Source organism: Martes martes (genome assembly GCF_963455335.1).
Source record: "Martes martes genome assembly, chromosome: 17".
In the NCBI taxonomy this organism is placed as follows: Eukaryota; Metazoa; Chordata; class Mammalia; order Carnivora; family Mustelidae; genus Martes; species Martes martes.
Window position 1 is genome coordinate 47,650,772 of NC_137905.1, and position 68,758 is coordinate 47,719,529.

At 53.9% G+C, this 68,758-nt stretch overlaps 4 protein-coding genes across 5 annotated transcripts; 2 read left to right on the top strand and 2 right to left on the bottom strand.

The window, feature by feature from the left end:
* Positions 1-6,072: 6,072 nt before the first annotated feature.
* On the top strand, positions 6,073-7,467 carry LOC308358288 (interferon-inducible GTPase 5; the record flags this gene model as incomplete). The annotated part of the gene is made up of 1 exon (XM_080828451.1): positions 6,073-7,467. The coding sequence occupies one exon, from the start codon at positions 6,073-6,075 to the stop codon at positions 7,465-7,467; it is 1,395 nt and encodes a 464-aa protein (XP_080684577.1).
* A 3,304-nt stretch (positions 7,468-10,771) lies between these two features.
* LOC308358369 (interferon-inducible GTPase 5-like) lies at positions 10,772-12,628 on the top strand (the record flags this gene model as incomplete). Its single annotated transcript, XM_080828553.1, is given in 3 exon segments — positions 10,772-11,161; positions 11,163-11,376; positions 11,985-12,628. Coding segments are annotated over 3 exon segments (1,248 nt in total).
* Positions 12,629-14,036: 1,408 nt separating this feature from the next.
* Positions 14,037-33,810, bottom strand: SMG9 (SMG9 nonsense mediated mRNA decay factor). Of its 2 annotated transcripts, none has more exons than XM_080828410.1 (14): positions 33,532-33,810; positions 30,816-30,971; positions 28,153-28,227; positions 27,799-28,063; positions 27,609-27,706; positions 25,736-25,848; positions 22,289-22,400; positions 20,388-20,483; positions 19,874-19,959; positions 17,278-17,384; positions 16,442-16,549; positions 16,141-16,269; positions 15,686-15,830; positions 14,037-14,570 (listed from the first exon to the last, which is right to left on the bottom strand). In XM_080828410.1, exons 2-14 carry the CDS (start codon positions 30,963-30,965, stop codon positions 14,492-14,494), a joined length of 1,563 nt encoding a protein of 520 aa, XP_080684536.1. In that variant the 5' UTR covers positions 30,966-30,971; positions 33,532-33,810; the 3' UTR covers positions 14,037-14,491. The 2 variants fall into 2 exon arrangements, with proteins under 2 accessions (XP_080684536.1, XP_080684537.1); XM_080828411.1 differs by lacking the exon at positions 33,532-33,810 and adding an exon at positions 32,679-32,800.
* A 9,885-nt stretch (positions 33,811-43,695) lies between these two features.
* Positions 43,696-56,768, bottom strand: KCNN4 (potassium calcium-activated channel subfamily N member 4). Its single transcript, XM_080828772.1, has 9 exons — positions 56,499-56,768; positions 53,341-53,436; positions 51,680-52,113; positions 48,867-49,002; positions 46,658-46,768; positions 46,420-46,538; positions 46,000-46,069; positions 44,719-44,886; positions 43,696-44,283 (listed from the first exon to the last, which is right to left on the bottom strand). Exons 1-8 carry the CDS (start codon positions 56,655-56,657, stop codon positions 44,722-44,724), a joined length of 1,290 nt encoding a protein of 429 aa, XP_080684898.1. The 5' UTR covers positions 56,658-56,768; the 3' UTR covers positions 43,696-44,283; positions 44,719-44,721.
* Between the last annotated feature and the right edge of the window lie 11,990 nt (positions 56,769-68,758).

Below are 68,758 nucleotides of genomic sequence, written 5' to 3' on the forward strand. Positions count from 1 at the left end.
AAAATATCATGGATTTTTGCATTAATTTTTGTTTTTTTAAAAAATATTACATTATAATATCATTTATCTCGATAACAGTTTTTTGGCACCCCCCCCAATATTTTGCACCCAAGGCCAGTGTCTCACTTGTTTGGCCATAGTCCTGGCCCTAGTTCTAACCAAACTGTGTCACTGAGGGCAGAATGATCCCTGCCTCATCCCTGTGCCCCTCTCATGACACTCTTCAAAAGGCCTTCAATGCTTTCAATGAAAGCAACAGGTAGCAGGTATATATATACATCCTCAGTGTGGTCTGTCATGAGATCTGGGCCCTGATTGCCTCTCAGACCTCATCTTCTAGCACTCTCTCCTTGGGTCACTCTGCCCCAACCACACAGCCACTGGGATTCTCCCCCAGACACACAAGACTCAGTTATGCCTCAGGACCTTTGCATATCCATGCACTCTGTCTGGAATGCTCTTCCTCCTGACGTCCACATGGCTTGTTTCCTTACCTCATTCAGACCTCAGCTCAAACAGAATGTCACTGTCTCAGGCCTTCCTGCACCACTCTTTCAAAAATAGAACACTTCCTCCCCCAAGTCACTTGGCTATTTAGTGGCCTAAAACAGTGCTTGATTTCCCACAAGTCTGTCCCACAAGTGGGAAATTCTAAGCTCAGCTGGTTCTTCTGTTCCTATGTGGTAGCAGCTGGGATGGTTCTTGCGGCTGCATTCATTTGGAAGTCAGTGGGGGCCCGAATGTGCTGGGTGGCTTCTGTCTTTCCATGGGATCTCTCCAGCTGGGTAGGAGGACCTCTCCTTGGTAGGTCACGTTCTGAGAAAGAGAAAGCAGAAGGCGCCACCTCTTAAGCCTAAGCTTGCAAGTCCCAGCAAGTCCCTTCAGCTACATGCCGTGGATCAGAGCAAGTTACAAGACCAGTCTAGATTCAAGGGGAGAGGCCAGAGACTCCCACTCTTAGTGGCAAGAGTGGCATGCACCACCCAACGTTTGCGGCCGTAGTTACAGGCCACCGACCTGATCCTTGCTTTCTTGTTCTTTTTTCTTCTCACTATTGATACTACCTTATTTTGGTTTGTTATCTTTATCTTTCAAAAAATATAAGCTCCACGAGGGTAGGGGCCGTCTGTATGTCAGTGCCTACCGCTGTGTCTAGCCAGTACATACTGGAAGGAAGGAAGGAAGGAAGGAAGGAAGGAAGGAAGGAAGTCCTTGGGGACCAACTTCCGGTTTCCTCAGGACTATGGTGACTGGAGACAAGGTGAAGACCACATGTGTCGACGTTCCTAGGGAACTGCTTTAGGCTTTTGAAGAGACACAGAAGGAGGACAGGGAGGGAAGGAGGATTGGGAGCAGGCAGGAGAAATGGGAGGAAGAAGAGGAGGCAGAGGACTGCGAGTTTCGTGAGGGAGGCAGGGCCTGGCACAAAGCAGGTGTTCAGCAAGTGTGTGTTCTGTGAATGAACTTCCTCCAAGTAGCCCTCCCTGACTCCACCCTATCCAGCGCTGGGTCAGGCATCCCCTTGGTTCTCACACTCATCCGGGGACTCCAACCCTACTTTACCCCTGTGGGTTGTCACTGTCAGGGGAGGGTTCTGTCTCCCTCACTGGACTCCTGCGAGTCCTATGCTGGCTTCCGAACATCAACCAACAGGTCCTCGGTGGACAACAAGCATATGCCGCGGAACCCGCCCCCCTGTAGGAAAGGGCTGTCGCTGTCATTGCTGTTCCCAGCCTGGCAGACACAGAGTGGACACTCAGGAATCACCTTCATTGATTCTAAGACGCACTCCTCCTGCCCCACCCCCACGTTTTGGCAATTCTGAAATCAGAAGAGTCACCGGGGATGGCACCTAACAGTCACCGTGGGCCAGGCAGCCATTGTGACTGTAGCCGTCACTGCCTGAGGTGATAATGAGCTGCTTTTAATAGCATCGTCCCTGCTCCTGATGGCACGGGAGGGCGTGGCGTGTGGGAAAGCAGGGGTGTCCGCTGCTCAGAGGCAGAAGTGATCCCAACAGCCTCAGACTCTGTGGCTAGCAACAGCTTAGCCAATTTTTATTTCCCTTGTATTCTCCCAGTAGGATACACCCACAAAGTGATGCACGATAAAAAAATCTCGGTACTTTCTACATTAGTCTACAAAGAGTAAGTGTAAAATAAAAATTTTAAGTGACAAGGAAACGTCGTGTCAGACTTGTATTGGCAGCAATTTGTCCCCTTGTTAGGGGGATGGAAAATGATGCGGCTGACACCCAGTGACACCTTCGATCTGATTATACAGGGAAACCGTGGAAAGAAGGAATGAATAAATGCGTTCATCTCATTTGTCTCTGTCTTCCTCTCGATCCCAGTCTCAGCTCCTGGGTTTTATGTCTGTCTGGGGATGACAGGTGGGAGAACAGAATTCTAGTCCCAGTTAAACGAGCTACCTTGTCTGACGGGCTTCCCACGGCGCCTGGCACTTTGGAAACACCCAGTCCGTGGGCGCTCTGCCTCGTGTGTGGCTGTGTCAGCCGCCCACAGCACCCTGTGGGGCCTGTAAGGGCAGGGATGAGTTCGAGTCTCACCTCTGGACCAGTACAGGGACTTGGCTATTAGGTCTCAGCAGGTGTTTGTGGAATGACCAAATAACCATGTGAATTACAGGGTAAATGGAAGCTCTCTGTCGACTCAGGGTCTCTGCACTGGCTGGTCCCTTGGCCTGGGAGGCAACTCCCTATCAGGCCGTCAGGCTCACAGATCTCAGCTCAGCTGCCCTCTCTTCCAGGAAGCCCTCCCTGACTCCCAGGTGGGGTTAGGTATCCCCTTGGCGTTCCCACAGCCCTCTGGAGTCCTCCATCGCAGTGCTGGGTCGTCACTGTCTGCGGATGGATGAGACTCCCACATGGGAGAGAGCCCAGGGCGATCTTGGTCACTGCTGCCCAGGCTAGTGTGATGAATGAGCAGGGAAGACAAGGCTTGGCAGACAGGCTGCAGCCTCTCCCTGGCGGGCACTCTCAGGAGCGGGTAGCGGCGCCCCTGGCAGCGTGCCAGCCTGTGTCAGAGGCATTTCGGCAGGTGTCTGGCTCTGTCTTGGCCCTCGGTCACCCCAAGCTGTGACAATCTCCCTTCCCTCTGACCCGGAGCCCCTGAGGGCAGAGCCTGGGTCTGAGGCACTTCTGGGGCGCTGACTCGTGGCTGGCTGGGGCCTGGGGATCCGGAGCAGAGGCCGAATGAATGAGGCCCATGAAGGGGGAGGTGGGCTCCCAGGGCCACGGCCCATGTGTGTCGTCCGCGTGTAATGGAGTCTCTCGTGGCTGCAGGGTTTTGTGTGCCTGAACGTGCGTGGCTGCACGTGGGCCCGACTGCCGCTTTCCTGTAATACCCGTATTGGAGGGTCTGGGTCTCTGCTCTCCCTCTTGGGCTGGTGCGCGTGTCTGTGCATTTAGGAAAGAATCCAGGTCTGTGTGCTTGGTGTCTGGGAACGTCCGCAAATATTTTTTAAACTCTTGACCTCCAGCTCCTTCCCTGCGCCTCCGTCCCATCCCGTGGCTCTGTACTTTCTCATCCCCTCCGTAACCGATGCCTCTACCGGTCCTCCCCCGGCTCTCTCTGAGGCGGAGACTGGTCCATTCTGTCTTCCTGCTGGACTCTCCCTCTGCTTTTTTCTAGGGGAGTCTCTTTCCCCAACCCCAACTCTGCCTTGTCCCCGGGGGCCGTTGCCTCAGCCTCACTTCTCATTCACATCCCTACTTCCACCTCGCCATTTGTCACAGTGCTGCCACCTTCAGTGGTCGAGAGGAAGCAGAGGAGGCAGAGGGACCCAGGGGACCGGGGTGTCACACTAGAGTGGGCACAGAGCTGGGATTTGGATGGGCTGGGCTGGGCAGGAGAGGACGTTAACGGGCGGGGCAAGGAGAGGCCTGGACACCGGATGGTGAACTGGGCCGTGGCACTGAGGCAGTCCTGGCCAGGACCCGGCAGAGCCGTGCTGGCAGTGACCTTGTGGGTGTTGCAGACCCGGCCTGTCCCCGCAGCCAGCACTGGCGAACCTAAGCCAGCAGCCTCAGAGCACGCACACAGTAGGTGGGACAGTAGGTGAGTAGATGGTGTGGAGAAGAGAACGTGAATGGCTTTTGGGGGAACAGTCCCCTGGAAGGAGGAGAAATAGAGGGTGGGCGGTGAGCAGGGTCAGGCCCTTGGATGTCAGGCGGCGAAGCTGGGACTGTGACCCATGGGTGATGGAGAGCACAGACGGGTGGTGAACAACTTGGTGTTATAAAGATCTCTCTCGGTCCCTTGTCGGGGGGGGGGTGGACTGAGGGCCCAATGTGACCAAGAGGGGGGCCGCCAGAGCAGCTGGGGGAGGGGGTCCCTGCCCCACAGTGGGACCCCGCCCCCTGACATCACTGTCACATTATTGTGCCGGGGCTGGCTAACCAATAAGCTGCTGCTTGCTCTTATAATGGGTCCTAGCAACGGGTCTGACCTTGGGCTAACAGGAGAGGAGACCACACCAGCGGGGAAAGTGTGAGGGGAGAGGGAGAGCCTGCAGGGCGGGTGAGTCTGGCTGGGCCCTGTGGATGAAGGGAGGCGGGGGCTGCCAGGACCAACCCGAGCTCCCTGGCTGCCTGGCCCTGGCTGCTGGGACCTGCCCCGGCACCTGCTTTCCTCTCCCTGGGCCGTATCCTTCCATGGCTCAGGGCGACAGGGTGCAGGGAGAGTGGGCATAGCACGGAAGAAATGTCCCCATCCAGGATGGGGGAGCAGAGCTGGTGGGAACAATGTAATAAGGACAAATTTCTGTTGGGGGTAGACAGGGACAGCCAGGAGGCAAAGAGGGAGGCAAAGACATGTAGCCGAACGGAGAGCTTCAGAGGGATGAGGGAGCCCAGGGAAATAAGTTTGAATCCTGGCTGGGACCTCACTTGTGTGGTCCGAGCGCCTCGGTCCCTCTGTCTGATGGGGACAGTGATCCCTAGTGTGAGCTTACCTTGGCCACTGGGGCAGGGCTGGGTGTTTAAGGTGAAGGACTCCCAGTGTCTGGGCATCTCCTCATGCCAGGCTCCGTCCACCAGCTGAACCCCAGAACGCTGGCCTAGGGCCAGATGGGCGGGCTCACGACCGTTGCAGGCCTCCCAAGCCCCGTGAGATAGCAAGGGTGTCTTCCGCGGTACACGCAGAAGTCACACAGCTTGAAGTCACCCAGCTAGGAATGCTAACCAGGTTGATAACGCCTCCTGCCTGCTGTGAGCCGGGCAATATTTCAAATGCTTCCTATGTATCAACTCACTCAATTCTCGAAGACCCAAGGAGGGGTTTGCTGTTACCACAGTGACTGGCCTCATCTTACAGACAAGGGGAAGGAGACGGAGTGTTTCAAGTCACTCACCCCAGTCACTCAGCCCGTACATAAGGGAGCCAGGATTTGAGCCTGGGTCTGGCTCCAGGGTCGGGGTCCCCTTCAGCACCCCTTCCCGCTGCCCCCAACGGCAGCAGGGGCAGGAGATGAGTGTGCTTTGCCTGGGCCCGGGTGCTGGGCTTCGGCCCTTTCCTTGGGAGGCCTGGTTACCACATTTGTACAGCGTGGTGCCCAATGAAAACACAGGCCCCTGGCTCAAGTATCCATAAGAATTTCAGTCACTGTCAGCAGAGCATTAAGCTGAGAGCTGAGCCTTCCAAGCCTGGGGCCCTGTGTGACCGCCTGAGCCACAAGCGGCCATCAGGCCACTTCCCTGAAGACTCCCGCACACCGCAGGAGGCACTCGCTATGCCCTTCACGCAGAGGAACAGGCTCAGAGAGGTGCCTCGCTCTGCCCCAGGTCACACAGCAAGTCAGGGGCAGGGATGGGATATGAGCCTGGGCTTGTGAGACCCCAAAGCCCCCCACCTCGTGCCAGATCTGTACTCAGGTTTTTTGAGAAGGGGTGGGCCGGAGGGACTGCCCTTATGTCCTTGGTGTCTCTCTCTCCCTACCCTGCACCAAGGCCCAGGAGAAGTGAACGGCTCCCTTCTACCCCCCGCAGACGCTGAGGACCACGTGTCCCGTGACTCTCCCCCAGCTCCCGTGCCCTCCGAACCACTGGTCACCATGGCTACTTCGAAGTTGCCAGCAGTGCCCGGGGAGGAGGAGACCACCATCCTCATGGCCAAGGAAGAGCTGGAGGCCCTGCGCACGGCCTTCGAGTCGGGCGACCTCCCGCAGGCAGCCTCTCGCCTCCGGGAGCTGCTGGCCTCCTCCGAGAGCGTCCGCCTGGAGGTGGGAGTCACAGGCGAGTCGGGCGCTGGCAAGTCCTCCCTCATCAACGCCCTCCGCGGTCTGGGTGCCGAGGACCCCGGTGCGGCCCTCACGGGTGTTGTGGAGACCACAATGCAGCCGTCGCCCTACCCACACCCCCAGTTTCCCGACGTGACCCTGTGGGACCTGCCGGGGGCCGGCTCTCCGGGCTGCCCAGCTGACAAGTACCTGAAGCAGGTGGACTTCGGCCGCTACGACTTCTTCCTGCTGGTGTCCCCCCGCCGCTGCGGGGCCGTGGAGACCCGCCTGGCCTCCGAGATCCTGCGCCAGGGCAAGAAGTTCTACTTCGTGCGAACCAAGGTGGACGAGGACCTGGCGGCCACACGCACCCAGAGGCCATCGGGCTTTAGCGAGGCGACCACCCTGCAGGAGATCCGGGACCACTGCGCCGATCGGCTGCGGGCGGCCGGCGTGAGCGACCCCCGCATCTTCCTCGTGTCCAACCTGTCGCCGGCCCGCTACGACTTCCCGCTGCTCATGTCCACCTGGGAGCACGACCTGCCGGCCCACCGGCGCCACGCCGGCCTGCTCTCGCTGCCCGACATCTCGCTGGAGGCCCTGCAGAAGAAGAAGGACATGCTCCAGGAGCAAGTGCTCAAGACGGCCCTGGTGTCGGGCGTCATCCAGGCCCTGCCCGTGCCCGGGCTGGCGGCCGCCTACGACGACGCCCTGCTCATCCGCTCGCTGCGCGGCTACCACCGCAGCTTCGGCCTGGACGAAGACTCGCTGGCCAAGCTGGCCGAGCAGGTGGGCAAGCAGGCGGGGGACCTGCGCTCCGTCATCCGCTCCCCGCTGGCCAACGAGGTGTCGCCGGAAACGGTCCTGCGGCTCTACTCGCAGTCGTCCGACGGCGCCATGCGGGTGGCCCGCGCCTTCGAGAGGGGCATCCCCGTGTTTGGCACCCTGGTGGCCGGCGGCATCAGCTTCGGCACCGTCTACACCATGCTCCAGGGCTGCCTCAACGAGATGGCCGAGGACGCCCAGCGGGTTCGCATCAAGGCCCTGGAGGAGGACGAGCCGCCGTCTGAGGTCAGCCTGGAGGCGGCCGGCGACAATGGCGTGGAGAAGCGGGGCTCCGGGGAGGGGGGCTGCGAGGAAGCCCCGCTCTCGACCCGCCGGAAGCTTGGCCTCCTCCTCAAGTACATTCTGGACAGCTGGAAGAAGCGGGACTTGTCGGAAGAGAAGTGAACGTGCGGCCCCACCCCCTGCCTCACCCACAGACCAAGCCTTAACAAAACCAGCTTAACAAAGCCGGTGTGGTGGAAATGTGTACCGCCGAGGGCCCGAGCTTGCCACCTTGGGGGGGTGGGGGTGGCGAGGCGCGGAGGGGCCCCAGGAGGCCTGTGGGACACGCTGAACCCGGATGGGACTTGCTCTGGGCAGGGAGAGCTTCAGGGTATGGATGGCAGGCCCTGGTCCCCTGGTAGCCAGGGGAGATTTGTGGGGCAACGGGACAGTCCGGCCTGGATCCAAGACAGGCGTCAACTTAGTGGAGATTGGGGCTGGCAATGGTACTTATTTTTGCTGCCATCTTCGGTCCCTTTCCGGGAAGCCCCGCATCCCACAGGCCTCCTCGGGAGGGGGGAGGGCAGCCAGTTGGTGCCCAGGATGGGCACAATGGTGCCTGGCAACCAGTTAAACAGGGTGGGGGACACGTGGGACATCCTGGGCCAGCCCTGCTGCCAGTGAGTGATGGCGGGTGTGGGGGGCCGGGGAGGGGGGAGGCCCGACGGCTTTGTGTTGGCCTCCGCGGGGAGCCTGGGCCGGCGGGAAGGCTGGTGGGCCCTTTCTCTGCCCATCGGAGGAGAGAGGGGGCTGAGGGTGAATCCTGCCACCTAGAACGTGTCGTTTTGGAGAGCGTGCAGGTGTGCGTGCGGGGACCTGTGTGGTGATAAGCTTTCTGGTGTGTGTGTGAGTGTGAGGGGCCTGGGTGAGCGTCCTGGATTCCGATGCTGTGGGTCTGAGGTGGTGGGCAGTCTGCTGACTGGAGGTGGACCTGCCGTGTCTGCCTGGCTGTGTGGGTGCACGAAGGCTGGGGTTGTGCTGAAGGCCAAGGGGCTGAGCCGGGGTGACAGCGGGGGGTGGGTGGGGAGACTCCTGAGAGAGGCACATGGCTGCAGGTGTCCCTGGGTGTGGGCAACACGGGGTGAGGGGATCCGTGTGTGCAAAACCAAACCGTGGGCAGGCTCTTGCTCTGCCCTTGGCTCTTCGGTGGAATGCAAAAGTGAACCTGACCCCTTCCTACATGCTCAAGCCCGACCTCACATGCCAAGTCAAGGGTCACACATATTTAGAAAATTAAAAACTACCCGATTAGGGGCTCTGGCCAGGACAGGGGCTGCCCTACGGCTTCTGTGGGCTTGGACAAGCGGTCGGGGAAGGGCCGGATTTAGGTGCAGAGAAAGCTGAGTTTCCAGGAATTCACAAGAAGGCTCTGGCAGCTGTGTACAAGGCTGGTGGCGGAGCAGGGACTGGAGGGCAGGGGAGGTGGCCTCACCCCTAGGTACTCACGAATACCGCCTATGGATATTCCCAGATCTGGGGAGGGTTCTTGCCTTATTTGGGGGCCTCAAATGACCTTGAACCTAGGAAACAGTTCCAGGCAAGGAGGGACCACTTTCCCCGGAGGATTAAAGGGGGTGCCAGTCCTCTCTGCCGCAGAGCTCTGGGCTTTGCAACAGGATTCTTCCTTTCCTGGAAGGCCTTCTCATTGGCTCTGCCAGGACTACGTTTGGGTTCACCTGGACCTTTCTGCACCCGTGAAGGTGTGGGGGATGATGGAAATTATAATAGTAGAAATGGAAATCCCAGACTCCCAGATATGAGGATGGGATGATCCACTCCAAATCTATTCTCAAAAACACAGCCCACATCCCTACACCTGTGCACCCTCAGACATCATCCTAAACACAGGACTCCTGGGCCCCAAGTGGCTGGGATGGGAATGTCAGGCGTGAGTAGTGATGCTCCCCACAATGGTCCTAAGGTTAAGACCCACGGGTCGCCCTGTCCTGTCCTTTCTGCCACCATCTCTCCCTTTCCCATCCCCACCGCCTCAACCCCTGTTCTAGCCCAGGCCTCACCCTCTCCACTGGCTCCTGCCCCTGCCTCATCCTGCAAAGGCCACTGCGGGTGCTTTCGATGTCCACCACGCACCTCTCCCTTCCCTGTTGAAAACCCATGGCTACCCACAGAGAAAGACCAAGTGCAGCCTGATTCTCCAAGCTTTTCCCAAGCTGGCCTCCGAACCTCGTCGACAGTAGACCCTGAGTCTTCCTAAAACAGAGCTGGAGGGCCCTGGGGAGTCTTCGATCCATTTCACAGGTGAGGAACCGAACGGATGGGGGAAATAAAGGCTGCAGAAGGGGACAGGACCCACCCAGTGTCACCCAAGTCCCTAGCATGGCTGGGACTAGTTGCTGTCCTGCGTTCCCAGTGTCAGCACTGGTGCCCCAGGCCATCACGCCAATGAGGACTCCGAAGCTCAGAGGCTGGGCGGGGTGCGTGGAGGCGCGCAATGCTGTTCCCAAGCAGATGGGGGTACTGGGAAGCCAGTGACGGTGGGGGCAGTGACTTCACACGTGCACCAGGCCCATCCTGTCGAGTCTCTCTTCTTGGTGTTGGAGCTGCAGTGCCCAAAGAGGACCTGCCTGGCCCACGGTGGGTGATCGGCTGCGCAAGGATGGGGTGGGGAGGTTGTATGGCAAAAGGATCGGAGGGGCCAGTCCATATTCTGGCTCCAGGGCTGGCTGGAAGACATTTGGTGAGGGGCTTTTACCTCCCTGAGCCTTGGTTTCCTACCCTGCACAGTGGGGACTTCATGAAATGATGCTTGTGGTTAGAACAGTGACTGGTCCCAGGTACACAGTGAGCAAACACCAGCCTCTATCAGCGATGATGACGGGTCTGGCCCTTCATCACTGCCCTATATTGCTGATCACGGTGTTTGGCGCCCAGTAAATGCCATACAGTGTTACTTAGGCATTTAAATTCTAGGGGCCCCTGGCTGGCTAAGGCAGAGGAGTGTGTGACTCTTGCTTGATCTCAGGGTTGTGAGTTCAAGCCCCATGTTGGGCGGAGAGATTATTTAAAACTAAAATCTTAAAAAAAAAAAAAAAGAAAAAGAATTTGAATTCTATCATCGTAAGACCCACTTCCCATTCCCAACACTCCATGCACAAGCTGGGGGCCTTGGGCATCTGATTCCTCCTCTCACTGCCAAATGCAGATAGTCAGGGAATCTCCTTTACCGGGTGTTGGGGTTTTCGGAGATACTCCAGGAGGAGAACCTGGCAGTGATGAATCAGAGTGAACTGAACTCAAGCATTTAGCACCGGGCCTGGCATATGGTTGCTCTCTCAGTACGACTGCAGGCTATGCCTCAAGTACTGGGGCATGCTGAGGGGTGAGAGAACAGAGGGCGAACGCTCCCTCACCTGTACTGTTGAAGGTCATCGATCCTGAAGACGGACACCTGGATGTCGGGGGGCCCATGGCAAGCAGAGTCTTCTCGTCGAGCCTCAGCCAGTCCAAGATACTGAAGCTATGGGGGGACAGCGGCACTCTGAAGGGAGCCTTCGAGGCAGGGGACATGTCAGCAGTAGCCACCAAGCTCCAGGACACCCTTTACTCGCTGGAGAATGCCAGGCTGGACGTTGGCATCACGGGGGTCACGGGCTCAGGCAAGTCGACCTTTGTCAATGCCATCAGGGGGCTGGGAGATGAGGACCCCAAATCGGCCTACACTGGTGTGGTGGAAATGACAGTGGGGCCCACGCTGTATGCACACCCGAAGTACCCCAACGTCATCATCTGGGACCTGCTGGGCATCAGCGCGCCCACCTTCCAGGCCAAAAAATACCTCCAGCGGGTGCTGCCGGCCCCGTTACGACTTCTTCATCATCATCAGCTTGGAGAGCTTTGCCGCCCACCATGCCCAGCTGGCCTGTGAGCTCCGGCAGTGCGGCAAGTGCTTCTACCTCATCCGCTCCAAGGTGGACGTGGACATTGCCGCCTCCCGCAGCCGGCGCCCCAGCACCTTCTCGGAGGAGAGGATGCTCAGCCAGATCCGGGATGACTGCTGCCGGCGGCTGGAGGGTGAGGGGCAGGCGCTGGGGGGCTGGGGAGTGTGGGTTCTGGAAGGGTCGCCTGCCTCTGCCAGCCAAGGCCCACAGCGGGGAGAGGGGTCGTCCAATGTCATGCCATGTGACCGAGCTGGGCCCCGCAGTGGGGTGAGGCTCACAGCTGCCATTCATTTCCTGAGAGTTGGCGCTCCTCAGGCACAGGTGACAGAGACCAATCACCTGCATTAAGGATACGGGAGGCGTGCTGGCTCGTGTATTTGCCAAGTTAGAGCCGTGCAAATGCTACGTGCCCACGGGGCGCCGGCACCTGTGGCTGAGGGCAGCTAGCGTTTAAGGGATTACCACAGACACTGCTTCCATGCACTCTTTTCACCTACCGGTTTCTCTAGGTGGTAGGTCGTTACCCCCTTGTGTGGTTTGGTAACTTGCCCGAGGCCATGCGGGGGCGGGGGCGGGGCAGCAGGGATCAAGGCTGGGATCCGGGGCGGGGCCAACACTCTCCAGCCCCGCGCTGCGCGCTCCTGGCAAGTCCTCGCGCTCGCGCCAAGGCAGCTGTAGGGACCTCAGGGCCTGCTCGGCGCCAAAACCGCCAAAACGGCATGGTGCTCTTGTCTTCTGCAGCAGGGGGCCTGCAGGACCCCGGGATCTTCCTGCTCTCCATGTTTGAGTTGGGCAAGTACGACTTCCACCTGCTGGAGGAGATGATAGTGAAGGAGCTCCAGAGCCACAAGCGGCATGCGTTTCTGCAGGCCCTGCCCAACGTCTCGAAGCCCATCCTGGAGAAGAAGGCAGCCTCGCTGGGGCAGCACATCTGGCTGGTGGCCGCGGTGGCCTCTGGCATCAACCCGAGCCCCATGCCAGGTGTACGGGATGTGGTGTGCGACCTACACATGCTCATCGATTCCCTGCAAGGCTACCGCTGCAGCTTCGGGCTGGACAAGGACTCCCTCGCCGTGCTGGCGGGGCAGACGGGTCAACCCCTGCACAAGATCCTGGAGGTGGCACAGGGCCCGGAGACCCAGGTCACCGAGGCGCTGGTGGTGGAACGACTGGGCCAGGCCTCCCGGGATGCCTCTGCTTTCACCCAGGAGCTCCTCAACGCGCCCATCCTTGGCACCCTGGCCAACTGTGGCATCTCCTTCGCCACCATCTACCAGATGCTCCGCACGTCTCTGGATGAGGCGGTCAAGGATGCCTGGAGACTGCTGCTTCAGGCCTTTCTCGACGACTCCGAACACGAGTTCCCAGACAGATCCAATCTGTGATCCCAGCCCTGAGCCTAGGCCAGCTGGAGGTGGCAGCGAGGGACTGGGAGGATACGGGTTCTGTCCCCAGGCAGGGTGGTGCTGGGGCAGGGAAAGAAACTCAAGCTCTAGCTCTCCTGGACTGAGCCTGTGTGCCGTGTTTGTGGTTTTGGGCTCTGGGTCTCACGCCCTCTCTGGCCACTGCCCCAACCTTCCCTGCTCTGAACCCCCGCGTCAACCAGCAGTCCCCCGGGATGGAGAGGGAGCAGGCAGGCTTTGACAAGGTAGGGAGGAACTCTGTTGTCTAGCTAGAGAGGGCACTTTGGAAGGTGTTGACGTAGGTCAGGGCAGTGGGGCAAAGGGTTCAGAAGCATTTCCCTAAGAGGACAGTGAATGTCACAGCTCGGAAACGGCCCGTGAGAATCATCGAGGTTCTTGCCTAAGGTCTTCTCGGTCAGCAAGTGGCAGGGCCGGAGCCTGCTGTGGGTCTTGTGCCCAAACCTCAGCCCCTCCCTTTTGGGCTACTCCTGGCCCCAGTGTTTTCTTCACCATACCCGGGATTCCCATGACCAGGACACCAGGACTGTGTGGGTATGCCCAAGGGCAGGAGAAGGCAGGGAGACCAAAGGGGTACGGGGCAGCAGGCAGACAGACTCAGCTGGTGACTGGAACCAACGGCATCCGTGAAGGGTGTGGAGCAGAAGGACTGGATGGTCACGACTAACTGGGGGTGGGTGGGACGGCCAGACCGATTTGGAGACAAACTTTGAGAAACACCAAGCTAAGACGTAACAGATTGAAACCGAGCAGATGAGGGCAGGGCCTATACTGAAGGGCATGGCGTATCTGACCGAGGGTCCGTTCTGGATTTAAAGGTAGGGACTACTTTTAAACAAGAGTAGGTGAGATCTATGGGGAAAGGAAGCCGCCACATTTAACCAACAGGAGGCATTGTGTGTAAGGGTAAGGTACTATTTGCATAAGGATAAAAGCTGTTTCAACTCAGGGTAAATACTATATTGAACTAGAACATGTCCTACTTTTTAACCACGTACTGAATTCAGTCCTGCATTTAACTGGGCATTTCACCAAAGGCAGGCACTGTCTTCAACTGAACGCAGAGGACACGAGGGCAGAACTGCATTTAGCCAAAGGAGGTCACGGGATTTTCCTATCAGTAATACGGAGATGGGAGGCTTGATGTCACCCCAGGAAACAGAACAGCCATTCCTAGGGGCTTCCTCCTCACCAAAGACTGGTTTCCATCTGCTCGTGACAACTCTATGACCTACAGTGGATGTGTCCCCGTGCGAAGGTCACTCAGGCTCTAATGGTGGCTATCGGTAATGTGCCCCCAAAGGCTGGGACCCCACTTTGCCCTGCTCCCAGGACAGCTCGCCGGGGAGAGGGGAAAAGAGAAGCACCAGAACAGGCTTGCGTGATTGTTTTTATTCAAACCACCAGGTCGGCCCCAACAAAGAGCTCCCCAAGACCCTGCTGCACCTCACAGGAAAGGGCTTAGGGTCAGGGAGGAGGGACCTGTTGTTCCTGTCCCTGTAGAGGGAGGTCAAGATGGAACCTGGGATGCTTGGGGACCATTCAGACTACTCCCACTGCCTGCTCCTGCAGGGGACCGAGGATGGGCCGCCCTGTCCCAGATCGGGGCTGGGATCTCAAAGTTGCCCCCTGAACAATACTCCATTCAGGGTGGGGGGCCTAGCCCTGGACACCTCATGTCTCTGGGCGAGAATGTCGCGGTCCCTCATCCATCAGGCCTGCTGCCACTCTCCACCCACTGGGGGGGGAGGGCAGGACACGTGCGGTCCCTCACCAACCATGGGGACCCAGAAGGGGGTTCTCCGCATGACGCTCCTTCCCTCGGCCTCAGGCCAGCAGGCGGCTGTACTCTGCCAGGGCAGAGGACTTTTTCACACCGTCCCAGATCCGGGCAGCGTAGTGGAACCTGTGGGAGGAGGTCAGCAGTCAGCTGCCCCGGCTGTGGCCTGCCAGCCTCGCACTGACCTGGCCAGGTGGGAAAGCAGGTCCTGCATACGACCTGTACGCCCTGAGACCAGAACCTCCCCGGCCGGGACGCGGGGAAGACGGCAATGCTGACGGGACTGGCCACGTTCTCAGACCTCACCCCGGGTGAGCCACACCGAGGGTGCCTGGTCTGGAACCTAGGCCTCAAGCCCCAACTCCGAGTCACCTCTGAGTCACCCCACCCCACTCAGTGTTGGCCTCTGTGGGTTGGGGTTCTAGAACTCCCTCCAGAGTCTTACAACGGTTAGTGTTAACAGCTGCGTGACCCTCGCCTCCCTGGGCTCTACCACCGACAGTGAGAGGAACAGAGCTCCCCACCCCCTCGCCCTGCACCCCCTGAATGGCTTTGCTGCTGTGTGTGCTTCCCAGAGCCCCTTCTGGCCCCAGCTGACCGCAGACCCAGGGGAGCCACGCTAGAGGCCGCACCAAGCCAAGCTAGTTCCCTCTCAAATGTGTGGCTCCTGGAAACGAGATGATGCCGACCTGATCTGCAGACCTGCTGTGGGCTCCGGACACAGTCTCATAGAGTTGGGGCTGGGAAGGCTCGGGGCTCTGTGAGAGCAGGTAGAGAAAGCCAGTTGGCAGAGAAGGAGCGAAGGTGGAGGCGGACAGTGGGACTGTGCCGTCCAGCGAGAGCTGGAGAGTGCAGCTGCTCTGGGGACATTCCAGTGTCTTCTGTGAGGCCACACTTTCTGCCCTCAGGGTCTCAGAACAAACAGTCCTCGAGCCTGACTGGGCTCACTGCTCCCACTCCTCACTGTCAAATGATACCTGGCCACAGCTGTTGTGACAGAGCTATGTGACATCTCCTGTCTCCAAGCCTAGATCTCCCCTAGTAAAATTGGTGACAAGACTTCAACCCTGCTGGCTACTCAGGAGAACCCAAGATCCCATGAAACAGCATGCCGCCAGGCATGGAAGCCATCAGCGATGTTTCCGAGAAGGAAACCGAGCTGCGGAGGGATCACTGAGACCTTTCTCTTGCCTGCACCAGGGTGCGGCCCTCACGCTGACCCCCCTGCCAAGAGCTCTTACCAGTTCTTCTCAGTGAGGATCGTGTGTGACAGCTGTGGCCGGGCCATGGACATCACCTGGCTCCGGAGCTTGCTCACCAAGGACTGGAAACTGGGGTGGCCCCGGTACCCAGGGAGCAGGGAGAAGAGTGGGCTGGCACCGGGTCCTGGAACATTGAGGTGGGGAGGATAAGGGGCCCATCCTGCCAAGAGAGGGCCTTTCCTTTCTCCTGGTCACCCAGCATCCTGGGCTGGGACACCAGGAGTACCGCCCCATTCAGACCAGTCCTTCCTGTACTTCCACAACTTGGACACACGCTCCTAAGAAAGGCTCCAAGCACCTTAGGGACAAGCCAAAGTCTCCCCTCAGACCGGTGTGGGTCCCTACCACCCCAGACCAGGGCATCCTGTGTCTCCCACCAGACCAAGGAAGAACTGGTAGCCCTTGGACCAGACTCCCTCGAGGAGGAACCGTACCTGCTCTTGGTGGGTTTTCACTCTCTGCTTCGCTGTCCATGAAGGGCACCAGGAACAAGTTGACCTCAGAGTCCAGGAAGTCAGGTGGGAGCCCGGGGAAGACATTGCACTGTAGCATGGACAGGGTACCTGCGGGAGAGAAGCCATCAGCCTGCAGGTATGATGCTCAGGGGCAGGGGAGGTACACGGATGATCTTCAAGCTAGGGGCAGGAGGCCTAGGGTCTGGACGCCGGGGCCATGGGACCAGAGCAAGAATCAAGAAGCCGCTGGCCAGCGTCGGGGTGGTTCAAGGACCCTCACCCTTGTAACGTAAGTGCGAGTGAGCCATGAGCTGGTCAATCATCAGGTGCATCTGTCGCAGCTTTCGAGGACAGAAGTCTTCTCGACGAGCTTTGTTCTGCAGGAAGACTGAGGGGTGGGAGGAGAGACGCAGTCTTGTGAGGCCACTGGGGCTTGGCTGTGTGGACTTCCCCTCTCGTGCCAAAGATCTGCGGTTACCCCTGGGTTTGGAGCACTCGTAAATATTTACGTGACATGTTACTTTGCTTCCAGGCCCTGCACCAGGCCCTGGGGACCCAGATACGAGTCAGATGTGGTTTCGGTCCCCAAGGAGCCCCCAGTCTGATCGAAAAGACAGAAGAGGAAGATAGGCACGGGATCAGGAGTGAGACGGGAAGGCACCAGGGGCTTGGTGAGACAAGAGGAAGTAGGAAGCCCCGGCCTACGGCGGCATAAATGAACTAGAACTTTGTGGAAGAGCAGTGTGTGGGCAGAGCACAGCAGAGCGAGGACGAAGCAGGCAGTGTGTGCGGCTGAGGGAGGGTGAGCAGGGTGTCGGGGGGCACTTGGGTTACGGCAACTCATTCCGAGTCTGTGCTGGAGATGCCAGGGTCAGAGAAATGGGCAGATGTGGGTCCTGTCTGCAAAAAGTGCTCATTCCGATCAAGGAGCCGGAGCCGGAGCCGGAGCCGGAGCCAGACTCAGGCTTTGTGCCCTTGGTGGCCAGGTGGGACCCTCCGAGGAAGGAGCAGCTACTCTGCTCTTTCTTCCTCCCAGCTCCCCACTTCCCCAGTGCTCCTGGTTTTTGCCTCCCATTCCTCCTCTGCCCACCCCTCCAGCCCCAGAAAACCTCTCACCCAGGTGGGGGTAGTACTCAGTGCCTTCATCGGAGCCTGAGGAGCTGCTGGACTCATGGCTGGGGGACGGGGTGGACGGCTTCACCATCTCTGCTGTCTGGAGGAACCTGGGGTTTGGGGTGAGAGGTTGGTGCTTTGGCACCAGCACCCCCATCCCACAGCCTAGAGACAGGGCTCTCTCTGTGGATCTGGTAAAAACTACAACCACACTCAGATAAATGCTGAATCCACCACACCCTATTTTGCACATAATTTTAGGGAATTCACAGACAACTCTCTCAGACACCAATCCGTGGACCCATGCTAGAAGTATGCGTTTTTTAAATGAGCTTATGCTGTTAAAAAATACTTACACAAAAACAAAACAAAACAATACTTCCATTTTTTAAAGCATTTGTAGGATCACAGCAAAACTAAACTAAATACAGGGATTTTCACAGACACCCAGCCCCCACACACACACAGCATCCCCCCACTATCAACATTCCCATGGACCTACGACCCATTATCATCACCCAATGTCCGTGGTTTACGCTAGGGTTTCCTCTTGGTGCTGTATACAACCTCTTGGTCACGAGTCCACCACACAGTATTACAATGAATGGTTTCACTCTGTGCTCCACCCTATCCACCCCTCCCTCCCCTCCCAACCCCTGATCTTTTCACTTGTCTCCACAGTTTGGCCTTTTCCAGAATGTCATATAATTGGAATCATACAGTAGCCCTTTCAAACTGGCTTCTTTTACTTAGTGATATGCACTTAAAGATATGTACTTTCTCCATGTCTTTTCATGGTTTGATTTAATATTCCATTGTCTGGATGTACCAGTTTATTAATTTACCTACTGAAAGACACAATGATGGCTTCCTAGTTTCAGCAACTATGAATAAAGCAGATTTGAGAGAGAGAACAGGTGCATGAGCGTGCAGGAGTGGGGAGAGGGGGAGAGAGAGAGAATTGCAAGCAGACTCCACGCTCAGCACGGGGCCCGATGTAGGGCTCGATCCCAAGACGGTGAGACCATGACCTGACCCAGAATCAAGAGTCAGACACTTAACCGACTGCGCCAAACAGGAGCCCCGTGAATACAGGTGCTTTATAAACATCCATGTGCAGCTTTCTGTGTGGGCCTAAATTTCAATTTATGCTATTTTAAAATAAGTTTTCCAAATACATAAAATACAACTGCTATCCGAGGTAAGGGATAATGGGACCCAATAAAAAGCTACAGATATTCTCCTCACACAGACACACACCCAAGTATGTCATCCAGTTTCAAGGGGTTCGCCTGCCAAGAAGCCCACCACTAGGCTCTGCCCCATGCCGTCCCGAGTCTACGCCCCCCTCAGAATGTGAACCGCACAGGGCAGTCTGTTTCATTCACACCTGTGTCCTCAGTGCCCAGAACAATGAATGGCATCCATAAATGTTCAGTATCTATTCACATACACAGTGGTGGTGGTGGGGGTAGTGTTTCAGAAATAAGACACTTAGATCTGGTCACAACGGCTGGCTCTCCCAGAAAGTCATTTTTACTGCTGGCCAGACCCACACTTCACCCCCACACCCAGGGTCATCTGTAAACGCCGAGCTTGCAGTCATCAGCTGCTTGCGACGTACCAGGTACTACGCTATACTGAACGCTTTCGATTCTCTTACTCAGTCTGAATAAAACAATCTGCCTATGAGTAGCCAAGGAAAAAGAAGCCACTCCCCTAGTAAGAGCTGGGGTTCAAACCCATGGCTGCCTCACTTTGGAGACACCGGCTTCCCTTGGCTCCGCTCCCCCCTCCTCAGGAGCTCCCGCTCCTTCCTTCTGTCTGGGCCCTGTGCCCAAGGCGGCTGGCCTCCACACCACTACGCTCTGGGGCCTGAAGCCAAGAGGAACCCTCGTGCCTCAGGTTCTAAGCCAGTTTTGTCTTGGGGGGGTGGATTTCTAGAACCTCCAGCTGCTTCAGGTAGGCCTCCTGCCAGATCCCAACTCCCTCCCCCTCTTGTTGCCTGCCAGGGCACCGACAGAATGGTACACACGCCTGGAGGGGATGGGCAAGGTGGCCAAGCTGGATCCCGACGATGCTCTCCACTCAACGAACGTGCATTAATTATCTAGCTTGGGCCAGGCACTGTGGGAGGCACTGGGACTCCTGGGGCGTACATTCTAATGGGGGAGGCGGACCGTAAAGAGACCCACAATGTCCTGTCAGGGAGCGATGAAGGCAAATGAAGGAAAACGTAGTAGGCTAAGAAGTGGGGACTTCAAAGGACATGAGAGAGACTGAGACTCGCAGGAGAGTATTTCTGGCTGAGAGATGGAGGAATAGCCATGGAGTCACTAGGGCTTTAACGGAAGGAGCGAGGGAAAGCGGTGAGAGAAAAGGTCAGTGAGGTGACCGGGACTGTTCCGTGGAGGACCTTGCAGGCCACACTTGGGAAGGACTTTGGATTTCATTCTGAGTGATGTAAAAAGTCAGTGGAGAGCTGTCAGCGTGTGTATGTAGGCTGGATGGCGGTGACCCACTCCAGCTCACATTCTAAAGGGGTCCCCGTGGCTGAGTCTCTGGTCTGGCTCCCCCTCCCCACCCGCCCGCTCCTCACCTGTACAGACTGAGGTCTGTGAACCAGTCCTGGACAACGATCACCACATGGCAGACGGTGAAGAGGAAAGCAGCAATCTGGAGTGACTGAGTGGGCAGGAAGGGACGACAGAGTTGAAGGTCCCCTCTGCCCAGGCCGGGGTCCCTGTTCCCAGGACTTAGCTAAGGGGGCAGCAGGGCAAGGGCCTGAGCCTTGAAGCGCCTCCTGCGTGCCCAGGCCACGCTGGCTCTTCCTTTACGGCCATCCCTAAGGTAGGCAAGGTAGGAGTGACCACCCCCACCTCACAAAGGCAGGTAACGAGGCCTGAAGGGGGAGGGGGCAGGAAATGACTTTTCTGAGGAGCAGGGCCAGGAGGTGAGCCAGACGGAACTCTCAACGCTATTCTTTCCTACAGCTCTTGGGGCCCCCAGGGCTCTTTATGAAGCAGAAACTAGGTCAACCCATATCCAGCTCCCCATCACAGGTTGAGGGGAAGGGTGCGACCTCTCCTCTAGGACGGACGTGGCCCCCTCACCTGCATCTCAACGTAGGTGTGGGGCAGGTTGTACTCTGGCGGCAGCTTGCGGTCATTGTTGATGAGGTGGTCCAAGATGGAGGGGCTCAGGATGGGCTGCAGCAAGGGAGAGGTGTCAGGAAAGGGCTGGTGGCCGGGACCCTAAAGGTCGCAGCCACCCAAGTTCCACACGTTGAAGACAAGTACCTCGCCTCTCTCAGGACGAAATGAGCTCAGAAACACGGGCAGTTTCTAATGAGTCAGTGCGAGTGAGCGAGAGGAGGTGAGAGCAGAATGTTTCAAAGCAAACACACTTCCCCCAGCCCTTTCACAAATCGTCACTGCTCTCAAGTGCCTCACACTCAAGAGAACTCTCCTATTGCTGCTAAACGTAGTGTTGACTTGAATGACAAATGTTCTTTCGAGTGTCTTTTTCTTCCCTTAGTTGTCTCAGAGGCTTTCAAAACTTCACTAAGATAATTACTTTGGTCCAAAAACAACGATTAGTGTGAAAGCTGGCGAGGATTTAAAAATTGCATCCGTGGGTGTAAAACAGTCAGTGGTGAGTGAGTTCATCACCTTTTCTCTAAGGAACACTCCATCTCAGAACCGTAAGGTTCAATCACCTTAGCAGTCTTCTTGACTTCTTACGGCCATGAGTGGAATTCTTTAAGTAAGAGGCTCTCCCACTGCTCGCTTTCCAGACTCCCAGCGCTGCGTGCTCTATTCTGCCTTAACTCCCGTTCTGTTCCACGTGGGTCTGGGATCCAGCTCACAGGGGCTCAGCTGGTCTCTAGCACAGAGACGAGCCCCTGCGCAGGGCCTGGCTCAGATCTCATGCCACATTTGTAGGTTTTCCACTCTCTGCGTCATCAATGCCTATGGGGACTCGAGCTCTGTTCCATCAACACTCAGTGAGCACCAGCTATGGGCCAGGCCCTGACCAGCAGAGCTGCTTCCCGAAGAGCTCCCGGCAGGTGGGGAGGGGGAGCGTCCACATGCAGGGGGCTGCGACACAGCAGTGCTGCCATGGAAGGTGTGTGTGGCACTGGCGGGTGCTCGGAGGAGGGGAAGCCTTCTGGGAGGAGAAGGCATTAGCTGGGCAAAAAAGACAGAGGAGAGAGAGCTTCTCATGATCATGACACTGCCAGCTAAGAGCAGGAAGTACGTACTTCATGTCTGGCACTATCCTTAGGACTTTACTTGTCTTCACTCACTGAAGCCTCACAAAACCCTACACGGTAGGCAGTAGTATTCTTCCCACTTAAGAAAACTGGGGAACAGGCGGTTTCGGATAAAGGGAACAGGCTGGGGACAGCCCAGAAGGAGAGAGATCATGGCAAGGCCTTGTGGTGTGTGTGGTGGAGCCAGACACACAGCAGAGAGGGCAGGCTAGAGTCTGAGGGAGGAAACTCCACAAGCCTTGAACACCATGCTAGGGAAGGGGACTCTGCCTGAGGTCAAGGGAGAAGACAAGGAAAACCACCAGTCACACACATGACAGGTCAGCTCTAATGACAGTGACAGGCCTGAACACTAACTATGGGCCAGATCCTATGCCAATGACAAGCACTCTGCCGGACTGTCCTACTAAATTCCTGCAATGACCCTGGGAGGCTGAGAAAAAATTATCATCCCCTTTTACAGACAAAGCAGCTGAGGTCTGGGCAGGTAGACACGGTTCAAGTCACCCAACCCGTAAGAATTAAAAGCCAAATCTGGACATACACAGACCGACTTCAGGGCCCACACATTTAACCACTGCTGCTAGAAGATTCTTTAGGCTACTGTGCACAGGAGGGATGGGAGGGGAGGGAGGGAAATTTGATAAGAGACTAAAGGCCAAGAAAAGACATTAGAATCATTCTGGGATGGAGCTGAATGGGGCACGTGTTAGGGTGGTGGGTGGCGGAGGTTGGCACCTGTGTGTCCAGGAAAACGATCCGCTCTTGGGTAATAAAGAAGTCGATGCCACTGGTCTGGTTGCCCCCGCGTTCCTTCATTTCAGCACTCTGGGCCCGGAAAACATACGCCCTGTGGAGAGGGGCAGGTGGGGTGCGTTAGAGGTCTGGTTCTTAGCCTTCGACACCTCCGGAGCACGACCCTGTGAAAGGAGCGGGTGAGGCATGGTGCCCTGCCTGCCCACAAAGCCTTCCATCCGTGGCCCCTGCTGTCTGGGGGCCTACATCTTATTCCACGACTTTACCCTCACTGCTAAGGAGATCTGTCAACTCATTCCATGAAGTCAGTAGCCTGAGGTGTTTAAGAGCAGGGACTTTGCTAGACTGCTGGGATTTCCAGCGCCAGCTCTGCCTCTTCCTGGCTAGATGGCTTTGGGCAAGTCCTTCATCTCTTTCTCCTCTGTTTCCTCATCTATATAAACGGGGATGACAACAGTCTCAAAACTCTTGGCGTTACGATGAGGCTAATGTACGGGAAGCCCCTAGAACATGCCTGATGCACAGTGGTGCGTATCTGGGAGCCATTAACCACTAACTGCACCTGCCACAGGCCAGACGCTGCAGACACAGCACTGAGCCCTCCCCACCCCAGGATGAGAGGCTGTTTGGCTGTAGAACTCGGTTCCCAGTTCTTCCCCCGTGAGGGAGGTCTCCCTCAGTTCCACCTGCGCTGGATGGGGAGAAGAGACCAAGCAAAGCAGGCAGAGCTGAGCCTTGCCCTAAACCAACTAAACTAACCTGGTCATGTTCTGTGGCTCGGACAAAGAGATTTCCTCTTTCAATCTGTAAAATCAGGGTAATGGTACCTAGCTCTCAAATGGTACTCCCCACCTCCCTGAGATGCTTAGCATGCTGTCTGACACAGAGCAAGGGCCTCCCGCCTCACGAACACTGCACTGAAGGGCTCGCATGCGTGCGGCAGCGCGGACATCTCTGCTTCCGTGGAGCTCCCGGTCCACCTCGAAAACCAAGAGAAATCAGTAAGTTCGAGCGGCAGGAAGAAGAGGTGTGAAGCCCCCTGAGTGGGGGTAACTCAGCTGGTAGAGCTGGGAAGGGATGCCATAAAAGAGGTGAATGACCACACTGAGAGTCAGAGAGGAGAGAGTTAATTATGCAACTTTAATTAAGTTGCAGGGGAGGTGCAGGGGGGATGGAGGACGGAAGCAAAGACTGTCCCAGGCAGAGGACAGGTGGAGTGTATAAGGACTCAAAGCCGAGTATGGTGAGAGCGGAGAACAAGGGGGCTGGGAGCCAGAAGGGGGTATGCAGGCCTGTGAGACATGGTAGGGAGCTGCGGCTTTGGCTAATGAGCCGGGAAAAGCCCTGAAGACATTTAAGTAGAGAAGTGAAAGGACTGGATGTGGGTTTTAAAAAGCTCCCCCTTGCGCTGCATGCTGAGGACCGTAGTGTGGAAAGAGTAGACGACAACTTCCAGGCCCGACACCCTAGGCCTCCCTTACCACCCCCCTTTTAAAGATTTTTTGACAGAGAGAGAGAGAGCGAGCGAGCGAGCGAGCGCACATGTGCACACAAGCAGGAGGAGGGGGAGAGGGAGATGCAGACTCCCCGTGGAGCTGGGAACCAGACACGGGGCTCAATCCCAGGACCCTGAGATCACGATCCGAGCCAAAGGCAGCCAACAGAGCCCCTCCCTGTACCTCTCTGACCGGGTTGCCTGTGACTTTCCATCTTGCTCACTCTGCTCCAGCCCCACGGCCTCCATGCCGTGCTGCACACACGCCAGGCAAGCTCTAGCCCCAGAGGCCAGCTTGTACCACTCCCTGGTTAGAATGTTCTCCCTCCTCCAAGTCTGCTTTTCCTCCATGTGTCCCGTGGGAGGCCTCCCCTGACCACTCGAGTTAGAACTGTCATCTAGCACCCATACTACTTCCCTAGAACCCCTTCCCCTTCTAACATAAGAACATTATCATCTTCTAACATGTCCAAGAACTTATCTGTTTGCTACAGAGGTTTTTGCCAATTTTGTTTGCTGTTGTATGCCCAGCTTCCAGAACAGCACCTAGCATGTCGTAAGCACTCGCTAAACGCTAGCTCAACTGAACTAAAGCAGGGAGACCAGTAAGGAGGCTCTTGGCATCCTCCAGGGGAGGGGTCAGGAGACAGGAATGAAGAAGGGGAGAAGCGGATGAGTTCTTAACATAATCCAGAGACCCGACGGCAAGAGTTGAAATCAAAATCCACCATGTCACAGGCGGACGTGGCTCAAAAAGACCAGCTAGGCCTGTAGAATTCGCTCTAGCTCAGGAATCTGAACTCAGAGCTGGGGGGGAATTTCGCTGGCTGGGGGAAGCAGAGATGGAAAGAATGCTATCTGAGAGCTGGAGCTGCTCCCCAGCAGAGCCAAGGTGAGCTGAAGTTATAAGCGAGTAAGTTACAAGTTATAAGAGAGGCGATGGCGCAGACCTGAGAGGAAGGGCAACCCCACAGCTCTGGTTCTAGTGGATGTATATTCTCCCAATAGTAGTTCTTAACTTGTTCGGGGTCTCCCTCAGACCCCTCTAAGATCCGGTGGAAACTGCAGACCCTTTCCTTAAAAGAAAAGCCTGACTGCCCATACGTGTAAAATTCTGCATTTACTGTTAGGAGGTTCATGGACCCCCTGATGCCCATCCATGGAATGCACGGTAGTATCACCTGTTTCATTTAAAAAACCAAACCCCTGTATTTTTTTAGACAATCCCAAGTGGCTACTACCCTTTTTCCTTCCCCACTGAGTCTTCTTTAATCAGACTGTGTATGGTCCCCCTCCTTCCTAGTCCCTGTCTTTCCCCCTTTCCTTCCCTGCCCTCAGTTTTGGTCCCTAGTTCTTAAGCTCCCTCTTCCCCTAAATCCTCTCCTGTGACTTCACACTTTACTTCACAATCATCCCATCCTTCCTCAAGAATGCAGGACTGAAGTTGGTCTAGAACCCACGCCCAACATCTGGGTCTCTTTCCCCATTCTATTTACCAGGCCTTATCAACCAATATCCCACAAGCATTTGCTCTGTGTCAGGTTCTTACTAATGTTTGCCTTCCTGATCTCATCCTTCAAATGCCCACTTTACAGGTGACGAAGTGGGATCTTGGGAGGTGAAGTAACCTGGGCAAGGGCAAACAGCTGGTGAGTGGCAGGGCTGAGAGACTGAGGTCAGCCTAAATCTAAAGCTGGGTTCTGTACCATTCCTGGGGCAAGGTAGGGAGGGAGGGAGAAACAAGACTGGTTTCCCTGGAGCTACACAAAGATTTAGTTCAGCCCCTAATCAACCTCATCTGACAAAGGCATTGAGGCCATGGGAGGTGAAACATTATCTCAAAGTCCTTTGGCAACACCACTTGCCATACCTAGGCCCACCCTTCCCCATCCCAGGTGGTGCCCACCTCCCTCCTGGCTTTCCACATCCCTTACCTCTGGTCCTCCTCGGGAGTGTTGGCCGACAATAGTGACATGACCATGGACTTGCCTGTCCCCTGGAGGCCCAGGACACCAACCACCAACACGTCAGTCTGATCCAACAGGTACTGTGGGAAGATGAAGGACTGTGATCCTCATAAATGTGTCAGTTGCTGGAGTGGGAGTGAGACTGGAGTGGGGTGGGGTGGGGTGAGGCAGAGACTTCCAGACAAGGCTGGCCTGATGAAGAAAAACTTCCATGGCTTCAATCCTGAGCTGGGCAAAGAGCCTCTGTATGTATGTGGCGGCACGAGAGCCTGGCATGGTCAAGAAGCTGACAGGAGGGGTGCCTGGGTGGCTCAGTGGGTTAAAGCCTCTGCCTTCGGCTCAGGTCATGATGCCAGGGTCCTGGGATGGAGCCCCGCATCCGGCTCTCTGCTCAGCAGGGAGCCTGCTTCCCCTCATCTCTTTGCCTGTCTCTCTGCCTACTTGTGATCTCTGTCAAATAAAAAAATCTTAAAAAAAAAAAAAAAAGAGAAGCTGACAGGAGATCAGTGTGGCTGGAACACACTGGCTAAAAGGGGAACCTGACTTTGCTGAAGAGAAGGAGAAGGGCACAGGAACGAAGGACGGGTGGAGGAAGACAGGTCTTGTCACTGACGGCTACTGGAGCAGTCTCCTGCAGGGCTTTCGGCTTCTGGAAGGCCAGGAAAACATATGGAAGCATGAAAAAGGGAAGAGAGTGCAGGAAGGGGAGGTCAGTCCTGGCTCCTGTCTGTGGGATTTAAGGGTCCCGGAAAATCCTGAGGCCTTCACCTCTGGCCCACCAGTTCTGATACCTTCTACCACCAGGGGGCGTGAGAGACACTCCTCAAGAAAAACAGGGAAGTCCTCAACTGGCTCCTTGGCATCACCTGGAGTTTTTTAAAGAAAAAAAAAGGGCAGCTAATCTCGGGCCCCGCCCTAGACACATTAGAGCAGAAAACCTAGGCCTAGCCCAGTTCAGTAAGGCAGACGCTGTCCACACATGGCCATTTAAACTTTAAATTAAGATTAAACAAAGCTATACTGGCCACATGTGGGGTATGTGGGTAAGTGCCCACGAGCCGCACAAAATGGAGAGTGGCTGCCACACGAGACGGTGCAGATACACTCTCAACACTGCACAGCGTCCTACCTGAAGAGCAGGCCTGGACACTGGCTTTTGTTCTTTTTTGTTTTAAAGCTCCCCAGTTGGTATCCGTAAGACAGTGGACACAGAAAGGCAGCAGGCCAAGTAAGAGATGGGCCTGGCCTGGTGTTTTAGTAACTCCAAGCTGCCGGAGAAGGAAAAGGGACACATCTGGGGGAATCTGGGCAGGGATGGGATGGGATGGGATGGGTCGGGTCTAGGGGGAAAAAGCAGCAGAAGAGGAGAAATGAAGCCTGGGAGACCGGAGGCAGGGCAGTCCAGAAATGTGAGGTCTGAGCTAGAGCAGGGGCCGCTGTGATGGACAGGGAACCTCTGGGGAGTGAGATTCAAACCAGTTAACGCTGGTACAACATGGGTTTCACCCAGTTAGGAAGGGAACTGGAGCAGGGTCCAGGAGGCTGCCCTGCTGTGGGATGGCTTCTGGGTGGTAGTGGGAGTCCCTCCTTGCCAACCAGTAGCCAGTAGCAAACTATTTCAGTATTTTAACAACCAGCACAGCCGATCTAGTGGAAGCCACTGCCATCCAGTCCTGGCTGAGGACTTGGATTCCTTCTCTCTCCTTGTTGCAACTGCCGGAAAGCCGGCCAGGCTCATACTGCCTGCCAAGAGGGTGGCGGTGGGGAGGTGGGGTGGACGTGGCGAGAGGTGGCACCTGGGGGAGCTCAAGCGCAGAGACACGACGTCCCCCCTCAGTACCTCAATGGCGCTGTCACACCAGTTCATCTGGTCGTCCACCAGCTTGATGCTGTGCTTCATGCGTTCTGGGGGCAGTAGTTTGGCCTGGCCCACGACCGCTGGAGACGGGGAAAGCAGGAGACAGGATGTGGTGAGGCTCCGTGTGAGGGCATTCCGGCCCCCAACCAGATCCTGCCCGGCCCCCACTCACGGTCCATGGCTGCTGGTGCGGCAGTGCCCATGCCTCGGTTCTGGATCTGGTACACAGGCTGTGTGGGCCTCTGCCCCTCCTTTTCTCCCTTGGGTGGTGCAGGGGCTGCAGGGGGCGTGGGGGCAGTGCCCTCGGGGGTGGAGGCATTTGTTGCAGCCGCAGGCCCTTTCCCCTCTTCCCGCGGCTTCATGAGGACGATGGGCTTCTCCAGAGGGGCTGGGGCAGGTGGGGCAGCAGGGGCTGCTGGAGGTGGCGGCTGCTTTGACTATGGGAGGGAGAAGTTTCCAGTCAGTGGGAGGGATCCTTGCCCTAACTGCTCCCAGCCTCCCCTTCAGAAGATTCTTCCCCGCTCACCCGCTCTGCTGGAGGTTTTGAGAGGATGATGGGGGTTTTCTGCATGACCGATGAGCTTGTCTCTTCGCTGCCATCCTGTGGTGAGGGAGGGCAGTTACTCAGGAACGGCTCCCCTGGCTCCCCTGGGACACTCCCGAAGGTCTTCACGTGCCAGGTACAATTCTAAATGCCTTCATATATCAACTTCTCAACTCCACCAACGACCCCGGGAGATAGATACGATTATCCCCATTTTACAAATGAAGAAACTGAGGTCCAGAGAGGTTAACTGCCTTGCCCAAGGTCACACAGCCAATAAGCAATGGGGTCAGGATTTGAACCCCGGCAGCCTGGCTCCAGAGCTGCACTCAGTGGCCTCTGCCAGACCAGCCCAGGCAGAAGGAGCCAGGGCTCGGGAGCTCCATGTGAGTTCAAACTTGGCCCTGCCTTTTGTTGGCTGTGTGAACTTGGATAAGGAACCACCCTCACTTCAGCCTGCTTCCTCATTTGGCGAACAGGGATAGGAATTTGAAAGTGGATGAACTGGTAAACGGCCCATGTGGCAGGAGCTCACTGCAAGGCAGCTGCTCTCCTGCCCGCTCCTCAGCTCCACTGCTGTGCCTGCCAAGCCAGGGGCCCGATTCCCACACCTTGCCCTTCTCATGCTTCCTTCGACCCACCCACGACCTGCTTAAACGGAAAGGGGAGGGGCGCCTGGGTGGCTCGGTGGGTTAAAGCCTCTGCCTTCGGCTCAGGTCATGATCCCAGGGTCCTGGGATCGAGCCCCGCGTTGGGCTCTCTGCTCCGTGGATAGCCTGCTTTCTCCTCTCTCTCTGCCTGCCTCTCTGCCTACTTGTGATCTCTGTCTGTCAAATAAATTAATAAAATCTTTAAAAAAAAAAAAAAAAACGGAAAGGGGAGAGATCCGAGTTTGAGTCTTGTTCTTTTCTGGCTCCCTGAGGAACCTCAGGAGAGCCATGAACCTTGACCGGGTCTGTTCCTTCACCATATGCTGGGGATACTGGCCTATGGTGAGGAACAAACAAAAGGGCACGAAAGTGTTCTAGAAAGAACAGTTGTGACAGAAACTACAGGAGAGGCTGTGGGCTTTCAGAAGGCCAGGGAGGAGGGGAGGATATGTGGGGCCGAGGCTGTGAGGGCAGCGAGAAGATGGTGGACAGGAGATGTACTCAGGAGGCACGATGTCCAGCAAGGGTGTCGGACTGGCTTGGGGAGGGGGGTGTCCAGGATGAGGCCCGATGGGCTGTCACGGATACTGGGAGAAGGAGAAATGGGAGGGAGCTGCTGAGATCAGCAGGGGACACAGAGGATGTGAGAAGTCCACTGACCAGTCAATGCCAAAGTCAGAGACAGACGAAAGACTCTAGAGTTGCTTCTCTAGGGGGTGAAGCTGACAGCGTAGGAAGATGGTAACGTTCCCCAGGATATGTGTGGAAGGAAGAGAGAGGCTCTGTTCTCTCCTGTGCTACAACCCAAGGGAAGGAACAAGCAAGAGCTGAGCTTACTGTGAAGAAATCATTCTTCATGTTCGCAGTTTTATGGTTCAGAAACTGGTCCCAATTGTCACCTTCTTCCCTCCCCTCTCCCCTCAACGAAAACCTCTCTCAGAGGTGGAGAAAGAACCTCAGCGGGGAGCAGGTTCTGGTAGTGAGTCACCTAAGCACACGAGGGGAGCAAGGCAGGACCTGCACCCGTGCCGAGGCTCCGGATTCCCAGTCCGGGACACTTGAGCAGAGAGAACAGCCTGTGCTTGGGCTCAGCTGGATCTGGCCTTGAGTTCTGGCCCCAAAGCTTACTGACTGTGACTTTGGGTTAAGTCCCTTCTCTTCTGAGACTCATTTTCTTCATTAGCGAACATCAAACCTAGGTTCTACTTCATGAGGTAGCTCTAAGGGTTCAGGAAGACCCCAAAGGATGTTAAAGTACTTTGCACAGCGCCAGCATACTGCATGCTGCTCAACATAGTGACAGCTGCTGTTGTTAGGGGGCGCCTGGGTGGCTCTGTTGGTCAAGCATCAGGTCATGATCTCGGGGTCATGGGATCAAGCCCTGCATCAGGCTCTATGCTCAGCGCAGAGTCTGTATCTTCTCCCTCCCCCAACTTGCACGTGTGTGCTCTCAAAAAAACAAAAAAAAAAACAAAAAAAAAACAAATCTAAAAAAAAACCAAAACCAAAAACCCAAAACAGCTGCTGCTGTTGTATGATGTGAGCTTATGGCACCTCTCAGCTCAAACTCTCCAATGTCAGTTTCATTTGGCGAAATCCAAAGTCCTTTCCCAGGCCTCTCAGGTCCAACGTGATCTGGCCTGAGGTACCTCTCTGACATGATCTCCTATCACCTTCCATTCTTCACCCTCTGCAGCCACACTGGCTTCCTGGCTGCTCCCTGAATACACCACACTTAGGGCTCAGGGCCTTCACATTTGCTCTTCACTCAGATTTTGTTATGATGTATTTCCTCACCTCTTCAGGGAGGCCCTCGCTGTCCACTTCATCTAAGACAGCGCCCTCTGTCACTCTCTGCCATTACTCTATGAGGCCAGTCAAGTTTTGTTCACAGAGCCTCAGCATCTAGATTAGTGCCTGGCACATGGCAGGTGCTTAAAAAACATCTGTGGAACGAGTGGATACATGATGTTGCCCTTGGGCCCACTCACTCACCCGTCTCTCTCTCTCCCATGGGGCAATGTAGTCCCTCTCTCGACCACCAGGCCCAGAGAGGTTCTGGGGGCCGCCAGGGCCAGGCTCCTTCCACCGTCGCCGCCTCTCTATCCCATAGAGCCCAGGCTGACTGTGGCCAGACTCAGACATGGTTGCCTACAGAGAGAAAGAGGTTGATTTCAGGGTAAAGAGATGCTCTGCAATCTATCTGGCTCACGCTGGACTGTAAGAAGGCACTTTGTTTCCAGAGAGCTCTGTGGCTGTGGCAGTGACTGCCAGTTGCCTCTCAAGATCTACTCTTTCCTCACTTCTTCCAAAAAATATAAAACTCTCAGTTCTGAGCAAGGCACTTGGCTGTCCAAAACACACTTCTCAGCATAATTTGCAGGTAGGTGGTCATGTGACTAAGTTCTTTCTGGCCACTGGTATGACACCAGAAGTGTGTTTTGGCAGCTTTCAGAAACCTTCCTTCACAGACACTGGCACATGCCTTTTGCCCTCCTTCTGGCTGAAAGGAATGTGATGTGCAGGCTGGAGCTCAAGCAGCCACCTTGGGCTGGAAGGAAGGAGAGAAGACATGGTAGAAAAAGATTCAGAGATCCCCTATTAACCTTATATTGTCTACTTCTGGATGCAGTGAGAAACAAATATATTTCTCTTACTTGTAGCCGAAACTATTCCCAACTATTAATCACTTTGCCCCAACATAAGTACAACTCATAGGGGAAGGGTCACATAAAAATGGGACATGTTCTTTCCCAAACTGCAGCAAAACATTTCCTTACACATCAGTAACATGATCCTCACTCTGACAACTACTGTTTTGATTATGGAATACTGGCATATACGGGGCATTCAAGGGCCTAATTTCATCTGGTGTCTCATCTGGCATCAGTTTGTTTACCTTCCATTTCTCATGGTCAGCTATCCCTCACACTCCAAGGTCTCACCAGTGGCTAATCTAAGGTGTTATAAAATGTACTGCTACCCATATGATCCACCCTACCATTTAACTATCTTTACAGGTCCCTCTAGGAGTTTCCCCAGCTGTTTACACTTCCTCCTAGGGAAGTGTCTTGAGTACTTAACAGTCTGTTTACAAGACTATAAGACCATTTACTATATATAGCTCACCAGTCAAGTTGGCAAACTGTAGCCTATGGACCAAATCAGGGCTGCCTTCTGTTTTTATAAATATAAGTTTTACTGGAACACAGCCACGTCCATCAATTCATAAACTGTTTATAGTTGCCTTCTTGATAGAATGGCAGAGCTGAGTAACTAAGACACAGACACTATGGCCTGCAGCATCTCTGGCCCTTGACGGTTTGCTGACCCTTGCTTAGCGCTTAAGTGCCTGTGAAATCATTCTACGAATCCCCCCTCCCACCCAAGCAAACCGTGACTAACTGGGCCTAGTGCCGGATTCTTTCTCCAGAACTGCAGTGTTTACAGGATGTGGGAGTAATTTTGCTAGCCAGGTGGGGCTTGTCTAGCTCCTTTCTCCAAGTGCCCTCTCCGCCTGCCACAAACAGCTCTAGACGGCCTGGCCTTCGGAGACAGCAGGGCAAGGCCTGTTTACACACGCTTATGGAAAACGATCCACTCAGCACTTCAATGACTGTTTACAGTCTCTGAGGGAGATTCCCTCAGAAATCGGAACTCCTCCCTTCCTTGTAATTAAGTGTTGGTTTACACATTATTCCAGAGACAGCCCCACTCCCCCACCCAGTGCTTAAGTGTCTCTCTTCTTTCCTCAATGGGGATTCCATTCCAGCGCTCCAGCATCCGTTTAGACAGCCAGAGGACCCTCTTCCCAGACTAAGTGCCCCTTGCACGTTATTCTGGGAACTTCCACGGTACCTGTGTCTGCTTGACAGCTCTATGGGGGAGCTCCCCAGAATCTGAGTCCACCTACATGCAATGTGGGGACCCCCAATATTTCCAGGCTCCTTTGAGGATTCTCCCAAAACGCCTGAAGCCAGTCTGTTCACAGGACTCTGACCGTGACCTCGCAGACGTCAGGAATCTAACTAGGCATTCTCCAGGCAGCTTCTCAGCACTCGCTCATTTCTCCACATGACCCTTGCGGGGACTCTCCCAGAACCCAAGTGTCTACTGGCAAACTTCTAATTCCTAACCCCATATTTACGCCCGCCCCCCCCACCCCCCAGAACGTAAGGGCCGATTCACACTATTTTTCTAAGGACTCTCTGACACTCAAACACGTATATTTACAAGTTTGTACATGGGGTATCCTCCCCCCAAGAACTTATGAGTCTATCGATTACTCAGAGGGCATCCCCCATATTTAGGCACCTGCTTGCAAGCCTCTTATGGGGAACCCTACAACTTAAGTTTCTTTTTACACAGTATATGGAGGACCTCTTGGGCATATAGGGTCTGTTTGCAGACCCTCTGCGAGCGTGTTCCCAAAACTTAAGTTTCCCTTTACACGTTCTCGTTGGGACCTTTGCAATACTTAGACCCTCCCAGAACCCAAGCTCCTATTTACAGATTACTTATCGGTCTCCACCCCAAGCCCGCAAGCCCGGTATTTTAAGGGTCGCTCTTCCCTCCCTACTCAAGTTACGCGAACCCGCCAGGCGTCCCAGCGACTGTTGAACGGTCGAAAAGGGGGCGGGGCCCCGAAAAGCGCCCCGCGCCCCGCCCCCTGCAGGCGCACGAGCCTCGCGCGGGCTTGAAGGACCCTTACCTAAGGCGACTGCTGATTGGCTCTTGGGGCGCAGCGCTACACGCGATTTCCGTGACGGGACTGGTGGGGGGAGGTTCCACCACAAGCCACGGACCTGTAAATGGCGTCTGGGAGACAAGGAGCGTGGGGTACACCGAGAGAGCAGGCACCGGTCACTCCGGAACCGGTCTAGGAACCCCGGAAGCGGCCCCCAGGGAACGCGGGGCCGAAAGAGGAACAGGAGGAAGTAGCGCGGGACGGAGCTTAAAGCAGGACCCGCGGCGTACCGGCTTTGCGCATGCGCCGAGGACTGGGCGCGAGAGAAAGGAACGTCAGCCCTGGGCTGAGCATGCGTCGATGGACGTGGCTGGCCTCAGCGCGCATGCGGATGACGGAGGGGGAGGAGGGAGCACTCCGCGGTTCCGCCTTAGTGCGCGTGCGCGTCTGTGGGGGGGGGGGCCCCTCTGTGGGAGTATAACACCGAGGGAGAGAGGGCGGTTACTGAGACAGCAGGTTCGAGTCCCCCCTTTTCAGTGGCCTAGGCTGGATTCAGTGGGGGTAGGTCGGAGGGGAGGAATTTCAAGGTCCTGGGCCGATAAATGCTGAGAACCCAGGAATGAATCGAAACTGGCGTGAGCGCTGGAGATTTCCCGCTCTGTAATGGGAGACAGATTAAATCACACACTGAAAGGGCCCAGGTCCGGTTGGACCTTGAAGCACGGCCAAGAGCACCCCAAGCAGAGGGAAGGGTCTAGACGGTCTCGCATTCAGAGTTCCCCCGGGGTGGAAGGTGAGGCAGCACCGATGGGCAACTCAGATTCTGAAGGGATTTCGGGGCAGGGTCTATCGGGAGACGGGACTGTGGGGAACCTCGGCGAACGCAGCAGAGGAGGAGCCCAGGACTAAGCGTCGAAAATTCAAGACTAGCCTGTGGCAGAGGCCCGTGCGCGCCTAAGGGCGAATACCGGGCCGAGCGCGCGGCCCGCGGAGGGCGCATGCGCAGCGTCTCAGCGCGGGCGGGAGGTTACCTCGGGGAGGAAAGTTCGCTCTAGAGGAGTGTGATTCATACATATGTCGGCGAGTGGGGGGAGTTTACCATTTTTCATTTGAAATCTCAAAGCGTTTTCTTATTTCTGTTTGAACAGGGAATACAGGTACATTCTGACAGGTTTCAAGCAGCCAATGGGGTACACAATAAAAATAAGTCTCCTACTCTGGTTCCCATATTCCGGTCCTAAATCACCGGCTCCCAGTTTCCTTCTGGGACTACTGTAAAGCATTGGCGTTAAGAGCTTGAGTTCCCATAAATGGGTGTTCACATATATGGCAGCCGACCTTAACCCTGTCTGCCCGTTTCTAAAATGAAGCTGGCATCAGAGTTAAATGAATGAAAGTTCCCAGAACAGTGCCTGGTGCATAGTAGCTCTGTCTGTCGTCATGTGTTTTGTGGGGATGGGAATGATAGTGACTGATTCTGAGCTGCCCTCTCCCCTCCAGGCCTCATCCCTGTGGCCATTTTCTCGCACCTGTGCCAGGTGGAACTGTCTCCAGGCTGCCACAGGCTGGTTGAAAACACCAGTCACTTAAGTCGAGAGCCATGTATAATGATTCTCCAAAGACTGTGAGTGTTTCCCAGAGACACACATGGCAGTCAGGCCAGACACACATGACAGTCAGGCCGTCTGCATTCTGTCAGTCAGTGTCCCTCCTTAGCATCTTCATCTCGGTTAGGTGATGACCAGTTTTTCTTTCTTTCTTTCTTTTTTTTTTTTTTCAGATTTTATTTATTTATTTGACAGAGATCACAAATAGGCCGAGAGAGAGGAAGGGAAGCAGGCTCCCTGCTGAGCAGAGAGCCCGATGCCCGCAGGGCTCCATCTCAGGACTCAGATCGTGGCCTGAGCAGAAGGCAGAGGCTTTAACCCACTGAGCCACCCAGGCACCCCTGGTGATTACCAGTCTTTCTTAACTAAATTTCTCAATACCAGAACACCCCCCCATGCTGGTTTCACAACTCTGAGCAACCCTCAGGTGGAAATGACTTAAAAAGGAAAAAGAATGACACTGACATTGGGCCTACTGTGTACCAGGCTGTGTTTTATATACATCACTACAACCTTTCCCCTCCCCGTTTAACAGATGCAGAAAATGAGTCCGAAAGAGAAGGTCCTTACAGAAGTCCACTAGCCAGAAAGCAGCAGGGCCTGGATTCAAATGCAGGCCCGTCTCACCACAGAGAAAGCCCACATTTTTTCCCCTGACAACCGGCAGCCTGCCTAGTGGTGAGTCAGTGGTGCAAACAAGCACCCAGAGACCTGCCTTGTTTTTATATTAGTGACATGGTTGTGTGGATGTACCATGCTTTAACCATTTCCCTATTGATAAACATTTAGGCCGTTTCTGAACTTTAGCTCTCACATTTGCTGCAGTTAATATTGTTGTACCTCTGATGGTATGCATATGGTAGTATTATCAGTGATATCTTGTTTGAAAGTGGATTTGCTGGGTCCGGGCTACAAGCTTGGGAATGCTGAGAGCCATTGCCAAAGGATCTATTCGTTTCTTCATTCACGTCTCTGTTCATTTAATTCATCCATCTACTGAATGAATTATGGAAGTCTAGTCAGCTGCCAAGCATGGCTGTAGGCCAGAGATCCTACAGTGAATAGGAGAGAGCACCTGCCTTCTAACAGCAGATATTCTAGTAAAGCAGATGATGTCAGGTAGGAGAGACTTGGAAGGAAAAGTCAGGGTAAGGAAATTTTGAGTGACAGGGGTCAGAGAGTGACAGGTGGTCAGAGAGGGCTCTCTGAAGAGGTGACATTTTGAGCAGAGGCCTGAAAAAAGGTGAGGAAATGAGCCATGTGCAGATGCTGAAAAACAGTGGAAAGACCCCTGGAGGAAGCAGGAGTGGAGCCAGCTGTTGAGAGATTGTCAAGGTGACCAGGTGACTAGAGCGGAGCCAGGGGAAGAGAGGAAGGATTGTTTAGGAATGGAGCTATGGAGAGGGGCCAGGTTACACAGGGTCTTGTAGGCCATGGTAAGGGCTTTGGAAGTTACTTTCCAAGTGACAGGAAGCCAGCCATTGGAGGGCCACGAGCAAGGACCAGCATGTTGGAATGTTTGTTGTATGAAAATTTCTCTAGTGAACACCCCGAATTAATGACAGTGGTTGCTTGTGAGGAGGAGGGTCATAAACCCGTGGATCAGAGTTGTGAGGGCGACTGCTTAAGACTTCTGCATTTATGAGCCATGTGACTGTTTATGCACAAAATTGTTAAAGCAGTGCTGGTTGCTGTGGGGAGGATGGCCTGCAGCTGGGCAGGCGTGGACACAGACCATGAGGAAACCCATGTCCCTGCCTGGACGGGAGATGATGGTGACTCAGGAAGAGGGTTGTGTGAGAGGAAGCATGAATCAGGGATGACTTAAAAGTTATCCTAAAGGTTTTGGGTTTGACCAACTGGATGAAGAGTGATGCTTTTTTATGAAGATGGGTAAAGAGTCATCTTGATGGGAAACTGACAAGCTTTGAACTTCCTCTGAGATACTCACTAGATACCAAGTAAGGAGTGACAGTTTCGGGGAGAAACTAGGATTTGTAGATACACAGTGTTTACTGACTTTATGAAATTTTATTTTGTTAAAAATTTTTTTTTGCATTATGAAATTTTAAAAGCAAACACAAAAGTATTGTGGTGTAAAGAATTCTCACATACCCGTCACTCAGTATTGATAGTCATTTAGGTTCCATTTCTGTTGTTCTATTTTCCCCCTTCCACACATAAGCACAGTTTTTACTTGGAGTTTCCTTACTTTTTTAAAGCAAATCTCAGATGTCCTGTCATTTTAATTTTTTTTTTTATTTTTAAGATTTTGTTTATTTATTTATTTGACACAGAGAGAGAGAGATTACAAGTAGGCAGAGAGGCAGACAGAGAGAGAGGGGAAAGCGGGCTCTCTGCTCAGGAGGGAGCCCGATGCGGGACTTGATCCCAGGACCCTGAGATCATGACCTGAGCCAAAGGCAGAGGCTTAACCCCCTGAGCCACCCAGGTGCCCTCTCCTGTCATTTTATTAGCAGCTTTACAAGTATACTCCATTTGGAGCGTTTAGTGTGTAGATGGTACTTAAAGCCCTGGGATTGGCCGAAACCATCCAGGTCGAGTGAGTAGACAGAGCAGAGGTTGGGTGCTGGGCCTCCCGCATCTAGGAATCGGGGGGAGGACCAGCACCCCAGAAAGGGGCTGACAGGGAGTAGGAACATCAGCAGAAGGGATGACCTGGAGCCAAGGGAACAAAGGGTTCCAAAGAGATGATCCGCTGGGGACCAGAGGTCTGGAGAAGTTGTTAGGGGTAGGCGTGGGGTCCACCAGGAAGAAAACATGGCTTTCGGGGCACCTAGGTGGCTCAGTCGGTTAAGCTCTGCCCTCAGCTCAGGTCATGATCCCAGGGCCCTGGCTCCCAGAGCCCTGGGGGGTTCTCCCTCTCCCCATTCTCCCTCCCTCTCTGTCCCCCCGCCCCCATTTGTGCTCTCTCTTTCTCACTTTGTGTCTCTCTCAAACAATAAATAAATAAATATATAATAAAAAAAGAAAAAAAGCATGCTTTCTTTTTTGCCCCTGAGTCTGTTAATGGAAACGTCTCAATATTGTAATACACATTCTGTGAGGAAAAGTTTATGAGTACTTTTCTTTTCTTTTTTTTTTTTTTAAAGATTTTATTTATTTATTTGACAGACAGAGATCACAAGTAGGCAGAGAGGAAGGCAGAGAGAGCGGGAGAAGCAGGCTCCGTGCTGAGCAGAGAGCCTGATGCGGGGCTCTATCCCAGGACCCTGAGATCATGATCTGAGCTGAAGGCAGATGCTTAACCGACTGAGCCACCCAGGCGCCCGTGAGTACTTTTCTTCAGCTCTTTTTTGGTGAGATGGAGCTTAAGTATGGTCAAATGTATAAAAGGCACAGACCTTAAGGGTACAGGTCAGTGAATTTTTACAAATCTGTATACTGATCTAACTACTAACTAGGTCAGGGTAGAGGTCATTTGCAGCACCCCAGAAATTTGTTTGGTGCTGTTTTCCTGTCCGTTCCCTGCCCCACATTGATCTGATTCTGGTCCTAGATAAGTTCTGGCTGCTCTTGAACTTCATTCATATAAATGAAATCTTACAGCAGGTCTCCTGTGTGTCTGGTTTCCTTTGCTTTTTATGTCGGTGGAAATCTCCCATGTTGCATGAAACGGCAATTGGTTCTGTAAGAACTTACTTTAAAGGATTTCTGCATCCTGGTTGTTTTACAATATCTAAAATCTGAATTTAAATCCCAGATGTTTTGTAGTTCAGTGAGTACATAGTGAACTTTCAACATAACACCGGATCTAAGGTGCTAAAAGTTCTTGGTTTTTTTTTTTTTAAGATTTTATTTATTTATTTGATAAATAAATTTATTTATTTATTTATATTATTTATTTGACAGACAGAGATCACAAGTAGGCAGGGAGGCAGGCAGAGAGAGGGGAAGAAGCAGGCTCCCCGCGGAGCAGAGAGCCCGATGCAGGGCTCCATTCCAGGACCCCGGGATCACAACCTGAGCCAAAGGCAGAGGCTTTAACCCACTGAGCCACCCAGGCACCCCTAGTGGGGTGTTTTTAAGGCGGGAGACGTTTCACCATGTTTGTATGCTTCGGAACCGGGTCCTTAAGGAGGTAGGGGTTTGCTGACAGAGGACAGGCAGAGAGAGGTATTAGACTTGAAGCGAAGAGGGGCCTGTTCACCCTGGTAAAAGAAAAAAGCAAGGAAAGCTGTGCCATCTGACATCCCTCCCAGATTGTAGAAACCACTCTCTTGCATCTTTGTTGGCAGCTATTCCACTCTGCATAAAAGCTCAAGATGGGTCTACAGTCTGGTGTTGATGTAAATTGTAGGGCTTCCTTTGTGAACCATAATGAAGAAGTGGGTAAACGCTGGTGACGTTTGTTGTAAGTGGATGGGGGAAGGGGGAGAGGACAGTGGCGGGCAGCTACAGCAAAGAATGTTGGGGAAGAGGAGTCCCTGGCAGGAGCCGCTGTGATACTGTGTTATTTATTTTTTTTAAGATTTTATTTTATTTTAAGATTTCTATTTATTGGTCAGAGAGAGAGCAGAAGCACGGAGAGCTACAGGCAGAACAGGCAGAGCAGGCAGAGGGAGAAGCAGGCTCCCTGTTGAGCAAGGAGCCCAATGTGGGACTTGATCCCAGGACCCTGGGATCATGACTTGAGCCGAAGGCACTTAACCGACTGAGCCACGCAGGCGTCCTGATACTGTGATTTGTAATCACATATTTGGTATGCATCCCAGTTCTGGCTCATAGTATCTAAAACCATTGGAATTTTCTGTGGTGAGAGCGGTAGCTGTGTCTTTTGTGATGTTAATGAGGTGGCTTTTGGAAAGTACCTAGGTAACCGAGGGCTGGGGGCTGATTGCCAGGGACCCAACCTTGTGATTAGAGATTAGAATATCCGGTCTGACCCTTGGCCTTCGGGGGCTGGGAGGGGGTGTTGGAGGTTGAATCAGTTGCCAGTGGCCAGTTATTTCATTAATGATGATGATGTAATGAAGCCTCCATCAAAGGACAACCCCCCCGCCCCCGCCAAAACCGAAAAGGACAGGGTTGCGAGAGCTTGCAGGTTGGTGGGCATGTGGAGATGTGGGGAGAGTGGTGCCCCTGGAGAGGGCGTGGTAGCTCCCATCCTTCCCCATACCTTGTCTGGGTGTTTCTTCCATCTGGCTCTTCCTAAGTTTTATCCTGGCTTATAATAATTATTAATATATGATATATGAGGAATCCGGTAAGTAAAATGTTTCTCTGTGAGAAACATTTTCTGTGAGCTGCTCTAGCAAATTAATTCAACTCAAGGGGGCGTTTGTTGGAACCTGCGATCAGTAGCTGGTTGGTCAGAAGCACAGGTGTCAACCTGGACTTGCCACTGGCGTCTGAAGATTCAAGGGGGTGCAGTCCTGTAGAACTGAGCTCTTCACCTGTGGACTTGAACGCTGTCTCCATGTAAACAGTGTAGAACTGAGTTGAAGTGTAGGACACCCAGCCAACGGCTGAGAATTGCTTGGTGTGGGGGGAAAAACCCACACACTGGAATTGGGTGCAGAATCATTAGCAGCCAGGATGGGGGTGGGGCCAGACCCTAAACAGCCCCCCAGGTGAGACCTGTGGGTATAACACAATGGGATACTATTCGGCAGTGCAAAAGTGACCGGCCTGGATGGAGCTTGTGGCCACTGTGCGGAGCCCAAGAAGCCAGTACACACCAGCATGTAGAGCAGTGTTCAGAGTTGGGCACAAGAGGTCAGGATGGTGGTTACTGGGGATGGAGGAGGGTAGGGAGGGACGGGAGAGCTTTTAGGGGACCGGAAACTTCTAGCTTGATCTGTGTGGTGGCTGCTCAGGTGAATAAATTCGTAAAAATTCATTGAGGCTGCATTTAAAATGTGTGTGCTTTATGTAAAATGGGTCTCAATAAAAGAAAAAAAAAATGAGCTGAGCCAAGGAGCTAGACTTTGACAGAAGAGCGGGTGGGAGCCATGGAAGAGTTTTGGGCCAGGGCCAGACCCAGTCATATCTGAATGTTGTGAGAGTCCTCAGGGTCTGGTGAGGTGGGTGCATGAGAGGGGCTAGGGTCTGATTCAGCCTCAGCTCCTGACTGGCTTTTTAGCCCTGGTAAGCCCCCACCCCACCCCTTTCTGGGCCTCTTTTCCCCATCCAGTCCTCTCATGGCATGGAAGCGAAACAAGCAGGGGAGGGAAGCCCAGAGCACAGTGAGACTGAGCCCATTGACAGAGCGCTCTGATTCCTGCCTACAGTCCCAGCCCCCAGTGCAGGGCCTTCGGGAAGTGCGGATTTTATGGGGCACAGTGCAGAAGCTGCTGGGAGGGGGGCCTCAGGACCGATGCCCCGCTTTGGGGAACGGGTGCATGTAGGCGGGGGCAGATGCAAGATGCTTCAGAGCAAATCTCCGATGTGTTCTCTTAGTTTCTTTCTCTCTCTCTCTCTTTTTTTTTTTTTTTTTTTTTTAAGATTTTATTTACTTATTTGACAGAGAGAGACACAGTGAGAGAGGGAAACAAGTGGGCGGGGGGCGGGTTGTGGGAGAGGGAGAAGCAGGCTTCCTGCCCACCAGGGCACCCGATGTGGGGCTCTATCCCAGGACTCTGGGGTCATGACCTGAGCCACCCAGGTGCCCCGTTCTCTTAGTTTCTTAGTGAAGAGCCCCTTCTAACCAGTTCCTACCTCGTCTCAGCAGAAACTATCGTGGTAGAAGGTGAGGAGTTTGGGCCACCCCAGGTCTTCAGTGTTTTCATTCAGTGATCTTCACTGAGGCCCTGCTTGTGCCAGCCCTTGACATTGAAGACACAGTAGAGAACAAAAATGAAAATACGGTGCAGTGATCTCTGAGCTAACGAATGGGCCTGCTGGCTACGTGCTGGGGCTCTGGAGCCAAGCTGCCTGGGTCAGATCCCAGCGCCCCCCCCCCCAATCTGTACGGTAACTGTGGGCAGGTTTCTTAAATCTCTCTCTGCCTTGGTTACCTCATATATAAAACGAGGCCACAATACCCACTTTGCCTCTTTTTAGAGATTTTACGAGGTCATTTATATATAAAGGACTGAGTGTGGTGCTGGGCTGAAAAAATATTGTGATAGAGGGGCACCTGGGTGGTTCAGTTGGTTAAGCATCTGCCTTCAGCTCAGACCCTGATCCCAGGGTCCTGGGATCGAGCCCCACGGTGGGCTCCCTGCTCAGCAGGGGGCCTGCTTCTCCCTCTCCCTTTGCCATTCCCCCTGCTTATGCTGTCTCTCTCTGTCAAATACATAAAATCTTTAAAAAAAAATTGTGATAGAGACAAGATTCACGGGACTGTAAGAACTTCAGAAAGGGCTCCCTAGAGAAGGGGACATCCAAGCTGAGGCCTAAAGGAGTGTGCCGGCGGCAGTGGGGTGTGACTAGAGGGAATAAGTTTAGTAGGGGATTGGCAACACTGCGAGGAGGGCTTCCTGCAGGGGGAGGGTGTTGGAAATGTCATCAGAGATCCCATCTAGTTCCTGTCTCCTCTGCTCCCAGGTGGGCTGGCGTCCAGAGGAAGGGCAGTCTGTGGCAGTGGGTGGTGCAAGCCCCAGTTTAGCTCTCAGGGCCAACGCATGAGGCTTGCTGTGGATTTGGAGGGAAATCTAAAGATAGCTCAGCAGAAAAGGATGACTCGAAGCCCGGGCTTCCCCGCAAATCGAAGGAAGCAAGGGTGAATCAGCTTCTCAAAGTAGAATGAAGTGGCTGTGGGAAGTGAAACCTCAGTTGGAAGGCCTCAGTCCAAGGCCACTCTGTCTCTGACTCACCTCAGACAGGGCAGAAGGAGCTGTGAGGGCAGGCGGGCTGTGAATCAGGGGCCTGCAGCCAGATTCCCCGGCTCTAGACCGGGGTCCTCTTGAAACCTCAGTTTCTGCATCTTTACAATGGGGTGGAGCGGGGCGGGAAGTCGTCCTGGTGAATTACAGAAGGGGGGCACACAGTCGGACCTTCAGAAGTGCCAGCCCCTTCCCTTTTCCTATCTGAGACGTAGCAGATAATGAAATGAGTATGTGGGGTGGTTTGGGGTTCCTGTCAGTCTCCTGATGGGTGAGTAGTCATCTAGGTTCTGGTGAGATGAGTGGGGGGGAGAGGGCAGCAGAAGAAACAGCAGCTGGGTGTTGTATCTGAAAATCAATAGCAATAATAAAAGTGATCAAGTGTCTCTTGAGTGTTTGGTTCTGGTTCCTGCTAAATACCCGAACCTCTGTGCCACTCTCTGTTGCCGTCTTCACAGCAGTTCCTTGGGAAGGTGGACCCATCTTAGAGGTGAGGTAAATTGTTCAGGGGGGTGAAGCCACTTGCCCAGAGTTACACAGCCAGTTGATGGCAGAGTTAGGCTTTGGACCCTGAACCAAATCCTGGATTTGAAGCCCTTGCTCTTAGCTTCAGATCTGTGGGGTGGGGGCTGTTGAGGACTTCATGGCCTAGTTGTGGGCTATGGAGCTGCGTGGGGACTTGGAGTAGGTGTCTGCTTTATAGATTGGGAAATGGACAGGGCAAAGGCCTTACACTAGATGATCTGCCTGTCGGGAATGTACATATGTTTAGAAAGAAACAGCAGCTTCTTCTGGCTTTGTTGAACATTTATTACAAAGTTAAGAGCAGAGACTGGTGAGCTGTACCCCCCACCCCCCTTCTCTGCACCAGATACTCTCTGCAGCTCTGGAAAACTGTGTCCTCCTGGATCTCCCGCCAGGGGGCGCTGCCTCCCGCCACCACAGCCTCAGGCCTGGTTCCATTAGCTTGGCAATCCCGTGGTCACTAAGGCATCCCAGGATCTTGGACTCTGGGCCCCCAGTCCCCTCCTCCTCTGGGACCCAGGAGTCTCAGCCCCCAGGCACCTCCACTTCTAACTGAAAGCTGGAGGTCATCCATAGCAGCATAGTAAGGATGTTTTTGTCCAGGATATGTGGGATAGTAGTGAGACCATTTTCCCTTTTGGGGCAGGGGTTTGGGTGTGTGTGGCCACAGCCTTTCTCCTTGAGCCAGTGTCTCCTCCAGCGCCGTCAGTCAGTGAGTGAGACCACCTTAAGGTGGGGCCCCTTTGGTCCTTGCACTTGAGGTGCTTTATTCCTAGGGCTGGGTCAGGAGTAGCAGGAACAATGTCCTCCACCTCAATCCTGGGGAAAGTAGCTTGGTTCTTCCTCCATGGGTCCTGGGGAGAGAAGCAGAGAGAGAGATAGCTAGACCAGAAACCAGAGGGAGGCAAGAGTAGAGGGCAAGAGTAGAGACACTGAGGTGGACACCAGACAGACACCAGTGGACCAAGGGGGAAGGAGGAGGGTGGATGTACCTGCCACCAAGAGACCAGGCATCTGGACAGAAACCAGGAACATGCCCAGGAATAGGCAGACAGACCACGCAAAGGAAGGGAGAGGGTACTGAGGGTCAGCAAAGGGGAGAAGGAATGTCTCCTTCCTCCCCTGCCAGTCTAGCCCCAAACTTGAGTCCTTTCCTCCAGACAGGCAGAGCAGAAGAGAACGAGTAGCATCATCTCCGAGGCCATCCCCTAACCCTTAGCCACAAGAGGTGCTATCTACAGGCACCATTTCTCCAGGGTGTTTTTCTGCCCGAGTTCCAGCTGCCTCACCAGCTACGTGGCCTCCTGGCTTGGTTCTGGAAGCTGCCTCGACCCCAGGGCAGTGCTAAGCAGCTCAGTCAGCGTGTCCAGCTTCCCTGCCAGGGCGTCCATCCGCTTCTCCAGGGCCTGATGTGAGCTGCTCAGACCCAGCTGCAAGTCACACAGGATCATGTGCATCTGGGCAGAGAGGGGGAAGGGAGGTAGCAGCAGGCTGAGCTAGACTTCCTCCTTATCCCAGCTGCCTGGCTCAGTGCTTTTCACACATGGTTTAAATCCTCTTAAAAGCCTGGGGAGTGAGGATTCCATTCCCGTTTTTACAACTACGGAAATGGGCCTGGAGCAGTTAAATTACGTGCCCAAGGCGGCTCCTCCAGTAAGGCCTAGCGTTTGTGGAACTGATGAACGACTTCAGAATCCACATAGCCCTTTCATCAGCTTCTCAGAGTAGGAGCCACAGCTTTATCCTCAAGGGTGTGTGAGCTTTCCATGAGAATTCTTGAACTCTCAGTTTTTGGCTGGATAATCTTCAGAACTTATGACCTGCCAGTTCTGGCAGATCTAGGCCCCCACCTCCTCACTGAGACCCACCGTGCAGTTTAGGGGCCCCGCATCTGTGACTGCTTGCCATGGCCTTGGTGCCAAGGGCCACTGTTTGAATTGTCTCGGGCTGATGAGAAAAAGCAAAGGCCGCTTAATAAGCAAAAGGTGCTGTGAGCCAAGCCAAGGAGTGTGACGTTACCATCCCCAAGCGCCGGCCGAATCCGGTGGTCCCAGCCGGAGAATGGCAAGCTGAGTCAGCCCCGATCGGGAAGGCAAGCCTGCCCGGCACAGAAGCCCCCGTGGCCCTGGGCCCCTCTTTGCAATAGCAGCAGAGATTGCCTTTTACTGAAACAATGTGCCCCATCTGTGTCAGTGTTGTTAATTTGTGTTTTATTGGTCTTGCCATTTGTGTTTGAACTTGGTTTGTATATTTGCTTTGGTTTTATTGTTGTCTAAGAGTCATAGTTGGAAGGAATTTTGTATCTGTCCACATTAACTTGACAATCAAAATAATTTAAAACTAAACACTAAAGTTCTTTGTGCAATTTCTTTTTCTAAAGTTAAAAGGGATCGGTCCCCTCCATGAGTTTAAGAAACCGTCACATCATTCATTCAACCACAAACCTTTGTCGAGTGCGTGTGTGTTTGCCAGATCCCTGCCAGTGTTCATTATGCTGGGGCCGGATGTCCCTGCCAGCTGCCCTGGCCTCCCTTTTCTTCCAGACCCTTCCTCCCACAGGGTCCTGGTACCTTGGAGATGTCCACCATGGAGTTCACTTGTTCCCGGAGCTTTCTGTGTTTCAGTCGTACCTGGCGGAACCTGTGGGAAGAAGCCGGAGATCAGAAGTGATCCCAGCTCCGGGATGGGCTAAGCCGAGGAGAGACTCACATAGATGTGGTCCGGTGAGGAAGGGTTGCCAGAGCTGAAACCCCCCTCAGCCCATCTCTTAGGTAGAGCCCCAGGTATCCTGACCGTGCCCCCCCAATACAGATTGGCGCGGACCCACAGACACAGATGTGCAGGACAAGCCATCACAGAGTCACTGTGAGGTCTAGGTGGATATCTGTTCAGCGGGCCCGCACACCAGTGTCCCAGCCTGGGTACACACGCACATTCGTTGCCACACACCATGTGGAAGGGAGGAGATGCACACAGAGGGAGGCCCTCACCTGTTGATGGCGGCCAGCAGCCTGCGCTGGTGCCTGCGGGCAGCCCCGCGGTCCTTCCTGCGTGTGTGTTTGTAGAACATCCAGGCCTCTTGCAGCACTCGGGCAGCTGATTCCTTCATCTGGGGTTGGGCATAGTGTCAGTGGAGGCAGACCCCTAGGGTTCTGGGAGGAGGGGTGGTGTCTGGACTCGTGGGTCTGAGGGAGGCATGTGCCATGGGTGCCATATGCCCACCCTCACCTCTTTGGCATACTGGATGTCCATCATGAAGTTGTGTACGTGCTTCTCTGCCTTATTGAACTCCAGCTTCCGGGCCACCACGGCCACCAGCAGGGCTGTGCAGCAGACCCCCTGTAGGCACAGCAGACACTATGACAGAGGGCGGTGGGGCTCCGGGGCCACCAGACTCCCTCACTGAACCCTCCCAACAGCCACAGAAGGCAGGCCAGACCACCCCCGGTGGACAGATGAGCAGGCCCAGAGAGGGGAACCGGGTCCCACACACCCCAAGGGGGTGGAGCCAGGATCAGAGGTCATGTGTCTGAGTCCCACTTGTGGGTGTAGTGTTTTTACCATGGGAATGCTCTTTTGTTAAAGGTATGATTGGAGAAGGGGAGAAGAGCTGATCTTGGGTGAGAGGTAGAGCTTGGGCTCCTACGGGAGCCCTTCCTCCCCACTGCTCACAGCCAGTTGGCCATCAGGTCCCCAAAGGTGTCCCTCACCCTCCTTCCGCCCCTGTGGCTCCTGGACAGTTCTGGCCCCATCCTTTCCCTCCTGGACCATCTCCTGACCCGGACCCCAGGGAGATCTAACATTATGACCCTGCCCCCTTACCCTACTGCCCCAAACTTCTTACCCTCACTTTCAGAGCCTTCCAAGGTCTAGGCCTCTCCTCCAGACAACTCAGCCTGGCCTCAATCTGCCATAGCTTCCCAAGCATCTTGGTCTGAACACTCCCCCCTTCTCCCAAGACCTCTGAACCGTCAGCTGCTTGGTGGTACCTGCTTTTCTTCCCTGAGTTACAATGAATTTTCTTCTGAAGTCTTCCCCTTCCCCAAACTGTGTCTCAGCTCAAGAACACTCTGAACAATTTACTGGTTATAAACACTGGTTCCAGGAACACTCGTGTTCCAAGCCCAGCTCTGAGCACGTTACTTAATGTCTCAGGGGCTCACTTTCTTCCCTATAAAATGGGCATGCCCTCACAGTATTACTCTGTGGGTTCCTTAAGGGAACACCTGGAAAGGGTTCAGCGCAGAGGCTGGCACAGAGTATGTACTCGATAAAGTTACTTATGATTATCCCATTGTGTCGGGGAACCTCCCTGCCAGGAACTGAGCTGTGAGCTCAAGTGCAAATCGCCTGATCTCTCTAGGTCTGTTTCTCCTTGTGTCAAATTCGGGAGGAGGTCCCAGGCAGTCCTGAGGGTCCCTGACCCTTTGGGAGTGTTTCCCTGGCTGAATCTCTGCCCCTCCTTCTTGGTCCCAAAGACTCACTCCTGTGGGGAGGGGATCACACTTTCCCATCACCCCATCACCCCATCCATGACCAATGGAAATGTAGCATATCTTTTCTGGGACAATGTCAGGACTGGGGGCCAGCAGCCCTGGGTAGGGGGAGCCAAATCGCAAGGGGAGGTGAAGGCCAAGGCTTTGGGTGCTGGGTCCTGGATGAGGAAGGGGGCTAGGTAGGAGGAGCTGGATGGCTGGGTCTATGAAGGGAAGGTGGTAGATCGCTGGTTTCAGGAGGAGACCAACTCTGGGGAGCCTCTGCCTTATCCTTGACATGAGCTAGGGTGGGCAGCTGGATGCCTGCGACCAGTTACAAATAACAGCCTTTCCAGCCCCACCTCTTGACCCATTTACCAAGAATTACCTATGTGCTGGGTGCTGAGACCCTTTGTGTGGTTTAACTCATCTCAGGAACCCCATGAGGAGTACATTAGTATCAGCATCCCCATTTTATTATAGGCTTGATCCCAGCTTGGAAGTGGCAGAAGCAGGATCTGAAGACAGACAGCCTGACCCCACAGGCAGGCTTTGGATGAAGCCCTAATGGGGGCTGGAGACTGGGTTCCTATGTCCTGGAGAAGCTGGGAAACCAAGGGCCTGTGTCCTAGACTGAGAGGGTAAGGGGGTGAGGAGGAGGATGTCTGAGCCTTCCTGAGACTCGGGGCTGGATTCCTGGATTCTGGAAGGAAATGGGGCTGGGAAGTCAGGGGCCTGTGTTTTTGAGGATGGTGAGGCCTAGGGTCCTAAGTTCCAAGGAGAACAAGGATTTAGGGGACGGGTTCCTGGATTTTGAAAGGAAATGGGGCTGTGGGTGTCCAGATACCCAAGTTCCTTGAGGGTGGCGTCCTTGAGTCCCTTTGTTGGCTCCATGATTTCTTTGGGCCCAAGAGATAAGCAGTTGAGGGTAGGGGTAGGGTCCTGTAGGGGGCTGTACTCACCATGACTCCAGTGCAGAGACAAACAATCTTGCCCCACATGGTGCCTGGCACCACGTCTCCATAGCCAATGGTCAGGAATGTGATGGGGATCAGCCACAGTGTGTCTGAAAGGTGTCCGGTGGCATTAACGGCCTGCCTGTGGGGAAGGATGGGTTAGTTCTGAAACCCTACCCCAGGGCTTCCCTTGATGTCTGATACTCTCCTTCCTAACACACCTACAGTCCCCAGAAGCATTCAGAGAAAAAGTCTGTAAATTCTGGGCTTTGGAGGGCCTGCCTGGCTTCCTCTCTGCTGTGCAAGCTGGGCAAGATATGCTCAACCTCTCTGGGCTGTGGCATTTGAACCTGGATACAGCCAGTTCCAAGGCTTGTTTGGTTTTCATTAGGCTACCAGGACTGCTGCTTTCTGAGCAGGTTGAGGGGTTGAGAGGGGGCAGAAACCCAGCCCAGAGGCCTCTTGTCACACCCTGGCAGGGATCTGCGTACACACAGAGGAAGGGGTAATTTTTTCTCTTCTCTTCTCTTCTCCTTTTCTTTCTTCTTCTTCTTTTTTTTAAATATTTTATTTATTTATTCGACAGACAGAGATCACAAGCAGGCAGAGAGGCAGGCAGAGAGAGAGGAGGAAGCAGGCTCCCCACTGAGCAGAGAGCCCGATGCGGGGCTCGATCCCAGGACGCTGGGATCATGACCTGAGCCAAAGGCAGAGGCTTTAACCCACTGAGCCACCCAGGCGCCCCCTCCTTTTCTTTTTCTCTCTCTCTCTCTCTCTCTCTTTCCCGTTCAGATTTTATTATTTTTTTAAATTAACCTCTAAACCCAACGTGGGGTTCAAACTCACAACCCCAAGATCAGGATTCATACACTCCACTGACTGAGCCAGCCAGGCACCCCAGAGGTGCCTTTTTCTAACGTTCATAAAGATGCTTTATGGCCTACAGGTGGTCCTGTCAAGACTAAAAAGGCAGGACCCTGCCCTCCCTTCCCCCCACTTCATAGAAGGGGACATTTCGTTTGAGCCATGGAAGGGACTGAAAATCCTGATTTGTCTGAACTTGAGCCCACAGACCCCTTGTATAAGGGTCAGCAAGGAACACTTCATTCGTGAGGCCCCAGACATGTCAGACCCACTACACTAGTGTTTGGATGTGGGGACTGAATTTGCACTGTTACACCCTACTCCCCTCATCTGCAAGTACATTCACGTTTGAGGACTTCTGCCTTGGGGTTGAGAAATTTGACCCCCCCCCCGACCCCCCCCCTTGCCCACCCTCCCTTTTTTTTTTTTTTTTTTAAAGATTATTTATTTATTTATTTATTTGACAGACAGAGATTAGAAGTAGGCAGAGAGGCAGGCAGAGAGAGAGAGAGAGAGGAGGAAGCAGGCTCCCTGCTGAGCAGAGAGCCCGATGTGGGGCTCGATCCCAGGACCTGGGATCATGACCCGAGCCGAAGGCAGAGGCTTTAACCCACTGAGCCACCCAGGCGCCCCCCTCCCATTTTTCAGATGAGAAACATGGTGGCAGGAAAACAGAGCCTACAAGATGTATCAGTTAAAAATCCTGAAAGAGGGGTGCCTGGGTGGCTCAGTGGGTTAAAGCGTCTGCCTTCGGCTCAGGTCATGATCCCAGCGTCCTGGGATCGAGCCCCCGCAGCAGGCTCTCTGCTCTGCTCTGCGGGGAGCCTGCTTGCCCCCCTCTCTCTCTGCCTGCCTCTCTGCCTACTTGTGATCTGTCTGTCAAATAAATAAATAAAATCTTTAAAAACATCCTCGAAGATTAGAATTGCTGGGGAGACTTCAAAGACGGTAAAATTTCACACCCATTTCACAGATGAGGAAACAGGGTCAGAGAGAAAGGATCTAAAGCCAGTGCTTGTCTTTCCTCACCTCCCCTCAAGAATCCTTTGCCAGGGGCGCCTGGGTGGCTCAGTGGCTTAAAGCCTCTGCCTTTGGCTCAGGTAATGGTCCTGGGATCCTGGGATTCTGGGATCCTGGGATGGAGTCCCGCATCGGGCTCTCTACTCAGCGGCAGGCCTGCTTTCTCCTCTCTCTCTCTGCCTGCCTCTCTACCTGCTTGTGATCTCTGTCTATCAAATAAATAAAGTCTTTAAAAAAAAAAAATCCTTTGCCAGATGTACTAAACCAGATGTCCCAAACTTGAGCCGGGGTCAGAATGCCTTGTTAAAACATACTGCTTGGCCCCCACCTGCCAGAGTTTTGGATTTGTTAGGTGTAGGTAGGGCCTGAGGATTTGGATTTGCAGCAGGTTCCCAGGTGATACTGCCGGTTCTGGAACCACATCTTAGGACCAACTGGCTAAGATTAATGTCACTTTCTTTATCTGTAAGAGAGAGGACCTGAGGCCCAGCTTGCAGTCTGTCCAGTAGGCAGCCTGGAATCCTGCATCCGTTCCCTGGAGGAAATTCCCTTCCAGAGCAGCCCCAAATCACCACCGTCCCAGGATGGCGGGGAGTACCCCAGTGCATCTGTGCTAATTCAGAAAAGGTGTCCATATCCTCCAAGGAGGCAGTTGCAACCTTTGGCCAGGCCCCGGTCCCTGGGTTCAGAGGCTGAACAGGTGCCCGAGAGACCTGAGACAGGACAGGTGTGGACGCGGGGAAGGAAGGGCTTGCTAGGGTCTGTGTGTGTCTGGGGAGACTGGAGGCTGCAAGCGGAGGAAGGGCCGGAGCTGGCCCGTTGGTTCCTCCCAGCCCAGTGGATGAGTGTGGACCCCGTGGGGGAGGGCAGCTGGGGCTGTGAGCGGCTTCTCCAGATGCTCGAGGTCCCCCCACCCCTCACCGCAGCACCCTCACCTCTCAGCCACCGACAGCACCCAGGCGGTGGTGAGCCAGAGGCCAAGCGTGAGGCAGAGCAGCAGGCGACCGGGGTGCGTGTTCATGTACAGCTTGGCCACGAACCAGTGGCGGAAGCGGACCTGGTTGAGGGCGCCGATGCTGCGGTAGGACGCGTTGAGCAAGACGCCGCTGCGCAGGAGGACGGCGCGGGGCACCAGGTAGAGGCGCAGCAACATGGCCAGCGACAGCAGCGCCTCGCCCTCATCCAGGAAGCCCGGCCAGGACTGCGTTGCCGCCGCCGTGGGCCCGGACCCCAAACCCTGGGCGCACGGCGGACCCTGCACCGGCGCGGGATGCAGCGCGCACACGGCCAGCTCCAGCACGATCTGCGCCGCCTGCCGCCCGGTCAGCGCCACGCGCCAGTCCCGGAGCCCGTTGTCGGTCATGAACAACTGCGGGGAGGGGACAGAGGGGGGAGGGGGTCACAAGAAGGTCAGGTGGCCGCCCGCCTGCCAGAACCAGGAGATAAGGGGGGCCGTCCACCGGGGTCAGGGTGGGTGGGGTTGGGGAGGGTGGGGAAGGAGTGGGGCCAGGACCTTGAAGAGGACCTTTCTCCACTTTCTTCCTAACGCCCTCCCCCTCGGTTTCAGCCGGCTTCCAGAATTTCCTGTGTATCCCCACATTGTTCTATATATTGAAGGTACCGGTGCACAGAGCAGAAAGCCCTGCCTCCTGGGAGCCTACAGTCCTGACGCACGGAGCCATCTCCTCCTGTTTCTGGGGCCGGGGGAGTAACTAACTGAAAACCGCGCCCCACTGGCAATGCAGATAGCCAACATTTACAGGGCACTTTGAATGGCCCAGGCACTGCTCTGTCTGCTTTACATGTTATGACTCAGGGAATGCTCCCAACACAGTGAAATTGAAAGCATTTTACCCCCATCTTACAGGTGCAGAAACTAAGGCCCAGGTCTTTCAGCTGTAGCGGCACAGCTGAGTTACAAATCCAGGCCACTTAACTGTTTGACTAGTGAGGATAACGTGTACTTTCTACACAGCAGGTGCCACAGGGGGGAATTACTGCACATGATGGATAACCCCCATTTTATATACGGAGGTTTTGGGGGAAGGGGTAGAGGCAACAGGATCTAGGGATGTGGGGGATGGGATGAGGGGAGAGTGCTGGTGGAGAGTTGAGTGCCTGGATGAGATAGGACATGGGAGGGGGTGATGGGTAGAACGCCCCTCCCCCCCCCCCAGTCTAGGGGGTAATTGGCACAGAGGCGGGGAGCTCAGGAGTAGGGAAGGACCCTCAGGCACATAGCCTGGATTTCAGGTTACTTGGGACTGGAGTAGGTGGGGCCCCAGGCATGGATGACAGAGATCTGGGGGGCTGGGTCTGGAGTGAGGCTGCCTGGGGGTGGGAGCTCTCAGCATCCATGGGCATGCAAGGGGAGACAGGGCTCCAGGGGAGCATGGTTTGGGCTGCTCCAGGAGGCTCGGTCTGTCTATCTGTGGTTATTCTCATCTCGGTGGGTGAGGGTGTGGACAAATCTCAGGGTGGAGAAACCTCATTACTCAGAACAGGAGGAGGAGGAGGGTGGAAAGTGTGAGCTGACAGGGAGCTGTGGGGGCTGGGGGGGAGCAAGGAAGGGGCCCAGGGGTGGGGCCTGCCCTACCTGGACCTCTTTGGCGTGAAATGCCACGATAAGACAAAGGAGCAAGAAGGTGGAAATGCTGATGGTGCATTTAACCAGGAACAGGTAGAGCGCCCACTGTTGGAAGGGACAGAAAAAGGGGTAAGATCCTAGGTTCCCAACTGGTCAGTCCCCTCCACCTTTCTCCCATGATGCCATCCCTTCTCAATTCCCAATTTCCTGGCCTCCGCCACCCATTCCTCCCTGCCTGTCCTCCCCCTCCTGCCATCCCTGCAAAACCTGGTTCCACCCAGTGTCTCAGTTTTGGGGAACTCTCAAAACCATCTGGTCCCCAAGGAAAGTGGTCTCTTCCTTCCCAGCCTGACAGCCCCGGCTCAGATGCCGGTGTGTACCCTCCTCTTCAGCCATTCTCATAGGATCCACACCTGAGGGGAGACCTTACAACTCACAGCCCTTTTTAATTCCCCCATCCCCTCCCCCACCAAAAATAGTTCCTCAGTTAGGGGGTGGGGGAGTGGGGAAGTCTAGAAACAGACATCTGGCCTCTAGAAGTTCCCCCGCCCTTCCCTGACCACACAGCTGGTCCAACCCTAGAAAGCAACTTGCCCTAGAAGATCCTACCACCTTTCCAATTCCCCAAGAAGTCTAGAAATGATCACCCAATACTCAAGAAGTGAATGACACCCTCCCACCCCCCACCCCATCCAGGACAGTGGGTCCCCGAGACCCCAGTCCTAGCTCTGAGGAACGCCCCTGGGTCCTGGCCCCTGCGTCTCCTTCCCCCTGCCCTCTCTCCTGGCTCTAAGCCCAGGGCAGATTTGGCCGGAAGCACATGGCCTCCAGAAACCACGGAGAGACTTTTTTTTCCTCTCTCTTTGTGTGGCAATACCTTGGAGAGATCTAGAATTCTGGAAGAAGAGGTTTAGGGGGGACTGGGACTGCTGGATCCCCTAGGAGGAGTGGGGAGGAGTCCCTGCCTGACGAATGTTGGCGGGGAGGGGGATCCACCTGGGCTCCCCTACTGAGCTCAGCACCTGTTTCTCCAAAGATGTCTGCCAGCTCCCCCAGCGGGCCAGGGCCCCACCTTTGTGCAGGGGAAGACAGCCAATTTCCTGCCCCAGGGGACCTGCCCCCCCAACCCTCCCCAAACAATGGTGCCGTTGTTCTTAGCCCTCCCCTACCCCCTTATCCTCCTAAGGCTCCCTGGTTCCCTGTCCCTTTCTTTAGTTTGTCACAAACTCCACTCCGCTAGACACACCCCCTGCCCACACGGCACCTCACTTCTACTTTGCTGGTTCCTCTTCCCCCAAACCCCTGACTCAGTCTCTGAAATTTCCCTGTCTCTGGGGATGCTTCTGTTTCGATCTCTATTTGTGTCTGAGGGTCTCCGATTCTGTCAGACTTTCCATCTTTCTGTGTGTATCTCAACTTGGGGAGCTCTGTCTTTCACTGTCTCTTACTGCATCATTGTCTCTGTCTCACACCGCCTTGGTCTCTGTCTTTGCCAGTGTCTCTGTCTCTCAGTCTCAGTCTCTCTCCGCCCCTCTCCCTGCTGATATCAACAGCTTGTTCCCCTGCACTTCCCCAGCTGGGCACCTGCCTCTACTCCAGCCCCTCCCCCCTGGGGACCAGGTGTCTGGGTCCCTGCAAAATGGGCTCCTAGGACTGAGATGGCGGTGGGGAGGAGGTATGGATATTGTCAAGGCACGAGTAGAAAGGGGGGCTGAGGAGGACCCTTAGGGCCACGTATCTCAACCCTTACCCCCAGTTTACAGATGGGGAAACTGAGGCTCAGAAAGCTGTAGCAGCTTTCCTAGAGTCCAGCTGCTGGAGGCAGCAGACTGGCAAATGGCAGAGGGAAGGAAGAAATGAGAGGTGAGAAGGGGGAGAGAGGGAGCGAGGAAGGAAAGACCCCCTGTCCCTTCCCATCTGCAGGGAGCTCAGGCCCCACCTCCCCTGCTGGGTGGGGTTCTGAAGCGTGGGAGCGGCGGGTAGGCCCTGGCCATGCTTCCTGTTGGCATGGGCTTCGGTAGCCCCACCCCCCCGTGCCCGCTGCCCTGGCCTCGGCTCCCCGGCCAGAGGAAGCTGGCCTGCCCTGACCCTCCGTGTGGCTCCTGGTCACTTTGGAACTGCGCTCCTCTGCCACCACCCCCAAATCCAAGCCTGAACCTCCCTCCTCCAGGACTGCCCCCCAACCCAGTCCTCACGTCAGCGTCCCAGCCAGCCCAACTCCACATCCCTTACCCTAGATAGTTCTCTAAGCCCTCCTTTCCGGTTAAGCAACTCTATTCTGTCCTTAAACCACTGATTCTGACCCCTGTCCTCTATCTGCCCCATCGCTGCCCAGACCGAGGCTGGAATGTGCTGAGAGCCAGTTCAGACCTGTCCTGGCCCCACCTGTCCTTTTCCTCCCCACGGACTCTATCCTCGGTCAGGCCCCCCTTCCCCCAAAGACGCTCTAAGCCTCCTTCAGACCCAGGAGCCTGGGCTCCCTGCCCCCTCCCCTGGGACCTAGGAGCCCAAGACACTGTACGCCTGCTTCTCCATTATGCCCCAGAATAGCACGAAGACCCTGGGGACGCTTGGACTGATGCACATGGGAGGGGCAGGGGGCTGTTTTCCATTTCCCACCCCCACCCCAGCCAGTTTTTTTGGTCTCTGCCCTCTGCTGCTGAGGCACTGGATAAACCTGCGTTTAGATAAGGACCAAGGAGCCACCGCCTACTTGGAAGAAGTTAGTCTTTCTCCCCACCCTTCCTTCACTGAACCTGAGGCTTCCTCTCCCCTGCTCTCTTCTTGGGAGACCGGAGGATCTGGTCAGCCACCCCCTGACCTTAAGCGGTCCCGGGCCTCCAGCTGTCCCATACAAACCTTCAAAGACTGAGACACTGAGACCCATGTTTCCTTCTTTTTGCAGAGAGAGCCCTGAACATTTACCTCCCTTGGGCCCCAGGAGTCCAGACCCTCAGCCCCTTCCTCCTTCAGACCCAGGACTCCAGACCCCTAGCTCCTCCTCCCTCAGAGTTAGGGGTTCAGGTCCCCGGGTCCTCCCCTCTCAGACTTAGGACTCCAGCCCCTCCTCCCTCACACTTAGGGTCCCGACCACCAGTCCCTCCTCCCTCAGACCCAGGAGTCTCAGCCCCCAGCCTTCCGTGGCCCAGGATAAGAGCTCCACTCACCGGGCACCCTCCGAACCACAGCATCTCCGCGTGCAGCACCATGAGTCCAATGCCAATTCCCGCCAGCGCTAGCGCCCAGCCAGCCAGCCACTTCTCCTGCTCCAGCAGCCGCTTTCGCCGCTGTAGGGCCCCCAGGCCTGGCACCAGCTCCCCGCCCATGGCCCCTGCGGTCTTGGGGCTCAGCCAGCTTCCTGCCCAGGGTCCCCCACCTCGCAGCACACAAAGGGCAGCCACTGTGGCTTGCAGGTCCTCGGCCTGCTCTGCTCCTCCTCTGGGGCTCTTGCTTTGAGGCACAGAGGAGTCTGTGCCCTCTGGGGGTGGTGACGGCTGGGCAGGGCAGGGAGGGGCCGGCGTGGCCCTTGGGCAGAGGGAAGGCTCCCCAACCACCCTTCACAGCCTGAGGAGGGACTGGGGTGTGTCTTGGGGCAGAGCAAGGAAGAGGCGTGCATCCACGTGGATGAAGAGACATACTGGCACACAATAGATTGTGTCACACACAACGGTCTGCCCTCTGTAACACACACCTAAACTCAGCCACACCCAGACACCACAAGACACCCGGTGACAAACCCTCACACACACCACGGCCGGAGACGGGACCCAACACACATGGGGCACACAACACAACCTACAGTGAGTGACTCACAACTCCCGATGAGCTCTGCAGCCCACAGCCACACCCAGACACCACACAGATGGTGTGACACACGCCGGCACTCAGCACGGCAGGCAGTGCCCTGTGGCTCCCGTGACCACCCAAACCGTTCACACACAGGCACAGAAACTGCAATCGAAACTGGGGCAACATCCTCTTGCCCAGATAGTCACCCCCAGGCTCTCTTGCTCTATTAGCACAACACACACCAACGGTTCCACGGACACACATCAGGTTACTGAGTCACACCCACGTGCCGCACTCAACATCCCTGTGTGAACCGTGTGCTAATGGCGTCCCAGATGGGATACACCTGTGCACTGGCGCCCAACACGTGCAGACACACAATATTTGGGGACACACGATGGCAGTCCTCAGGCCCCCAGCACACAGTGAAACGCACACGGATGGCACGTGACAGGTCAAGTATATACACTCACACAACGATCCACAGCACACACAGACTCACCAGGACGTACAACACGCCCCAGCGCCCAGAGCCATTCAAACGTGTGGTCAAAACAGTGGGAACGGACATGTGTAGAGACCCACAGTGCACAGCGACACACACAGAAACCCAAACAGCCCAGGATAGGTTTTGGTGCCTCACAGGGACATGACCTGGAATAGTAGCCCCGGGGGTGAGTGTGGGGGGCGGGTCCCCTGACATGGAAATGCAGCATCGCCTCTGACTGACAAGCCACAAATGGCACACCATATACTCCAACACACGTGGCCACACAAACACTGAGTGACACAAAACATTATGCCACAGTATTTCCCAACACTACCTTTTGTGAACACCCTGGATCACGTAAAACATCAGGTGTGACCCACTGACACCACCAACACCTAAGCCTGCGACAACACCACACACCACACCGGGGGCTACCCTCCGCTGCGGCGTACTACACAGCCACACAAACAGAGCACACTCTGAGTGTGGGCACCCAGGCTATGTTCTCGGCAGGGAAAGGAGAGCCCTCCCCACATGGACACAGCCCTGGGCATGACCCATAGGGTCACATCTCTGATTGATAGCTCGCCTTTGCACAAAAAAGGCATGTAACAGAGACACAACACACAGTGGCGGACAGAACAGCAAATGCAGTACAGGGTGACTCCCGGAGGGACACGCAGTGTGCTGGAATGTCATTGCGTGCAGCCGCGCCGGAGAAGCACACGGGTCTGTGTGCCGTACGTGGACACAGACCCAAACTCTGGGGAGATGCCAGCCGGGTTACACTAAACACCTCGCACACGCTGACCTCTAAGACACACCCGGTGGCCAGGCGGGCACCACTCTAGAGGGAGCTCACAGACACCACCCCTCTCCCTCCCGTGTCAGATGTCAGGCAGGAACACGGACCCGCCAGCCACAGGGAAACGAGACACTCACGCACAGACATGTCTGGCAATGCACCAACACAGCCCACGTAGACACACCCGGAGACACCAAACCGCACACACACAGACACACCCGGTGACAAAAACACAACCCATGCTGGTGCCCCGCCCGATCCGTGGCACACATGTGATTCCCAATCTGGGTAGAGACACGCGGGAGAGTGATGGAGACACACCCGGGTGCACCCAGACACACCCAGACACCATTCGCGTGCCCACCAGGAGAAAACGCTGCTGCCGGGCACCCTGGAGGCTGCGGCCGGGATGCCCCCCGGCTACCCGCCACCCCTATGGCCTGGCACCGGTCTCTCTGCACCTCTCAGGTTCTTGGGCCTTACCTAGGAATCCTCCCACAGTCTCTCCTGCTCTAGAAGCCGCTGGGTCTGTGCTGTCTTTATCTCTGTCTCCCTTTCCCTGTCTCTCTTGTTCTCTCCCCCATTTCTTGACCTCTGTCTCTTCTGTCTCTGTCTCTCAGTATCTCTGACTCTCTCAGTATCTCATCTCTCTCCCTCTGTGTCTCTCAGCCTCTTTGTGTCTCTCTCTTAGCATCTCTATCTCTGTCTCCATCTTTGTGTCCCTGTTTTCGATTTCATCCTCTCTCCTTGTCACCGTCCCTCTGTCTCCATCTCTATCTGTGTTCTCTGTGTCCCTGCCTTTTGCTGACTCTAGGTTTCTCTGTCTCTGCCTGTGACTCAGTTTCTCTGTCTCTGTCTCCCTGCCTCCAGCGCTCCCTTTGGACCTCTCTCTCTCTCTCTGGTTCTGCCTCTCTGGACCTCTCCATGCTTGTCTCTGCCTCGGCTGCTCTCTTCCGTCCAACAGCACAGCCGGGGGCAGCCGTGCCCTTTCTGGTTCCACCAGCCCCACTCAGGGGCAGGAGGCCAGAGACACAGGCTGCCGCTGCCCGAGTCGGAGGCCTCGAAACGGAGACTTCCAGTCACAGCCCCTGTGCCGCCAGGCCTCAGTGCGGGCCCTAGTGAAAACTGATGGGGTGGGGGGAACAATCAGAGAGACCCCGAGGGGTGCAGCCAGGCGGGGAGAAGGAAGAGGAGGAGAGAATTTGAAAAAATCAAAGAGGTGGAGAGAAGAGGTGAAGGGAAACAGGCGCCGGGATCAGGACAGGGAAGTTAGAGCAGACAGAAGTTTCGTCTCCAAAGAGACCACAACTAAGAGAGAAAAACGGAGCGAAGGCTGGCCATGGGAGAGGCCAGGGTGGGCAGCAATGGGGTCACAGTGGGAAAGGCACTTGCCTCCAAACGGAAGTTCTGGGATGTGGGGGTCAGTCGGTAGGACACACCGCTCCAGAACCAGCTCCCTCCAGCCCAGGGAGGGGCTGAGCCAGGGGGTGGGGGTGACTCAGGGCCCCAGAGCTTCCTGTGACTCAGCCCTTGGTCCCAACCCTGAAGGGGGGAGTGGAGAGGGAGAGGGGTCTCTGTAAAAGAGAGGGAGGAGGAACACCAGAGGACCTCTCTGCCTAGGTTGCCCCCCTCAGAGGAGGGGGTGGGCTGCTGCATGAGACTTTGAGGGGAGGAGGGGACTAGGGGTGTGGACTCCTGGGTCTGAGGGAGGAGGGGCTGGAGGCCTTGACTCCTGGGTCTGAGGGAGGAGGGGCTGGAGAACTGGATCTCGGGGTCTGAGGTGGGAGGGGGCGGGGGTATGGACTCCTGGGTCTGAGGGAGGAGGGGCTGGGGGCCTGGACTCCTGGGTCTGAGGGAGGAGGGGGTAGGAGGCAGGACTCTGGGTCGGAGGGAGGAGGGGCTGGGGGGGGGTCCGAGTGGGGAGGGGCTGGATCACATACTCCTGGTCCAGGAAGGCTAGAAGAACTGATTCCAAAGTCCCTGGGACTTTTCCTTGGCCTCGTCCCAGCTGCCCCACCTTCATCCCAGCCCCATCTCCGGGCCTGGAAAGGACCCAGGTGCCTTGGGGCCCAGCCGGAAGGGTCTAAGGACAAAGGGTTGTTTAACTGGGCAGGGTGGTGGAGGGGAGAGAAGAGGGTGTCTCAGGCGGAAAGGTCACTCGTCGCCCCGGGCTTGTGCAGGGAAAGGCGGGGCTGCACCAGGAGGAAGACATCCTTCATGAAAGTCAGAGACTTGTGGAGGCAAATCCACCACGGCTGGTCTTTTTGATTTAGGCATTTGGAGGTTTCAGGGCATGGGATACTGCCACCTAACGGCGGCATTGGGAACTGCAGGCACCTGCTTGTCCAGGCTAGTTTCCTGTCTGCATATATTGAGCACCGACGGAGTGCCATGTCCTGCTGTAAGTATGGAGGGTGCAGTAAAAACAAAACAGACAAAAGCCCTGCCCTCATGGGACTTCCATGCTAAAGAAAGTTGTGGTTCCGTCAATCTCTCTCACTCTGTCTGAGTCTTTGCTTCTCTCTCTCTGTATCTCACTGGCCTTGCTTCTCGGTTTCTATATCCTGGTCTTTGTCTTCAAATGCATGCGTTTCTCTTTTCTCCTTTTCGTTTCTCTCTGTTTCTGTTTACTTTATCCTTTATATATCTCTATTCCCCACCAATTAAAAATGAGGTATATTAAGTTCAATTAGCTAACATGTATTACATCATTAAAAATTATGTATATTATTTTAAGTCATATATAAAATTAAATTATAAATAGTATGTAACTAAATAATTATATCTCACAATTTGGGACTCCACAGACCTTGGTTCAAATCTTGCCATGGCCACTGACTATTTTTGTGTGGAATATAGCACACATACAGCCTGGGTTAGGGATGGACCTGTGTTCACGCCTAGCTCTGCGATCTTAGCTGTGTGTCCTGCAAAATGGGGATGATACCCATGTCACAGGGATGCTTGAGAATTAGATGAATATCCACAGTCCTTGAGACAGGACCCGGCATATGTTTTGTTGTTGTTGTTTTTAGAGGGAGGAGGGGCAGAGGGAGAGAGAGAATCTTAAGCAAATGCCACGCCTAGTGCGGAGGGGGCTTCATCTCAGGACCCCGATGAGATCATGACCTGAGCTGAAATCAAGACCTGGACACTTAACTGACTGAGCCACCCAGGCCCCCCCCGGAGCTGGTATATGATAAGCACTTGGGGTACATTGTCTCTAAAACTGGCTGCCAGTGTCTCCTGTCTGTGCTGATATGTGGCTTCAGTCTGTCTGGTTTGTGACATCTTTGTTGCAGAAATGATGCTGGGCCAGCTCGAGGTCCAGTTCTTCAGAGAACTAGAAGCTTCCACTTTTGTTCTCTCAGAACTCTAAGATGACCATGCTGTGAGCAAGCCCATGGAGAGGCCTTGCAAAGGAGAGTCAAGGCACCCTGGCCCAAAGCCCCAGCCTAGCCTCAGATGAAGGCAGTGGCACAAGTAACTGCTGGAGAGGCGAGAAGAAATGCCTGGTCAACCCTCAGAATCTTGGAAAATAATGTACTTTTTGGTTTAAGACACTAGATTTGGGACACCTGGGTGACTCAGTCAGTTAAGGGTCTGCCTTTGGCTCAGGTCGTGATCTCAGGGTCCTGGGATCGAGCCCTGCATCAGGCTCCCTGTTCAGCAGGGAGTCAGCTTCTCCCTCTGCCCCTGCCTGCCTCATGCTCTCCCTTTCTCTCAAATGAATAAATTAAATCTTTTTTAAAAAGGACACTAGATTTTGTAGCGATTTGTTACACAATGATAATAAATATCACACCTTTTTGTTCACTTTTGTGTTTGAAGTTTTCATAATAAAAATATATGTATACATATGAATATTATATAGTTGATCCTCGAGGAATGGGAGGTTAGAGGTACAGATCCCCCCACACAGTTGAAAAATCCACATACCACTTTTGACTCCCTCCAAACTTAACTACTAGTTGCCTGGAACTAGTAGTTCCAGGCAACTAGTAGTTGACTGGAAGCCTTATTGATAACATAAACCATTGATTAATGCATGTTTTGTAGGTTATATGTATTATATACTGTATTCTTACAGTAAAGTCAGTAGAGGAAAGAAAATGTTAAGAAAATCATAAGGAAGAGAAAATGCATCTATAGTACTGTATTTATCAAAAAAGGAATCTGCAATTAGTGAATCTGCACAGGTCAAACCCATATTGTTCAAGGATCAACTGTGTAAATATAATGGAAATTGTACTTTATAAATTTCAGATAGTATCATTTTGCCTTTCTTTTCACCTCTGGATCTTTCTTGACTCTTTCTTCTTTTTTTTTTTTTTTAAGATTTTATTTATCGGGTTGAGAGAGAGAGAACGAGCGGGGTGAGGGGCAGAGGGAGAAGCAGGCTCTCCGCTGAGCAGGGAGCCTGATGTGGGACCCCATCCAGCGACTCCAGGATCATAACCTGAGCTGAAGGCAGGCGCTTAACTGACTGAGACACCCAGGTGCCCCTTTCTTGACTCTTTCGATCTCTGTCTTTCATACTATCCTCTCTCTTTCTCCTCTGTGTCTATTCCTATCTTGCCAAAACCTTTCCTGCCACTCTCCCATCCATTTACTTTACTCTACCACATTGGGCTTCCTGCCGATCCTCAAACCTGCCAAGCCCCTTCCTGCCCCAGGGTCTTGGTGCTTGCTTGTCCCTCTGCCTGAGTACTTGGCCCTCCAATCTCCTCATAAATCATTCTCTCACTTCATCCAGTTCTTTACTCAAATATAGTTTCTTTCATGACCACCTCTTTAAAAACGGTCCCCTCCTTCCCCATAAAGAATCCTGTATTCTATTTAATTGCTTTGTCCTCATGGCACTTAGGATTCTCTAAATAATCCTATTTTCTTTTTTTAAAAAAAGATTTTATTTATTTATTTGACAGACAGAGATCACCAATAGGCAGAGAGGCAGGCAGAGAGAGGGGGGGAGGCAGGCTTCCTGCCAAGGAGCAGAGAGCCCGATGCGGGGCTCGATCCCAGGACCCTGGGATCATGACCTGAGCCGAAGGCAGAGGCTTTAACCCACTGAGCCACCCAGGCACTCCAATAATCCTATTTTCTTATTTGTCTAATTGTTTGGGACAGGGATCTTGTTGTTCCCAGTGTTCAGAACAGCGCTGGCAGTAAGAGATGCCCAGTGGATATTCGTGAAGGAATGCTCTTATTCAATGGTACCTATTGGCCATCCTTTGACTCTACCTTCTTACCCTGTTCCACACTGTCCTGGAGATGGGAAGGATGTCATTTCTCCATTTCTCTGTTCTTTGTCCCTCCACCCAGATAGCTGAAGTTGCTGTCTGTGGTTCTGAGACCCAATGCGACAGATCTGTCCTTGGTGCTGATTAGGGCTCCCACTTCCATTAAGCTGGAGAGGTCAAACAAATCTTGGGCAAGGAGTGATGTGTGTGTGATCCATCCAGGCATTGGAACTTCTGCATCACGGAGAGAAAGCAGACATCTGAGTTCCAAAGGGAGGGAGTACCTGGGTCACTGTGTGTTCAGTAGGTATCTGTCCTATTTATGTGCTCATCTATTCATGTATACATACATTCATGTACACTTTTTATTTTGGAAAACTTCAAAGATACAGAAGTGAAAAGATGAGTATAATAAACTGCCATGTACCCACTTAACAACTACCAGCTCATGGCTAATAACATTTCACCTCCAACCACTTCCTCACTTCCTCTATTATTTTAATGCAAATCCCAGACATGATATCATTTAATTATATGTCGTAGTTTGAATTTTGTTTCTTTTCATTGAGGTATGGCTTACACATTGTAAAGTTTGCAAATCTTAAGTGTACAGATTGATGCCGTTCTACCTGCTTATGGACATGTGTGACCAGCACCAGATCAAGCCATAGGGCATCCCTATTGTCACAGCAAGGTCTCTTGTACTCCCAACTGACACACTAGGGATGGTCACTATTCTGACCTCTATCACCAAAGATTAAAAAGCCACAATATGGAAGTCCAAAGACCTGGACTCTGGCCTTAACTTTGCTGTTAGCATTTTTTTTGGTATGAAATGTACCATATGTGCAGAAGTACATAACATTCAGAGGTATATTTTGGACAAATAATTGTATTGTGAATGCCCAGGAAATCACCCTGGACACCCAGAGAGAATACTGCTACTCTCCAGAATCTTCCTGGATGCCCCTTTATGACAACATTCCCTTCTCAATTTCCAGAGGAAACCACTATCCCCACTTACAAGGAACTTTACTCCTCCTACCCCACAGCCCTCACACACTGTGCTTTCTTTGTCTCTTCTTCTCCCCATGATCCTTCAACCCTATGTGGCCCCTGGCCCTTTGACCATGAGTGAGAGACCACCTCCTCTCTCTTCTCCCTGTCTCCAGTCTCACACTCCCTGGTCTGTCCCCTGCATGGTCACAGGAACAGCTTCCCATCACTGGGCTTCCATCCTGTCTTTCCCCTGCTCTAAGCCCTTCCACTGATCCCCACCGGTTGTAGAGAAAAGTTCAGGGGACTTTATCTTCACCTGACATTCCAGGTCCTTGGGACCCTGCCACCCTTTTCATCCTCATCCTTGTTCCTCACACTGTACACACAAACCAAGTCTTTGTGAGTGCTGTCCCTTCTACGTAGAATGCTTTTCCTCCTGCTGCTTTGTCAATTACTATTAGTTACTGAGACATCTGCTCAGAGATTAATTCCTGTCCATAGCCTTCCCTGGTCTTCCCCTTTGGAGCTCCTGTAGACCCTCATACCTCCTGCTTTACCACTCATGAGCGTCTGGGTTTTTCACTGTCTTCTTCCAGACCAGGGAGGCAGGGTTGAACCTGACTCATTACTGGGTCCCTGGCATGATCCAGCTCAGAATAGATTATGAATGTTTGCTGACTGTCCCTCCCTGCAGGTCTCTCTGTATCTTACTTGCTCCTGCCCTTGTCCCACTATCTTCTCACAATGTAGCACACATTTCCTGAGGCCTTGGCACGGGCTGGTCCCTCTGCCTGGATGTTGTCCCCCACTTTGTCCGCATGATGACCTTCTACTCATGACCAGCGCAGGTTCGATCCTCTGTGAAGCCACCCTGATGTCTCGTGGCCTCAACCCTCAACCAGAAGTTTCTTCTTTACCTGCTAGCCCTTCCCGCCCAAGATCCCTGATCTGTCTGGGGCCTTATGGCCTTCTGGCTGGTAGCCTGCATCCCCCATCAGACCAAGAAGTCCTTAAAGGTAGAAGTCACCAGGATTGCCCAGCACAGAAGAATGAATCACAAATGTTTGTGGACTCTCTCCTGAGATTACTTCTACTTCTGTGTTCTCTGTCTTTGAACTTGCTAGTCCCTCTCCCTGGAATGCTCTTCCCTTCTCTGTCCCTATGGCTTGCTTCAAGAGCTGTCATCAGGTTCTTCTCTCTCTGGCGCCAGCTTCATTACATCCCTCTCCAACTCTGTCTCCTCTTGTACATGCGGATCCCTCCGCCATAGGCCTGTGGCTGTCTGGGGGTGGACCTACCTCCCTCGCCTCAGATTCGGAGCTCCTCCAGGCCTGGGAGTCACCTCTATGGCCCCTATGCCCAGTGCATGGCCAGGAACAGAGGACCACGATGAATGATGGATACCGATGTGTTTCAGTCTAGGTTTCGTAAATTAATGCTGTTCCCTTACCACCTTTCAGCTTCAATTCCAAGACCCATGTCTGAAGTGGTCATCTATGTGTAAATGGACACTTGGAGGATTAAGGGCTCTCCTTTCTTCTCCCACCTTATATAAACTCCCTCCCGAGGACTGCAGAATGTCTTCCCCTCCCCTGAGTGTTGCACACAGTGTTGCTTTTGAGCAGGGACCTCTTTGTACAGTGAATGAAGTGTGACAATGGGCTCATGCCCATGGATTTCACTGGTCTCACCTCATATCCCATCACCTAAAAGAAGCTGGCCTGAGAAAACAGTGGGATGACTGAGTTATTGTTGCCCACTGGGAGTCAACACCATGAAAGGATATGGCTCCGTCTTATAGGGTACAGGATAAGCTTTGAGGTGATGAGCATTTTACAGGGCTGTCTCCCCACAGCCGGAACACATGGGTCTGGTTATCAAAGGGTGGCAGGGCGGGGGAGTCCTCTCACTGTTACGCCTACTGCCCACTTGCAGAATTTTTATTTCCTGTTCCCATGACCTTGAGCTCTGCTTGTTTGGAGGTCTTTGTTCCCAAGGAAAGAATGTTTCCACTAGAGGACACAGCAGTGGTTCCTCTAAATTGAAGGAGAGACTGCCGCCTGGGCATTTTGGACTCCTCCTCATGCCACTGAACCAGTAGGCATGTCTGGAACCCAAAGCATTCTCAGGGACACTTCTTAGAGATTCCATGTCCAATAGTGGGGGGGGGGGGGAGGAAGAAGAGGAAAAAAAAGAAAGAAAAGAAAAACAGGATCACTAAGGATTTAGACCTTTCAGGAATGAGTGTTTGGGTCACCTGCCTAGTTTAAGGACACTCTCCAGCTGAGGGCAAAGAAAACTTGGAATGAGTAACAGAAGAAGGAAATCATACATATCAACTACGGCCTTGTGACGAGTCACAAAAATGTGAACTATAGATACACATGTTTTCTTCTTCATTTGTTTTCCCCCTCCATCCCTCCCTCTCTTCCTTTCTTCCTTTTTTTATCTTTCCATCTATCTATCATCTATCTACTAACTTCTTTCAATTTTGTCTCTTCTTTCCCTTTATTATTTCATATAAGGATTCATAGTGGGGGTGGTCCTGACATTCATAAAAGAAAATTTTGTCAATAGCGTCCTTGCTACATCTCCACTGCCTTTTCCTTCTCAATAAGACCAGCTATTTCTGCACTGCAATTAGGAAATAACAATAATTAGTTGTTGGGTGAGTAGTGAAAAGGGGTTAGATGACCCCAGATCAAGAACACAGATGTATGTGGAGAGATAGGCAGAATGAAGGATGTGCAAATTTAAGTCCATTCAGTCAGAACGCAGATAGTAACAATACTAAACATCATTTGGATAAGTCACAACCAATCAACACATTTCCTGGACTTATTCACTCAGTCGCTTCTTTTCATTTAACACATTACTTAACGGGCAAGGTTTCATGTCACGAGATGGTTAACTGAAGTCCTCTTTATCCCTTTGTACATCAGTTGTAACCAAATAAGTAACTTCAAGAAAGGGGTATGTTTTATTCTTCACCACCCCTCATTTGCCATTTTTGCACCAAGAAAGCATTTAAAACTTTTTTTCAACCTTTTATGGAAAATGATATACACAGAGAAAGGACACAAATCATCAGCAAAGAGCAGGGTGAATTCTTGGATCAAGAAACACAGGACCAGGGGCGCCTGGGTGGCTCAGTGGTTAAAGCCGCTGCCTTCGGCTCAGGTCATGATCCCAGCGTCCTGGGATCGAGCCCCGCATCGGGCTCTCTGCTCAGCAGGGAGCCTGCTTCCTCCCTTCTCTCTCTGCCTGCCTCTCTGCCTACTTGTGATCTGTCTGTCAAATAAATAAATAAAATCTTTAAAAAAAAAAAAAAAAAGAAACACAGGACCAAAAAAAAAAAAAAATTTAAAAAGGGGCACCTGGGTGGCTCAGTGGGTTAAAGCCGCTGCCTTCGGCTCACGTCATGATCCCAGCGTCCTGGGATGGAGCCCCGCATCGGGCTCTCTGCTCAGCAGGGAGCCTGCTTCCTCCCTTCTCTCTCTGCCTGTCTCTCTGCCTACGTGTGATCTGTCTGTCAAATAAATAAATAAGATCTTTGAAGAAAAAAAGAAAAGAAAGAAACACAGGACCAGGATCCCGGGGTCCTGGGATCAAGCCCCGCATTGGGCTCCCTGCTCAGCAGGAAGCCTGCTTCACCCTCTCCCACTCCCCCTGCTTGTATTCCCTCTCTCACTGTGTCTTTCTCTGTCAAATAAATAAATAAAATCTTAAAAAAAAAAGAAACTCAGGACCAGAACCCAGAAATCCCGTTGTCCCCTCTTTCAGTCACTGAGTATACTGACTTCTTTTTTTTTTTTTAATTTTTATTGATTGATTGATTTTAGAGAGCGAGCATGCACACACACAAATGGGGAGAGGGGCAGAGGGACAGGGAGAGAATCTCATGCAGACTCTCTACTGAGCACAGAGCCTGACGTGGGGCTCGATCTCAGGACTCTGGGATCATGATCTGGGCTGAAGACAGACTCCCTAACTGACTGAGCCACCCAGGTGCCCCAGACACAGGGATCTTTTTAAAACATACACAAGATGACACGCTGTGTGACTCCATTTATATGACATTCAATATTAGGCAGAATTGAT

What these genes read in the sequence shown, in the direction of transcription:
- SMG9 (XM_080828410.1), bottom strand. Translation starts at nt 30,965, where the DNA reads ATGTCTGAGTCTGGCCACAGTCAGCCTGGGCTCTATGGGATAGAGAGG. An exon ending in ACTCCCGAGGAGGACCAGAG is followed by an intron (nt 22,401 to 25,735) that starts GTAAGGGATGTG and finishes CCCTCTCCACAG; the next exon opens with GGCGTATGTTTTCCGGGCCC. An exon ending in ACAGACCTCAGTCTGTACAG is followed by an intron (nt 17,385 to 19,873) that starts GTGAGGAGCGGG and finishes CCCAAACCCCAG; the next exon opens with GTTCCTCCAGACAGCAGAGA.
- KCNN4 (XM_080828772.1), bottom strand. Translation starts at nt 56,657, where the DNA reads ATGGGCGGGGAGCTGGTGCCAGGCCTGGGGGCCCTACAGCGGCGAAAG. An exon ending in GTGCTGTCGGTGGCTGAGAG is followed by an intron (nt 49,003 to 51,679) that starts GTGAGGGTGCTG and finishes CCTTCCCCACAG; the next exon opens with GCAGGCCGTTAATGCCACCG. An exon ending in ACATCCAGTATGCCAAAGAG is followed by an intron (nt 46,539 to 46,657) that starts GTGAGGGTGGGC and finishes GCCCAACCCCAG; the next exon opens with ATGAAGGAATCAGCTGCCCG.